The sequence below is a fragment of the Eutrigla gurnardus genome, assembly GCF_963514095.1.
Source record: "Eutrigla gurnardus genome assembly, chromosome: 23".
Lineage (NCBI taxonomy): Eukaryota > Metazoa > Chordata > Actinopteri > Perciformes > Triglidae > Eutrigla > Eutrigla gurnardus.
The window spans coordinates 12,317,349-12,387,034 of record NC_139934.1 but is presented as its reverse complement, the minus strand read 5'-3'; the positions used below and the strand labels follow the sequence as shown (position 1 = coordinate 12,387,034).

Here is a 69,686-nt window from a genome sequence, read left to right as displayed (position 1 = left end):
CATGTAAACTAACCGTCTTCTCCACAAATCTTTGGTTTCACATGGATGGTATTGACTGACTCCGGTTTTTGATCACGCTTTACTTTGCTCCCATCTTATAGGTTGTTAGGTAGACTGTCGTCAACCCAATCGATACCTGGCACTTCGCCTAATCAGTTTGACCTCTTGTTTGTAGCACTGTGGACAATCTCAAGAAGATATGAATAGAAGAGCATTTATCAAATATTTTTGGAGGGGCGTGAGATTGTGGAGGGAGCTACGAGAACGAGGCGAGTTCAAGTCAAAGTCAGCATGAAACTAATGCCTTGTTCACACCAGGAAGAGACCATAAGATGTCAGAAACGGGACTAGACTAGGTTCAACATTCTCCGATTCTGTTAGGAAATCACCAAACTGGTCAAACCAGGAGTATAGTTGTTCTGTATGAAATAGAGCCGCCGCCATCCCTTTGTGTTTGTGTGTTATGGAGCAAAGTGAGAACCGGTATCTGCACCTGCATCCACAGGTCTGTCTTCACAATGAGAGTTGGTTCTCCTGCAACACGCATGTCCGACTGTCCTGACACTCTGTTAACATGCCACCGTGCGTTTCCTGGTCTGGGCCCATGCTTTTTTTTTTTTTTTTTTTTAAAGGTATGAATGGTTATTTATCAGATTTGTGCTCTTCTAAAGACACATGCCTGTGGAGATGTATCCATAGTAACTGCGTAAAATACTATAAACTTAAGTGTTTGTTGTAAATGTCATGAGTTGTACATTTGGAGGATTGTAACTCAGCAGATAATTAAAAGATGATAGCTGGTCATGGCTGATGTCTTTATTCCTGGTTCGTATATCAGCCTCCCTGGTTTCCATCAGCAGCGACAGACACCAGACCCGTCCAGGAACACCGACAGACGATGTGTGGGAAGTGAAATGCATCAACAAATCGGTGCGCTCTCCTCGCCAGAAATGTTGACAGAAACACTTTAAAGACTAAAGAATCAAAAACACTTGTTTTTTTTTTTTGTCACTTTAATGAATTTGACTCGATATTAAAATCAGTCCAACTGCAACAGGACATGAGACAAGGGAATTAGAGGAGGTAGTTACATAACAGTGTTTGTGGCGTAAACTGTGATCATCTAAACAATCGGGTAGTGATGATGAGTGAAGCCTAAACAGTCCAGTCAGCTCTCGGTAGTAATGGATGCTTTGCTGTCCAGGGAAGTTATGAAACAATAAATATTTAGTATCAAAAACACCATTGATCCCTTTTTAAGTGGCTTAACATTTTCAGTGTACGAGCTCCACAATATCGATCTCAACATACTTGACTGAAGGAAATACTGCAAGTACAAAAAAAAACCCCAAACTGATGCATGCTTTGAGCATTTGAATGCTTTTATCCATCAAAAAGAAACACTGAGAAAATTCAACATCTTAACACTTTTCATGACAAACTTCTGTTTCCATCCAAAAAAGGATTCAAAGGTTTAGTTCATTCAATATTGCGTATGCAGATCAACTGTGCATCAACATACACGCAGTGAAAGACTGGAAACGTGCCGGCTTTGTTTTCATTCACGTCGGGGCAGAAACGTATGAGACGATCGGAAATGTTTTCACCTCATAATGTGAAAAATCCTGTTCAACCACCAAACTGTGAAACCTGGTAAGTAACACTGAACCTCTTTGACATCCGTTAGAACAGAAATATGAAATAACCACAGACGCTCCCTAGTTTAACGTGGAGACATGAACAGGTTTCAGAATTATTATTTTAAGTTTTAAAAATGTTTAATGAAGGTGTGAATTAAGGAGTTATGTTTTCAAACTCTCATAAGAGCCGTTTAAGAAATACTCTTCCTCTTCTTCATATGTGATGTAGTGTGAGTGTAGGACTGAGCTACTGCTTTTTATCAGATTCCTTACTTCAAAGAATACCAATTTTATTTTAATTTTATTTTCAAGCCCATCTTTCTGTCCACACAAGCCATGACAACGATCCACGATACCAATCTGGTACTGGGCTGTTTTCAGTTGCCGGGACAAAAACACCTACGTGGTTCAGATTATAGATCAGCTGATTCCAGCCCAGTGGCCGTGTCTGCTCAGTGTCACGGGCAACAATCCATGGTTTTATACCATGTAGTGTGTCAAAGTAGACAACGGACTGGAATGCTTTACAACGTCCTGACAGGAAATCTAGCATGTTTGATTTCTCTTCTTCTTTTATTTTCCACTACATGTTCGGTCACAGCCGTCACTTTGTCCAACAGGAGCACAGAGCGACCTGCAACTACGGTAAACAACGTCGAAGAGGAACGATGTTGGTGCCGTGAATGGAATTGTGAAATGGAGGAAACATTTAGGTTTCTATGGCAACAACAGCCCCGCCTCTTTGATGGTTCCTCAAGGAATTATCACGACAGAAAGGATTAAGGATGGAGAGAAATAGCAGAGGGACTTCAGCGACCCGGTGAGTGGGGATGACATCACACACACCAGCTCTGATTGGACGACGTGTACTCTCATGTCTCCGCCAAGTCACAACAAGACTTTATGACTATAAATCTCTCAATATGACATAGAGACCATACCGACACAATCACATCCAGGAATAACTGACTGTTAAAGGGCCAGTTTGTAGGACTTACTGGCCTCTAGTGGCGAAGTTGTAGATTGCATCCAACTGCAATACCCCTCCACTCCCCCCTCCCTTCCCAAGCGTGTCAGAGAACAGTGGCCTGCAGGTAACAAAAATGTGGAAGTCTCCAGAGCCAGTGTTTGGTATGTCCCTCCTGGGCTACTGTAGAAACATGGCCGACTCCGTGAAGAGGACCCACTCCCCCATGTAGATTTAAACCGCTCAGTCTAAAACGAAAACATAAGGATTCTTAAGGAGCCTCAGTCCTGGACAAGTGGTGATAAGGTACACAAAGCAAGCGCTCGACTTTAAAAGAAGCAGATCCTCGGTTTCTTGAACACAACTACGTCACAGTCCTACATGAGCAACGGAGCGTTATTTCCACAGTGAAAAATACCAATCTAATATCAAAAAGATGTATCAAAACTCCTACTCTCTACACGTAGCTATCAAAACTGAGCATTGTGACTGACGACCTGCATGTAGTGCATGTTTTTAAACCATCCTCTCCAACAATCCACACAGTGTTATTATATACAGAGCATTTCACGTATTAGTGCCTTGAAAAAAAGGTGCTGGTTCAGTGAACAAATCGGTGCAGGTGATCGGTGAGGTCCTCTGAATGCTCCCCCGGCGATGTGTTCAAGGAACGTCTGAAGACCCGGAACTGACGATACAAAGGAGACAAAATCGAATTAACATCATATTCCATTTTTATGTGATCCTGATAAACAAATAAATTTTGATGAAATTAACAGGTTACCTGTTTGAATTAAAATGCTGCTTCGGCATCAGGTAAAGAAACTATAGAAGAGGAGATGGAAAGAAAAATTCATTACAAAGCCTTTAAAATCATCCGTTTTTAAAGCTCTGACACCACTGTGAGGTTCAACACTTTCAAAATAAGAGTTGAGAAGACAACAAGAAGCAGAGAAGTTATGGGTTCGGTTGGGAATAGGCATGGGACGATATGAACATTTCATGATTATCCTGGCCAAAATAATTGTAATACACAATGTTATCCTGATAATCATCAAAATATATGCTTATACATACTGGTATCACTTTACTTTGAAGGCACGAAACAAATATTTGTATTGCCTCAGATTAGATGCTTTTTTTTTGGTGGACATTCTTTTTAGTGAGAAACAATCTTTAATAAGATGATCTTAAATCATAAGGTCTCTCACATGATATTTACGACTATCCCGATAATGGAAATTCACCACCATCAACTTATTGGGAGCCATTAAATCCTCTATCGTCCCATCCCTAGTTGGGAATGCCTGGAAAACGGTTCTCCCAGTGATTAGCGGTCTAAACTAAGAAGCTGCAGCGGAAAGACTGATGGCAAAATGTCACAGTGGAAGAAAAGGCCACGAAGAAAGAAAGGACTGTTGTCTAAGTCACATGACTCCGAGGCTCATTAAGGCAAACCGCCCCGACTCTACAGCTCAGTGGGAACACGTAGGAAGGTCATCAACATGCAGTCACACTGACAATGGTTCTGTCTCTGATTTGTCTTGTGCTTTGAAGAATCAAATGTATTTTTAAAAAGCAACATTTCCCAAAAGTCCACACAGCTGGCTGGGAGAAAAACACCACATCTGTGGTCAACACGTATACCTTTTACAGACCCTTACAGGGAACACAACACCAAGCAGAGACCACCCAACCAATCACAGCAATGACACAACAATGACCAAATGGATCCATCACACCCACCGGCTACAAACACACATACGGCGTGTGTGCGTGCGCGTGTGTGTCTCATGAGTAGTAAGCCGGCGCTTTCTTGCTGTAGGGTGGTGGGAGGCGACGCATGGAGAGAGGGGGGGGCACCCTGACGAAGCATGGAGGAGGAGAATGAGGTGAGTTGACAGCGTGATGAAGATCAGTAACCTTCCTCAGCCTGCTGGTAACATCCAAACCTCTTCTTCTGATGCTTGATGAAAAGCTACTTCTTAAGGTCTTGAAAAGGACGTTTCAAGGGTCCCACAACTGTCACATAAATGGATCTATTTTTCAGTTTTTAAAACTATTTACATTCACAACCTGCATCGTCGTTCACCCTGAAGTCCCAAAAGATTAGCTTTCTTTGGAGATCTTAGGCAAACGAGACGGCAATCTAATGACTTATGTGCACAAGAAATATACCGTAGGTCTTGTGCAAACACAGAAAATAAATAGCGCGCACAAGATACATATTTTAACTAGATATGGACTTGATACAGCAGATACTAACTAGTGTCCAGACAAACCTCACATCAAGCTTTTTAGTGAGTTTTTTTAGTAGTAGTGTGAGATTATGAAAAGTATTTATGAGTTAAGAAATGTCTTTGACATCCTCTTGTGGAGCAATACCAAAATACTACAATATCTGGAGCATTGCTACTAAAAAAAATCCACAGACATTCAATTTACTTCAAATTATAACTTCTTTAAAAAATCTCAAATATGGCCATCTTTTTTCAATAACTTTTGTGTGCCATAATGAATCTACAACACGGCATTTCTACGGTGACAAAGAGCTGAAATGCCTCATAAGTTGAAATGGAAACAGGAACAAACTGGGTCGAATCAGGGGAAGTGAGCCTCAGATGTATGAGGAAACATGAAATACAGAAGTATTAAAGATAATTTTCTTACCAGCTCGCCCGCACAGCTTCGATGTCACTCACTAAGTTTTGGGCCAAACAAATTCCAAAAATCTGTGGATGAAAAAAATGAAACAACATTAAATGACAGCATTATTTAAAATAAAGGAACTATGGGACAATGCTATTGTTTTCTGGGACTTCATGACGGTTGAACTTGTGAACGGAACTGACCTGCAGTAGTGCAACTCCAATAAAGATCCCGGCCACCAAGGTGAGGTTGTCCTGCAGCCACTTCTCAAACTGCGGCACGCAGCCTTTCACGTTGATGTAGTCCTTCTGCTCCGAGTCCTGATGGGCAAACCTACCATGATCAGCTCTACTATTTTCACCACCACAGGTTTAAAGAACAAGCTGGCACTTGAAACTCATTCCGAGTCAAAATGAAAAATTAAATGATAAAAATGTAAAAGTTGTAGGAGTTTCATTCATGACAGCGTCCGGTACGGAGACTGATCAGTCTGATTAGTATTAAATATGGCGCTTTAATCCACATTCAACCCACCTTTAAAATCCACTGTAAGCAATAAAAATTCGATATTTTCAAAAAGAAGGACAGATGTGGGACAGTGGAAGGAATGAAAGGATGAGTGAGTTACTTACGGGTTTAGCTCGAATGTCGTATCCACACTGAGTGTTTATTACATCCTCCTAGAGACAGAAAGAAGAAGCTTTATGAAGCTAGCTAGCTACCTAGCTTTGTAGCTAGTTAGCTATGTAGCTTGTCCCTCTCCAGAGCAGCGGGGAGCGAGGCGGAGGGACCGTTAGGCCCAGGGCTATGTAGCATTACCAGTGTAGCATTAAAGAATGACCGAATAAACAAGCTAGCTTAACTAGCCAGCTGTCCGCTAGTTAGCTAGTTTCCAAGCTAGTTTCCAAGCTAGTTTGGTAATTCCACTGCTTTAACTTGTTACAGAAAATGAGCCGCACACAGATGTCACTCATCTGCCAATAATAATGTTCTTCCCTATACGGTGTGATGTGTGGATGAATCATTAGCTTGTTACATTTGACTAATTTAGTCTCTCAGTGCTTCGTAATGCTACTACTCCGCTGATTAAACAGGTTAAAATGCTAAGAGGAGTCCGCATTAGCCGGCTCCCTCAGGTTTCACAGTGTTCTCCAGCGTTAGCATGCAGAGTGAGTGACGCGTACCGCCGGGTCCTTGGTGCAGCAGGAGAAGGGAACGCCACACTTCTCCCGACTGGGATTCTGATCGGTGCAGTTAAAATAGATGTTCAGGTTCCAGTCATCCGCTCCGAACGCACCGCAGCACTCCCACTGAAGACACACAGAGAGGAAGCAATGCTTACAGAGGGCAGTTTGAGAGCCATCACCAGTGGACCTTTGCTAAGTACAATCAGAACAAGTGCAAAGCCTCACATATCAGGGTTACCTCAGGTAACCTCGAGCTGTTTGGATGGTCTCCAAAAAGCTACTACGTGGGATTTGTGTAAATATCGTTTCCAAAGTCAGGAGTGAACTTTGGTGTTGGACTGTGAATGACCACGTACATATTCCTGAGTGAAGTCAATGAGGTTCTGCAGATCGATGTCGTCCCGATACGCCCGGATGTTATTGTTGATGAACAGGTTGAGCTGGTCTTTGATCCAGTCCTTAAAGACGAACGCCAGGACTCCCGTCGTCAACTCCAGGAAAAAGATGATTCCCAGAAACACGGAGAACTACGACAGGAAGACAACGAGACTGTGAGTTCCCCCATCGCTCATCGCTGCGGTAAACTGGGAGGTTTTTAATAGAGGAACATACAAACTTGAGGAGGAATGTGTTTTCCCGCAGCGCGCCGATGCATCCCGCAAAGCCCAGGATGAACATGACCCCCCCAACCACCATGAAGAGCCAGACTGGGTCCAGCCCCCCCAGGTCTGTGATGGATGAGATGTTGGACAGGACACCCTGGAGGGGACAGAGCACAACACACAGTGAGAGCCGGGCAGCTGCATCTCCTCCACGAGGCCCCCAATTAAATAGGATGAAATAACCTGGTTCAAGTTCCCAGAAGCTAAACCATGTTTGTGAAATTTGTCTGTGCTGTTAGAGTAAAGTGGCTTATTTGCTGAAAACAGATGACTGCTGCTGGAAACAAGGCTGCAGGTCATAAAATTAAAACAATGAGCTAAAAGAGGCTAAAAGAGGCTGGGAATTGCAGCTTAGTGATATTCTCTGTGGATTCGTCACCACAAATGACTGCTTTCACATTTGAGCCATTGATTGTTCACATAATGTATAAAAATATTGATTAGTGGAGTGCCTTGGTAGCCGAGTGGTTACAGAGCATGACAGATAACTACAACTGCAGTGTAGCGTTAAAGAATGACAGAATTAGCAAGCTAGCTCACTAGCCAGCTGTCGGCTAGTTAGCTAGCTAGACAATTCCACCGCTTAAATGTTGCACCTGTTACATAAAATAACTTAACATACATAAAAAACTTAACATAAAAAAACATAATGAAGATTTTAAATGTTACTCATTTAGTCTGTCTCTCTATGCTTTGTAACAGATGTCTAGCTAGGTGGCTAGTTAACTCAGTGGCTAGTTAACTCAGTGGCTAGTTAGCTTGGTAGCTAGTTAGCTTGGTAGCTTGTACTTATTCGTTTCTCCATGCTTCCTAATGATACTACTACACTGCTAGTTGTTAGGGTAAAACCTTGGCTCGGTAAACTGCGACTTGCCGGAAGTAGGTTTACTTTATACGGAAGCGTCCCGCTACAACAGTCACAATAGAGGCGGTACACTTCAAAATGGCCAGCGCTCGAGTGTGAACCTCCCTTCTACTCCTATTCTATATATGGCAGTTACATGAAAACAAAATGACTGGTGTCTCTGCTTACCTTCTCACTCCATGCCCACAGTCCAATTCCCACCAAGGCCATGCCCAGCAGCTGCAAAACACCACAATCATGTCAAATCACTGGGGAGATGTGTTGATGCCCAACGACACGAAGGCAGTCTGTCACATCTTTGTTCAAACAGATTGGCCCCGAGGCCCCCGTGACCCCGATTGTCTGGTTCTGCCCTCGGCCCTCTTTGTCTCATGTTGTCTTTTATTTCCCTCTCAGTACGATATCATACTCAGCTGGGCTTCATCCTATGTTTACATGACATCATTACATCACACCTGAAACCTGCATCACACCTGGAAAAGCGCTATATAAAATGTATGTATGTATTATTATTATTATTATTATTATTATTAAGTATAGCATTGCATAAAGAGAACTGATAACTGAGAACTGATAAATAAATAAAAACATTTTGCTTCCTGTAGTTTGAAAAATCAAGCTCTATGTTTTACTTCTCTGGTGATTTTGTCAACGAGTCAGTAAGAAAGCATTCATCTTTATGTGAGCATCTGTTGTCCAGAGCTGATTTACGCTTCATTAAATCCCCACAGCCCTCTGACCTGCTGTATGATACACCCGCAGCCTCTGACATCACACTGTTCCCTGTGATGACATCACCTACAGGACGACCACACTCATCGGACAGGTCTGTTATGAATCATGTGTGTGTAACGGCCTCGTTTCAGTTTTCAGAACACTCAGTCTGTTCGCCCTGCTGGCAAGAGACACACGGGTAGCAGCTGCTGTAGCAGCAGACCTCAGATCAGCTCCTCTCCTCACCTTGAACCTTTTATTCTTGAGATGAATTACGACGTCACACGCTAAGACTCAATTGTAACCATTGGCAACGTGACATGCAGTCAAATTAAGACCGACATTGTCTCAGATTGATATCATATATAAATAGTTTTTTTTATCTCTCTCTCCTGGCTGTGCATTCCCATCATGCATCTGTGCACCATCCAGACAACATCAGTTGTTGAGCTGCACACTGTTTTGGCCCAGCTGAGTGTATTTATTATAATTATTGATCATTATTGCACCCTCTGCTCAGTCCTTCCGCATGCTGCGCATGAACCATACGAGCAGAATAAAAACACCTCAAACATGATGGTAAAACATAATTATTACAAATAACTAGTAATATTTGCTTAAATATATATATATATATATGCTGTTGAAAGCACATTTCTGGTATCTGCTGTATTTGACATGAATGACATCACTTCTTAAGCCTATGACGTCAGACTGAAGTGTAAGGTGCCATTCAGCTGCCGCCTATGTGTTATGAATGATAAGCCTGCGGGCTGAGCTCTCATTAGTTCACTCCAAAAAGCCGATTAGCTCTCTGCTGCTGCGGCTGCGTCTATAACGGACCGACGGAAGGATCACTCGTATCGATCCGACTGTGATACATGAAAGAGAGGCGGTGATGATCGGGGCCTTGCTCCCCGTCGGACCCGAACATAACCGAAGTGTACCGGAGAGAGGCGCAGAATCAAACAATAAACCGTCTCACCCAAAACAGGATGTTGAATCCGAAAATGAAGTACTTGATGCAGCAGCTGACTTCGTTGCCTTTGTACTGATTCCCCGACATGTTTGAGCATCGTCGGCGCGGCGTCTCTGCGGGAGGAAAAAATAAAACACGGGCCTGCTTCACAGGCTTTGTGCGCGCGACGGAGCAGGTTCAGCGCTGCGGGGAGGCATCGCACTCGGGTCCGCGTCGAATGTCCTCACGACCCGCTTCAGATCCGCGTCCGGATCATGTTGGAAGGGGCGTCCGGGACGCGCTCGCACCCGCGCGGCGGTGAAGATGTACGGCGGAGGTTGAACGCAGCAAACCGCAGAATAAAAAACGGTCCGCTGTTTACGGGGCAAATTGCGCCTGAAGGAGGCGTACCGCTGCTGCGGGAGGTCGTCGCTGATTGGCTGGGTAAAGACTTAGAGACTGAGATGCAGCCAATCATCTCAGAGGACAGATGAGGCACTTCCTGTGTCCTAAGCGATGTGGCCTACTAATTTGATACTGCTGCTGCTGCTGCATAATAATAATAATAATGATGATGATAATGATAATGATAATAATATTATTTATAATAATAATAATAATAATAACAATAACAATAACATAACCTTTTCTTCTATTATTAATAATAATAATAATAATAACGGATTTTAGAAACACCTTTTCATTACATTGCATTTTGTAAAACAAACTGAATATTTTGAAATATTTATATATTATATATTTATTATATATATATCATGATCATCATCGTCGTCTTCAGATCTGTGGTCACAAATGCATATTCCCGTAGCAGAATCCCATCCACCTAATATAAGGAAGCCATTAAACTATAACTGTTCTATTATAATTGCTTTAAGATGCAAAAAACAAAACAAAACAAAACAAAAAAACGATGCATTCTCAAAATTGAGCCAAAATATTATACAAAACCATTTTTATTTCAACGGTGATTTAGACAGAATGACCCATTTGCCTTTGTTTCCCCCCACCCATACATGTACATGAATCATACAGCATTAAAATGCACTACAGGGTACAGATTGTTTTACAACTAAGTGTATATAATAAATACACATATTATTAAAAGAGAGTCAAACATATAAAACTAACTGCATGGCTGCACACCGCTTGAGGCAAATGACTAAGTATTATTTTGTTGTGCTGAACCTTAAAACTAAAGATCTATCAGTGTAACTCCACGTGAATACAGCTGTGCTGCTAGCGAGCTGTAGCAGCTGATAGTCACGGAGTTTCAAGGCCACTGGTAGGAAAATAACATCTTTGTGGAATGTAATTAAATAATAGTCTACATACGAGTTAAGTTGCAGTTACTAACTATGTCCACTGGAGGGCAGTGAGCGCTCATGATTGACAAATTGACATCCCGATCAAGTCAGACATAACAATACTTCCGGTAGTAACCTTCAAAATAAAAGATGATAACTAGAATGAAGTTCTGGTACTGTTTATCAAATCTGGGAGAAAAAGACTGGTGAAAATGAGTCTGAAGAACTTTTTTGCAACCTAAAATATTTTTCAGAATTGATGTGAAGTAATCTTTTGTTTCCTGCTGTTTTTTTTTTTATGAAAAAATATTAGATTTTGATAAAAAATAAAGTTTTCCCCAACATATGTTGTTATATGGGTGCGCAAATATGACCAGGAATAAGATCTAAAAGGCATTTTTCATTTCAGCTTGACTTTAATGTAATGATCAGAATAATATTAGTGCATTGCTGTTAATGTTTCTTGAAAAGGTTGCCTAGATTGCACATTGTTGACAAATGCCCATTAAATGTAGAGCCTGAAAGAAATATTATTTTGAAAAGAAGTGAAAAAGGCTAAAAGTTTATTATCGTCAATATTATTATATAGTGTCCTCACCCCTTTGCCAATGTTGTTATGAAATATCCACCATATCAGAGGTGGAGTAGATATGTTTTCATAAATCATACACGGGATCAGCTGTGGAGGGGGTGTGACTGGTAAAGCACCAGTAAGGGTTCACTCAGCGAGCCTCTGTTCAGACAGTAGAGACTCTGTGTCAGGGCTTCATGAAGGACCAGACTCCCACTCTCGTCTGTGTAACGCAGCTGAAAGCCCACCGCCTCCAGAGGCTTCACAGGCAGAACAGCTGACACATCAAACACATCGTATCCGGATGAGGACCGCTGGTCCAGGGTCAGCAGTCTCTCCTCGAGGGCAGGACTTTCCTTTAGGGCTCCCTGTGAAGCGGTGACACTGTGCAGGGTGACAGTCACGCTGATGGGACGGGGGTGCAGCGTTTTCCTGAACAGAACCAGCTCTGCACCCAGCATGGAGGGGTTCAGGCCGCTGACATTGAACCAGATCCATCCTGGAGGAACCTGATGAGGACCTGGGTGATCCAATGAAGGAAAAGAGAAGGGATTACTTATCCCTGACAAGTAATGAAATATTTTAATTTGAATCCTCCCAGAATAGACGCCAGGTCTCTCATCTGACATCTCTGAATGGTTCACTCACATTTGGGCTGCTAAATAATAGTTTTGAATTTGATATGACCCCATTGATTAACAAATTCATTATACATATTACATACTACTTTCTATTGGACCGCATTTCAGAGGCAAATATTGGACTTTTTTCTTCTTATAATATTATAATATATAATAATGTAACAACTTGTGATCTAATGAGGCATTAAGTAAAATATCCTAATACGTCTTCCACCACCTGAAATTTTAACTCGCACAATTATTGCAGGAAACCTCTCAGTGGAATGTCTCTGTTCTGAACTTTATACTGTGATAATATGTGAATATTGTGCCCCCAAGTGGCCAGTATTTAATACAGTATCTAGAATTAAATCTCGACACTCTGTCTGTCTTCATATTTGGTCGGTTTGAAGCTTGCACATCTGGCCAAAAGCCAAACAGTGATGTCACAGCAGGTGTTTTGCTGATGGAAAACTTCCAGGTTGCCGAGTGCAAAGACGTCATCACAGCAACGCAGGTAAGGCTTGTTCATTTAGTCTCATGATGTAAAGCACAGGAATGTAAAGCATCAAGAAAGTAAAGTTAACTCGTTTAAAACACTTAATTCAAAATTCTTACCAACGACACTCCGAAAGCTCTGCACCAGCGTTCCATCTGAACTCCCAAAGTCTTGAGCCTCCAGTGAGTCCAGACGCTGATAGATCCCCCTCATGTAAGGATGTGGCTTCGCCTGATGGCTCGCAGACACTTTATTGATGTGAAGCATTTCCAAAATGGCTTTGTTGCGCTCCTGGTTATCCTCTGCATCCCGGCGGTGATCCATCAGCAGCAAGCCTGTGACGGAGCACAGCAGCAGGAAGACCAGCGTCACATCAAAGAACCCCAAGCAGACTCCTCGAAACATCCTGGGTTCGGATAATCTCCAACCAGTCTGATGTGATCCTGGATTTGCGCTTCGTTTTCTGTCAAAGTGCTGCTTGGATTTCCACCTGGCTGGCCACTGTAACGGCCGGTATGCAGGAACCACAGGGGCTGTCAGGACTTAGTGAAGCAATCCCGTTCTGAAGCTGAGGAATGTTACTTTCTTTTGATAAACACTCTACCGAGGACCGTGCTGCTGAGCCACAGTCCTGCTCTCAACCACAGGGCTGATGCATGGTCGCCGGAGCAACGCTGCAAGAGGAGCATCTGCATTATTCAATCATCCACTTTAAAAATAAACTTCATGACAGTCTCTCCACAACCAGGTGATTAATATGTAAGCAACCTGTAACAATGATTATTTTACTGTCAGCAACAGACATTCATCAATAAGGGGAAGACCCTCTGAATGTGAAGGATGAAGGCCGATAAGTCTTCTATGTAATGACGCAAAGCAACCCTGTCTCTTACAAAATTCAACAACATAAGACACTGCACTCTCAATTAACTTTTCCAGGGTTTGGTTTAAAATGATTATGAGATACAAAAATGCTACAAAAGTACGTGGTTATGTTTAGGCAGGTTCTTGGTTCTAAGCCCTGTTTTTGTTGACTCGTCAAACAACCAGACCTCCTACATGGACTTCCACAAACGTGCTTGAAACCTATTTGTGATACTTCAAGAGCAACATAATCCACAACAAAACACCTTTCCCTCTGAACAAAGTTCACAATGCAGTTTGGTTGTGTGAGAACGTGAGGAGACCAGGCCGGTTGGAACATCAGATGTCCTTATTTGCAGATGACGACATGCTATACGGAGCAAGCCTTTCCCCTCTTTACCTCGCATATTGCAAGTTTTAAATGATAATGGAGTAACATAAGAGGAATGGCTCAAAGCCCTAATGAGACAACAAGACACAGCTGGGCAGACATGAGGGAGGAGGGCAGCCTTCACAGAGGTCACTTAAAGGTCGACACGCTGGATATCACACTGATCTGATATCATCTCAACATCACTGGAGTTTCATGTCGGAGGGAAAACAGATCAAATCATCGAGTTAAACATCTGTGTTAATTGTATGTCTGAATAACAAAAGGGACAACCATCAACTTGATTAATTTATTAGAAAGATTTGTCTTTTCATGATCTCTTATCCCTAACTTTTATTATGGATACAATTAAAGTCAGAGAGAGTCGGTCTGTCAACAAGAAATACTTCATCAGAATAAATAAAAGACTTAATTAATGACTAAATATAAATACAGAATGGCGGTTGTTTGGCTACACAGAGAAACCACTGTTAAAGCTGAAGCTGGAGACCAGGATTTAGATTTGATTCCTCTAAATCTTTGCATGTGTTTCATGTCTGATCCTTGTTTTCTCACATTGACACCGCTGCTTTGCCGGCTCTGTATCTTTCACAGGGGTGGCCTACAGTACATTTTCTCTCCCTTGGTGTTTTCCGTACATTAGCGCGCCGCTAAGCCTTTTATCTTTGCCCCTTTCTGCTCAGTAATGACAAAGCTGCTCCTTAAACCACCAGGCACTTTGATCTCAGAGCCCCGTGTTTGTCTTTAGGTTTTTCCGCTCTGATAACTGATCCCACGGCAGCAACGCGAGGAGGAAGGCGTCCTCAGCCTCTGTCCCTCCCTCCGTCTCCCCCCCCTCCTTACCCATCTCACTCTCTGGAGGGTGGAGTTTGTCTCTGAGGGGCGAGCAAGAGTCTGTCAATGAGGGAGTTGCAGCTGAAAGCAGAGGAGAAGCAGACAGGTAGGGAAGAGGACGAAGCTCCAGATGTTCCCAGATCAGGTAAGGACATGTCGACATGTGTGGACATCTCTGCTGGGGACTTTTATCGTTCAACACGTTTGCTTTCATGTCTTATTCTTCCTCACTCTCATATTTTTAGGTAATTTTCTTCCTAATTACTTAGATTTGAACTGTTTCACTTCCCTCTGTTTGTCATTTGATGCTAAACCTGTACACTCCTAAATAACAACAATGTATTTAATTCACATTTAATCAAATCTGGTTTTAAATACTCTTCAGGGATTGTGTATGTAAAGGGGAAATCATTATTATAATTGCATGGATGCTCTTTGTAACGCGACCTGCTACACAAAACTGCACTTTCACCCATTTATCACACACTCAGCCCGGCTGCTGGCAGCGATTTGGGAGCTTTTTAGGGCTTTCTGTTGCACACTCTGGACTTTGCTGCTGGACGGCAGCCAAATGTTATCTGTTCATGCTTTCAGCAGAATGCCTTCTCCTTCCTCCTCTTCTTCCTCTTCGTCTTTCTGTGAAAATTGCTGGCTGCTCGGGACCCTGTCATTATTAAGATTAGAAGAAGAAGCTGTGAATGGATGTAAGAGGCATTCCCAGCTGTGGAGCGAAGCCACTTGTTACGTGACACATCACATTTCCTCCCAGCTGTGTGTTTTTGTTGAGTGAGGATGATATTATGAGATGTTATTCCATCATGGCCATTGATTATTATTTTATCCTCGCTCTGTGAGATAGAAAGCTTCTCCCAGCTGGTATACGTGTCAAATCTTAATTTCTCAGAACGACGCTGTGTCCAAAGAAAACTCATCTTTAACAGGTATAATACGTAGTGTGTTTGTCAAGTCAAGGAAGCATTTACATAACTGATAACGGCTGCAAAGTTTGTCTGTTTTAAAAGCTGGTGTGGTCTAGCAACGCTCCCTGCTGAGCCCCAGAAGACCTTATGCTGCTGTTTTCTCAGGATGAGTACTCCTCATGAGGTCGAAGGGCCTGTGTCCAAAAGGCGTCTTTTTCTGGTGGCCGCCCGCTGGGGAGCGCAGCGTTTCCATGACAACATATCACAACTCTATCAGGATCAGAAAAAAAAAACACTGGTTTCAAGGCTTTTTCTCTCGTCTTTTCCAACATACACTCTCTCCTTGTTGGGATCAAGTGATAAAAGGAAATACATTGCTTTGTGGACACCCTAAAATCACCGTGATGTGTAGAACCTGAGGAGTGCCCCTTTAAGACGGTGTGAATGAGCTGGAGAGAGTGGTGCCATACCGCCCAACACTGATGTTTGGTTTAGTCTTTGGATGTGGGAGTGCATGTTGTACCACAAGCTTAGGGGAATGTAAATCTAGTCTGTCATTAGCCCTGCCGGCTCTGACACTCAGCAGATGCTGGCTCTCCTCCTGAGTGACGTGAAGAAAACACTTCAGGTTAATTCGAGGGGGAATCCGGTGGTCTTGGGGTCTAAATCCGCAGAAACCGACATGTCAGGAAATGGGACGGCTCCTCTGGATGCAACTTGTTGACATTGTATTCTATAGCGACTGTAACATGAAGCTCTGCCAAAACAGGAAAAGGATTGACTGCAAACAGGCCCGGGACCCTCCGAGTGCTCCAGGCAGCTTAACATTAGGACCTTTCCCAGCACTCCCACCTCCCGCTGCAGCCTTCCCACTGGGACTCCCATCAGCCAGCGTTCAGATGTTTAACAGGACAGATTAGTGACACAATGCTGGACTGGATGTTATCTGTTAGAAATGTGGTCTACACTCAGCTCTGGCATGCAGTTGGACTTTAGTTTCCTCTCAAAGCTGCGTGGTATGCAGCATGCTGGTGTAGACACGTAGGGAACGTAGCATTTATCATTTTCCCATAATCTGACTGAAAGTTTGATTTCATTGCAATATGAAAACTCATTACAGCCACAAGAACATGAGTGAAGTCCAACACTGATGTTGAGTGATTTGGTCTGGCTCTCAGGCGGTGTTGCAGGGTTGAGGTCAAGGGGTCATTGAAACAGGAAAAGAGCAAAACGTGCTGATACAAAGTATAGGAGCAGAAGGGTCAAAAAATGTTTGCAGTGGTAATTTGACTCATACAAAAGACAATGGAGATTGTTGTAGTTGTTATGGTGACAACACAAGTGCAGATGGATGTCTGGGTAGTTAGCTTAGTAGCTGGATAGCTTGTCCAGAGGGAGCGCTAGACTCAACGCTGCCACAGTTCACCGGCTCACTGCACGGCTCATTTTGTGTAATCAGTGTGGTGTTCAAGAATGAAAGAATAGCAGAACGCCAGCTGTCTGCTAGTTAGCTAGCTAGCTTGCCATCTGTAAGTAGATAAACCTGATCACAAAGTCACAGTGCAGGAGAGAGTTTTTTGCAATAATCCATAGCTTTATATTAACAATGGACACAATTTACAATAGTTGTTTTTTTTAAATTTCATAGCACCTTTAAAAAAAAAAAGAGTTTGCAAAAGGCTTTGACAGACAAAGCAAAGCAAAAGCCAAATACACAGCAACATAACAACAGAAAAAACGAACAGCGAGGCCAAACGAAAGCAAGACAAATCTATGGCCAGATTTAAACTCTGATTTAATATTACAATAGATCAAAAAATAAAAACAAATGAATACAATTTAAACAGTTTATTTATTTATGTAAATGAAATGGGTCACTCAAAGTGAGAAATATGACCAAACTTGACAGTTCCCCACCAAATCTATGAGGAGTTTTAGCCTCTTTTGGCTCATTGTTTTGGCAGCAACTTGACTATTGTGGTTCATGGCTCTTATCAGCTGTTTTCAGTTATAAAGCTCTGATAAACCCACTACCACATGAACATAGGGGTTTAGCAGCTAAAGCAACAGATATTTTTCTCTAGAGTTGGTGGTGACCCAAACGGAGATAAAAGAACTGTAAAAGTGACTATTCACCAGGTGGATAAACAAATACAACTCCAAATGAAGGCCAACATTTCCGTGTGTGAAAATAGGAAACTGAAACGTGAAAAGGGGGTTGTGACCATTTGAAATCCTGTTTTTGCACCCAGCTCCTTGAACCTGATCTTTCCAGCTTTTTAAACACAAGCATTGTTCACGGGGACAAGCTATAACACGTTCTCTAATGCAGAGGCTGATTATAAGGTGCTTTCTGTGTGAGGTCTGCAGTAGGTGTCCTCGACAAGTGTTGAAGGAATGTGGCAGGATGACATCCGAAGTCTGTTTTCAAATACAAAACAGCCTAACCACACATCCTCGGTGGGCTCTCGCATGACTTAAGCTGAACCTGTTTTGATAAGTGAGAATAAAGCATAAATTAAGTGCTAAGAACCAAAGTAAAACAGAAAATTAGAATGAAAACGGGCTGCAAAAGAAGGGGCGCAATTTAAAGCACCCTCAGGTTATATTACAGAACGTTTTTAAGATGTTTTTATGGGATGTTTGTGCTTTTAAATAGTGTGGTAGCTCCAGCTGAGAATAGAAAGGCCCATGTTGGGGGTGACTTTATATAAAGGTCAAAGGTCATTGAGAAACATCATGTCATTACTACAGAGAGCCTGTTTAGCCTCGGGGGAAAGGCCAACATTTGCTTGTAATGAATATTTCCTGGCAAGCTGAACACACATCAAATCACGCAGTCCACAAATGGAGGCGCCTGAAGCTGGTTGAGAAAAATATTTCTGAGAAAAAACAATAAACAACAACTTTACAGTCTGCCTCGTTGTCATAGTAACTGTGACTCTGGAGTTTATGGTCTGAATCGCTAGTTTCAAGTCTTCTTCAATACAGCTTGATGTTCATGAAGTAAATGATGGTCCATTTAGCGTCAAATAGACCATAAAGTAGGGGGGATTTAGGGCGGGGCTTCCCTTGAAGGAACCATCCGTCGCTCCCCTGATAGAGAATTACATTGTTTCCAAACTTAAAAGAACATGACATCACTATCTCCTTCCCATCCATAAAGGATGGACCAGTGTTCCCCGTGCTAAAGAGATAAGAAAAGAAGCATTGAAGCATCTTTTCTTAGCATTAAGAGAGTTCAAACAGCTCTTATCTTGGCTGCCACTGAGATACTACTTTAGAAACAAGACTATCCAACTGCAGCCCTGTGTTGTGTCTGAAATCACTCACTCATTCACTCCTCCCTGCTCTCTATCCAGGAAGTTACTGTATATATTTAGCAGTACATAGTGAGAAGTGTAATTTGCTCTGTGAAATGCTCCTTCTGGGCCACCTGATGTGTTACAGAAATTATATCTTTATATAAGAAATGCACTGAAACCTGTTTAGCTTCTTTCCAGCTCCTGACGGATCATGTGATCAAGTGGTAAAAGCTCACACGCCTCAACATCATCATACAACGGGAGGAAAATGAAGCTTCTTCTGCAGAGTGAGACGTCTTGGTTTACCTGAGCCTCCAACTGAAGTGTGATCCTGAAAGCTTTGGTTCGGAGCGAGTCCTTGAAGACCCTGCAGGACGTTGTCATCGCTGACAGTGATGGGTTCACGGGGTCAAACACTGGCCTGGACGGTGCTTCCACTGCTTCTGTTGGGAATGACCCGCTCATCACACGGGTCCCTTGTGAAAGTCAACAAGGGTTTAAAGGTGAAGCGGGGTCAGTCGGCCTACCTCCAGGACGCCGACTTGCAGTTCCATATTCCCCGTCAGAAGGACGCATGCAAGGTGGAGGTGGTGTTAAATGAGCCCATAACTCAACGTGTGGGGAAAGTCATGCCTCAGGTAATGGCAAAAACCTTTCTACAACGAGTGTGTTCCAGTCAATTTACCATGTGTAGTAAAACCAAGTCACACGTCCATCGCACTGCTTGACAGCCAACATTCAGGAAACCATCTACTGTGTTATTAGGGTTGTGGTAATGATGACAAAAGCTCGTTGCCGGCTTTTCAGGTTTTCACTGTTTGAGCAGATTTGATCGTGGTTCTACATAAATGTAAGATACCACCGCTGTATGCATTAAGTCAAGGTATCATGTTGAAGCTCTGCTAAGGACTTGTACTGTCTGCCCTCCACCCTATAACGGCCCGTTGGAGGGAGAGGAGGTGGTCAAACAAACAAAGGACTTTTATCTAGGAGACCACTGTTTGTGTCACATATGAAAGTCCCAAAAGTAATTTTTAAACCTAACTAAGTGGTTTTGTTGCTTAAATCTACCTTTCTGTGAAAATGGAAGTTTATTTTGAAGAGTCACTATGTAACGAGTGTATATGATCGAGGAGAGCCTCATAGTTCAAAGCTTTGGAGCGCTGACCAAGCTTATTTGATGCATTGGAGTGAGAATGTGTTGCCTACATATACCAGGCTTGGGGATATATTCCTCTGCTGGAGCAGCGTAGTCGTCAGTCAAGAAACGAGAGGCATTTTGGGGGAAAGAAGCTGGAAGGAATCTTCTTTCTTTGTTTTCCAGGTTGACAGGCCGCCTCCTCTCTAATGACTCTCTGCTGACAGATACAGTCCTCTGTTTCATGTCCAGAACGAGTCATTTTTCATGCTCGACAAAAAATATTTGCCATTGGTAGACCCACACAACATTTAATCTTCAGATATGACTTGTGACTTTAGTTTCATGTGAGTTGGTGCAATACAGTATATGAGATGTACAATACTGAATTGTATACATGGACAAGAATTTTCCATGTTTTTTTTAATGTTGCTCAGGACGACTTCCAAACTCATGTATTGTAATTGTAAGCATTGTTCATGTCTGCCTTTTTTTCAGTCAGTTAGGATGATATTTCGCCACTTAACGAACATTAGGTTTAGGCAGTAAAACCACTATTAGGTTATCACTTCAACAACAATTTCCGACTCATCTATCATTCAAATTTCTCCCTTTATTTGTGCAGGTTTTCGATTGCCATTATCTGGCTGATGAGGTAAAGTACATCCATAACGGCTGTCCATTGTTAAAGGAGGACACTGTCAAGCTTCGACTGTACAGGTAAATCCTGGATATCCTTCAAAAGGGAAACATGGTAATTCACTTTCTTTCCTGTTCTTGCTGGTGTGGCAGTATGATCATCCTTTGTTTTTTGACCAGGTTCACAGAGACAGAGACATACATGGAGGTGTTTTCTCTCCATGTGGACATTGTAGAACCTGACTGCAGCATCATAAAGCTGGGACCCAAATCCCTGGAGGTTCCTGAATTCTATGGCTTCTCTGATGCTGTAGATGGCAATGTGGTGTCCTTCCGCTATGAGCGGCGGGCTAGTCTGGAGTGCACCATCCATTTGAGTAGCCAGGACACCCACCTGCCAGCCCACGGCCAACTGGTCACTGGAGAGCCGGAGAAAGCTACGATAAGAGGGGACGAGCCAGAGAGCTTCATCCATCTACGCCAGCAGCTAGGTAACCATGAGACAACTGATGAAGGAAAACCCCATCCATGGATTATATCATAACACCATAGGGAAAAACCATCAATAAACAACAACGACATAAGAGAAGAATATGAGGCCTTTTTCTGAGTAGAATCAGATGCATACAAAATTGTGTCATCTGCAAAAGAATGAATAAAGTCCTCGTTAGGCAGAATATTGTTACAAGACTGGAAATGGACCAAGAATACAACCCTGTGGCACCCCATTACTAATGAATAGGCTTGGTTTAGCGCTTTAAGCTACACCAGTTTGCTTTCTCCCTGTAGGGTTAGCATGAAATCTGCCATTATCCTGTGACACTCAATAAGAAAAACAAAAACAAAAAAAGTAATGTGAAATCTCTCTGTGGTCGTGTGATTATTCAGATAACAAAGACAGAGCCATGTGTAAATCTGACGACTGCCTGAAGGGTCTGAAGCTTGTGAAGTTCACAAAAATCCCCTGTCACGACTTCCTTATGATGGGGCTGAGGTATCAGCACAGAGACCCTCCATCTCCAGACGTAGACTACATCGCAATCCGAGTGGATCTCAAAGACATCCGGAGTGGCAGCATTTATAAGGTAATTTGGCTGATTTGTTACTTAAAAGTTTGTATTTTAATTTGTGTGATCCTTGCTACACTATGATTTTACATAAGTACTGTATATGTTTCAAACCATGGTACTAATTAGGACTATCACAGTATTTTGAGTTGCTACTGGCCTCTTGTGAAGTACTAGAGAATTTGAGCATTAAAATATATTAAATGGCTGCACATATTATTGGATATCACTTTTCAGCATTAAATTAAAATTTAGGAGAGTTTCTTATTTCCTTTCTTTCTTTTGTTTAAAATATTCAGTTAAGTTTCTCAAAGTTTTTATTTCTTTAAGCCTTTGTCTTTAATAAGACACTCCAAACTTAAAAGACAAATATGTTTAAAAATGGATAAAAACATCATTTTTGCATTGTGCTGGGCATTGTGTTTTTTTTTTTCATGTAGTCGGAACAGGCCTGGATTCCAGTGCAGATAGTCGGTGCAATGCCCAACCAGCCTCCCAAACCGTCCTTCATGTCCATGTTTATACTGGAAGTGGACCAGTTCATCCTCACTCCGCTCTCCACTGCTACACTAGACGCTGAGGACGAGGAAACTCCAAAACAGCTTTTGGTTTTCAACATCACCAAACCACCCGTGGACGGCTTCATCACCCATCTGTCCGATCATACTCGCCCCATTTCATCCTTCACATGGCTGGACCTCAATGACATGCTCATTGGGTATCAGCCACCGAACTCCTCACACACTCAACGCAGGAACTACGAGGTAGCACCTTTCGTAGACTTTGGGAAGTAACAATGAGTTTGGTGTCGTCAATGGTTGCTAATAATCGTTGTTATCTTCCAATACAGGTGGAATTTGAGGTTCATGATTTTTTCTTTGAGAAGAGCCCATCACTGACTGTTCACATGTCTGTAAGGAATTCAGAAACGAATGCACCCAGAGTGTCTTGGAACATGGGTATGCTAGCATCGCACATTGCACAAAGCTCTTTAAATACATGGAAGCAATTACGTTGTTTACGTTTGGCAACTTGTCTTATAGGCCTCAGTCTCTTAGAGGGACAGTCTCGGCCAATCATGTGGGAGCAGCTCCAGATTGTGGATAACGACAACCTGAAGGCTGTTCGAATCATCACGGTGGACGGCTTGCAACACGGACGGCTCACTGTCAGAGGTACGGACACAACAGCTGCCAGTGGACACACTCAAAATCAACATCTTGTCAACACTATCTGTCAATACTGTCAACACTACTTCCCTTGATTGACCAGTTTTGAGCACATTCATACAAAAAATAATCTTTCGGCGAATGATACTTAAATTCTGCTGTATGATAGAGCACTGCAGGGTTTAATACATTGCATCAAAATCAGTGTTTTTAATAATCATTAAGATATCCCAGGCTGCGAAAAAATACAGTATCTCCATAGTATTTAGTATACAGAAAATAATCATTTAAAAAAATAGTTAAAAAAAACAACAGTGGCGTTATGTAAACAAACTGGAAATTAAAGTTGTTAAAATTTTAATTGTTGATATTATGATCAGGGTTGAAGTTAGTTATAAATGTAATTTAGTGAAGAAAATAATGTATAATCTCATAAAAGATATATTAGCAACATATTTAAAGGGATGCACAAAGGTTTAAGTGATGTCTACTCGGGACCCTCAAGTTGAATAAAATATTAATGATGCAAAATAGTTAGATTGATGTTGCAGGTTGTTTCATTTGTAATGTTTTTTGTAAGTAATATAATAATGGTATTATTAATATTAACCCCTATCCAACTTTTTAATATGAATTATGTTTATCTTTCTTTCATGTAATTTCCAGGGGGAAAGGGCTTCATGTTCACTGTCAATGACATCAAAGCGGGCGTGGTTCGCTATCACCATGACGACAGCGACTCCACCAAAGACTTCGTCATCTTCCGCATTACCGACGGCCACCATCAGACCCGACACAAGTTCCCCATCAAGATCCTGCCGAAGGACGACAGCCCTCCGTTTCTCATCACCAACATGCTGCTGGAGGTGTCTGAGGGCCAGACGGCGTTGTTGAGAGGCTCCACCCTCCAGGCTTCGGACATGGACTCCAGCGATGACTACATCCTCTTTAACATCACCCGCCCCCCACAGGCGGGGGAGGTTATGAAAATGCCAACATCAGGGCTCACCGGTGAGATGGATAGATTTCACGTTCATGTTTTATCACACATGGAGTTGGCTTTAACTTTTAACCCAATCATGTTCTGTTGGTTTTAATCCAGGTTATCCTGTCAGCCACTTCCTGCAGAAGGACTTGTCTCAGTCCATGGTTTACTATCGTCACCTCGGAAACGAGGTGTTTGATGACTCGTTTGAGGTGGTGCTGTCAGATTTCCACGACCCCCCCAACCTGTCAGAGCCTCAAGTGGGTAACAGCAACACATATCTAAAATAATTATTTAGCGCTTTAATCAACCTAGGTTTTCACTCATTGACCTTTCAATGTATGCTGAAAATTAAACAAAAGTTAATCACAAATCTATGTGATAACCTTTAGATTCTTGTGACAGGTCGCTACCATGGTGTTGAATGCTCAAGAAAGTTGCCTAAAAATGTCTTGTTTAGCATTTAGCTGTACTTCACTCAACTTAACTTCACTGCAAATTTTCAAGCATCCGTAGTCTTTAAGATTTAACAATACTCTTTGCTAACTCTCTAACAGGGATCTAATGGTGTCTTTGTGGTTTAGGTGGTGGTGGTTCACATAGAGCCTGTCCCAGACCAACCACCGAAAGAGGTTCCTGGTTCCAGTCGGTGTCTTGTGATCAAAGAAACAGATGTGGTCCATATAACACGGCAACAACTCCACTTTGTAGACCAGGAATCTCCAGACAGCGCGCTTACGTATACGGTTACTACTCCACCTTTCTACATTGGTCCTCACAGGTTAGTATGTCCTCATCAATAGAATAGGAGTAGAACGGATATTAAACTGTTTAGTGGTCATTTGATTTGTTCTACTCCTATTTTATTTCACCTTCAAAAAATACACTGGGCACCACAGTGGGAAAATATTAAGAATTCTGTCATGTTGTCTTCATTAGCAGGAGTCCAGATGCTGGGAGGTTGTTCTTGGTCGACAGCATACCAAAATTCACCAAAGACTCCGACGCACCAGTGCTGAGGCTCTTTACACAGGTAATTATTTTAATAATTTTTTCAGGAATACATTAAACATGCAGTGAGAGTCACTCATCCTCTCCTTTTCCATTTGTTTCCAGCACGCAGTGAACTTCATGAAAGTAGCCTACATGCCTCCTCTGATAGACGTCGGCCCTTATCCCCAGCACATCCGGTTTGTTCTCTCCGTGACCAACCACCTGGGGAAAACAGTCACTGCCATCTGCTTTAACATCACCGTGGTTCCAGTGGACAACCAGCCTCCACAGGTGGGAAAGACAATTGTACTGTTCTCATTTGTTTTGTGTAGATTTGTGCGTATATATAGAGTAAGTGTGGATATGTTCTGTTCCAGGTGATTAGCAGCCCTCTGACTGTAGATGAAGGAGGGCAGTGCTGGCTCAGCCCTGAAAACTTGCTGCTGTCAGATGTGGACTCTCTGGAGGAAGTGCTGCAGGTAGAGCTTCAGAGGGAACCACAGCATGGAGCTCTGCAGCTAGGCGGCCTCCCGCTAAACCCAGGCCACGCTTTCACTGTGCAAGACCTGAAAAGCCTTAAAGTTAGGTCAGACATCCTGCTTCATTTGTTTCCTATTTCATGTGGGAATATCGTCCTCTCTGATGCTGCGTTCACACCAAACACAAACTAAATATACGGTATATGTGCATTGGTATTGATGAGTTGGTAGTGGAGCTGGTGGAGACCAAAACAGAGCTAAAGGAAAAGTGAATTTTGGACTAACATTCGTTAGGTTGACAGAAGCAGGAATCCAATAAATGCTGATGTTGCTCAACTTAATATCAACTTAATAAGGTCATGTTATTTCCAACTTGTGTGTGATGTTGGCTTGTTGTTTTGACTGCTGCTCTAAATTAAATCAATGAAAGTATTGTAAAGTATTTCTTTATTTTAATGATCTGACTTTGATTCATGTTTATTCGATCACTCAGCACATGTGAATTGTGTCATTTGTTGAATCAGGTACAACCACGACAGCTCAGAAACCGTGGAGGACAACATAGAATTCACTGCAACAGATGGCACCAATTCCGTCAGCTTTGTCCTGCAAGTGAAGGTCGTTGAAGTGAACGTTAATGGCTTTACATTCATAAAAGAACGTTACCATTGTTTTACTAAAGTGGCATTTCATCTCCAGGTGATACCCATGAATGATGAGGTCCCAGTGTTGGTTGCCGGTTTGAAACCGGTTCTCAACTGTGCAGAGGGACAGGAAATAGTCATCACCGCTGAGTACATCTACGCTACCGACGCAGACAGCGACAACAGCAGCCTGGCCTTCCTGATCGCCCGGCAGCCCTATCATGGGGTGGTTCTACGGAGCTCCGTCGTGGTTGATCGCTTCATCCAGGCGGACATCACTGCAGGGATCATCACCTACAAACACACAGGTGGGCTCAAGGGTTTATAGCTGGGAACATTAATACTGCTACTACTCAGGTTTGTTCGTTGTTCAGTTATTGATATTTAAAAGTAAGGGTATGAGTTCAATATATATATATTCAATGACTGTAAAACCAACTCTGTCATTGTGATTTAAATGCTCTCTTCTCACAAAATGTCAAATATCAGCAGCTGCAATACATAGATATTTGTACTTTATGTCCACATTCAAGTAGCCATATTCATATTAGGAATCCCAAGTTTCACTATCTATCCATCTTTTATGATGTATACTTAGCATAAAGTAAATAATGTTGTTTAAGATCCTGTTGAATGGACCTCTACATACCTTTACGATGTATGCTAAAACGTAAATTCCTTGAAGGTATGAACAAGTCTAACCACTGGTACAATAGGGACTCCTCTAAATGTCCTTTATGCTTGTGGTTTCAGGACTGGAGATTGGACTCGCTCCTCGCCATGACACCATCACCTTTGTTATCTCTGACGGAGAAACAGAAAACTCTGCTGGGTGCTGCGGTGAAGGAAATCCCCGCGGGACCGGAGACGTGACTCAGCTACGACACAGTCTGCCGGTGTATGACCTCCACATCACGGTGTTTCCAGTCGACAGCCAACCGCCGTCTCTAACAACAGGTTTCTACCTCTGGTGTCCAGAAAACCAGCTCTGTGCTTTATTCTTCTGTTGAACCAACAAAAAAACGTAAATTGAGGTAACACATGTGACGCACGTATGATGAACTAGCATCGAAATTTAAGTTTAGGGTATGCTGTTGTGTGAATTAATTATGGTCACTTCTTAATTATGGTTCAATATATTTTTTTGTTTTGTCAGGAAGAAATATTCACTTAGAGTTTTATAGGACAAAGATACAACAGCTAGCTTTCCACAAATCTATCCTCTAAGCTAAATAGCAGACAAATTTAGCTGCTAATGCTAGCTAGAGCAGAAAGTGAAATACTAGCTGAATAACCTTTTTAATGGTAGTTTTGGGAAACAAAACCAGATCTAATAGGAGCGTGAGAATTGGACTCAAACTTAAGAGATGCACAGAAACGTGACTCAGAATTAAAAGCTCATTTTAAGTAAATAAGCGACTGTTAGCTTGTGAACTTTATAAGCTAATACTTCAATTCAGTGGGCAACTTTTAGTTAGCATGTTAGTCCTTGTAGTTTATTCTTTTCTGTTACACCAAATTGAGGCCCACTTAAAAAAGATAAAGTTACAGCTATTTTATACGAAATAGTTCATATGAAACATTCTTTGTCTTAACAAAAACAAAGGCCACAGCACACAAAATATCATTCATAATGAGACCAAAACAAGTAATGCACATTTCACCATTTTAAAAATAGAATTATTTAAGCTGACGTGCAGAAATAGAATGGAATTAAAATAATTGTATTTGACCCACGGCTAATATAAATACTAATCTTAAACTACTACTATACTATCTTTATAAAAGTGGTTTTGATTTGTCTTTGTCTGTAGGTGACATCTTCACGGTGGATGAAGGTGGGTCTGCCCAGATAACGGCGTCTCACTTGAAGGCCTCGGACGTTGACACCGTTCTGGACAAACTGGTGGTCAGTCTAATTTCATCACCCCAGTTTGGCTACATTGAAAACGTCCTGCCGAGTCCTGGCTTCGAGAAAAGCAACACAGGCATAAGCATCGGTAAGCTTTATGATATAAATTATCACCAGTAATTCGTTGACCGTTTAATGTCACCCTACCCAAATCATCAGAGAGGGGAAACTAAATGCATCTTTCATGTGTTTTGTTGTCGAACCTCCTTTTCCGAAGCTTCCTTTTCCTACAAAGACATCATTGACGGTCATGTGAACTACGTACAGTCCCAACACCAGAGGATGGAGCCCACAGCTGACCAGTTTATGCTCTGTGTATCAGATGGCAAACACACCTCTGCCCACATCCCCTTCTACATTATTATTAACCCCACAAACGATGAGTTCCCACAGTTTTTGACTCGGAACATCACGGTAAGTTTTTACAACGACCAATATCAAAATGAGACATTCTCATCAGATATTGTTCATGTTGTCCAACGTTCATCGTTGTCCTTCTGTGATGAGGTACGAGAAGGAGAAATGAAGCAGCTGGACTCGTCGGTTTTGAATGCGATGGATCTGGACGTCCCCAGGAACAGCCTGGTCTTCAGTGTGATCGGAGCCCCCCAGCACGGCAGCATCATCACCCGCAGTGGTGACACGCCATCCCACCAGAGACGAGAGGCCGGTCCTCCATCCCCTGTGGCTGACTTCACAATGACAGATCTTACAAATGGTACTTTTCACACTCCGTTAGCAGAGAGAGTGCAGGGGCAGCATATGTTCATCCAGCCTGCCTGCCTCATTAATCCTCTATCTGACAGAGTTTTCTTCAACTTGACCCCTGATCAGTAGCCGAACTGTGCTGCGTATTGATAAATCCCTAGTGCTGTCCGTGGTGCTGAAGTAGCAGAATTGTAATTGCACCTTTTTGGCCCTTTTGTCAGTTTTCTTCCTGGACCTATAATATTCTCTTTTCAAACTGTGTCTGTTGCTCTACCCATAATGCAACAGGTGTTACATGAGTGTCACTATGACATCTTTCTCTAAGTCAAATAAATGTGTTTGGTCATCAGGTATGGATCTGATGTACGTGCACGATGACTCGGAGAACATGGAGGACAGTTTTACTATCCAGCTGACTGACGGCAGTCACCAACTCCAAAGGCAGGTGGCGGTTAAAGTGCTGCCAGTCAATGACGAGCAGCCGCGTGTCATCAGGTAAGCTCCTCGCTACACTTCCTGGTTAAACCGAGTCGTCGCAGTGACTGAACCTGGTCTCCATCTGCTGCCCGTCAGGAACAACGGACTGGAGGTGGAGCCGGGAGAAGCCAGGCTTATTTCAAGCATTGCTCTCTTTGCACGGGATGGCGACACTCCGTCTTCAGAGGTCATGTACCTATTTGACAACGTCCCAACCCAAGGACTGCTTCAGCTTAAGGTCGGTGCTGTCAGATTTTGAAGAGACACTAGATATTGTCATATATGCCGTCAGTTTAACTGTGTTAAAGATCCAGTGTGTAGGTTTTAGGTCGACCTGTTCGATCTAGCACATTTGGCATCTTGATTCACTTCAACAGCTCTATAGCAAATGTACTGCAGGTTATTTGCTGTAAACAAGAACAAGTAAATAGAAACAACAACATAATAATGACTAATTTGGCTTTTAAAAAAACTATAATAATGAATCTGGTATACTTATTCTGGCACCACTAGGCCTAAAGCAAGCTTCAATTCTGCAAAGAAAAGTGAAAGATGTTTTTTACCACTAGGTGGAGCCATAACATTTCTCAATATGTGTTCAAACTAGTTTCAATTAGAACTAAAAAAGTTGATTGTCCATGTAGACAAAAGTAAAACTCTGGGCGATGTAGAAATACAAGTAATGTAGTGAAAGTCATGCTCAGTGACAGGACACAAAGGGAAATCCACAAACTGCTGTGAGACTGTGTTGTCCTGTCACAGGAAGGTCAGGACTGGGGGTCACTGACAGCGGGGAGAAACTGCACCCAGGAGATGGTGGACATGAACCTCCTGCGCTACGTGCACACGGGCGTGCACGGTGCTCAAACACAGGACTTCTTTGTCTTCTACTTGTCGGACGGAGAGAATCAATCACCCCCACAGCACTTTCACATCTCTGTCAAAGATCTGGAAAAAGGTACTGGAGTTCACTCTTACATTCTTCATCCGACATACTTAACATCCAGGTACTATCAGGTCTCTGTTTTAACGCGAAATGACTTCCAGGGAACATCGCTGTGTTTGTGAAGCCGGTGAAGGTCAGCCGTGGGGATCGGGTGGTTCTCACCACAGATGTGCTGCTGGCCACCGACGGCACAGAGAAGCCGGAGGAGCTCCTGTATATCATCACCAGCCCTCCCGCTCACGGTCACATAGAGTACATCAAACACCCCGGCCTGGCCATCTCCACCTTCAGCCAGATGGATGTAGCAGCCAACCTCGTGGCTTACGTGCACGACAACCGAGCCGTCACACCCACGGAGACCTTTCAGTGAGTCAACCTGTGTAGATTGTGCACACTCAAATGTGTGAGATGATTGCTGGCTTCCTTGTGAATTGATTTCATACAGTGATCACAGGTCTGCTGTATGTGTTTGCCAGGTTTGTCGTGAGTAACGGTAAAACCAGCCGGAACGGAAGCTTTGAGATCGCAGTGGAGATGGTGGACCGCATCCTGCCGTCTCTGTCCACCAACAAGGGCCTCTCCGTTCCACAAGGATCCTCCATCATCCTGGGTCCTCACTGCCTGGTCCTGTCCGACCCCGACACCCCGCCCGGCGACCTGACCTTCGTCCTCCTCCAGCCTCCGCAGTACGGCCGGCTGCTTCTAGGTGCTACCGCACTGACCGCCGGCTCAAACTTCACCCAGAGAGACATACAGGAGCTGGAGGTGACTTATAATCACGGCGGGGGTCCGTCGCAGATCGACAGATTCGCCTTCACTGCTTCTGACAGCAGTAAACGGGGTTTCCTGCTGGACGGGCGGGTATACACAGAGCCTGTGTTCTTCACTATTCAGGTAGGTGATCGTATGATATCAGGCGGCAACCACCAGTTCTGAGAAGTGAAGCCAAGACGGAGGTGCCTTAAACTTGCATTCTCTCTCCATCAGGGGGCGACGAAAATCAGACAAATAACAAGTTCTCACTTGATTTATTACCTCAGTAAACATCGTAAAGTTATAGAACATTTTTTAAAAGCGCTGCCAGAAAAACACATCATGGATACACTCATTTAATTTGTCCAAGCTACTCCCTTAGCATGTGAACCTGAACCATCCATCGTTTCAGATCAAGCCTCTGGATAAGTCGTGTCCTGAGGTCGTGAAGCTGCTTCCTCTCTGGAAAGCCGAGCCCCTTGGCGACGGGCGCCATGGGATCTTTGTGTCGTCACGAGAGCTGAAGGCCCAAGACGGCGACAGCAGAGAAGAAGAGCTGATATTCTGCATCGTTCGCCAGCCTTACTTTGGATACCTAGAAAACATTACTACAGGTCGGGGGTAACATCTTTTATCTCCATGGGAATCACAGCTCGGCTTAGAAGGGAAATAAGAATGTTTGCGTCTGCTTTTGCAGGTGGTTTCGTTCCGCAGCGCTTCTCTCAGACGGAGCTGAACAAGAGAACGATCGTCTACGTCATCAACCCGGACCGGGAGTCCCTCTCAGACAGCCTGGAGTTCACAGTGTCTGACCCTCTAGGGAACACGGGAACCTCTCACATGTAAGAACCACATGGTGACACTGATATCTGCCACGTCTCCAATTTACGGTCTAGTCGTCACTGTGCTTGAACCGTGCCTTTGCAGACTTGAGATCAGCTGGTCCACCCTGGAGCTGTCTCAGCCTGAGTACTCCGTGTGTGAGGAGCAGGGGACGGTCTCGCTGGACATCATCCGGAAGGGAAACCTGGCAGAGTCGTCCTATATTACTGTCAAGGTCTGCAAGTCCATTCATAACCTTAAATCAGTGTGGTCACAGTTTTTATTTATACGTGGTCCATCGCTATCACTGAACTCCTTCATACATAATTTCATTTATTATGTCATTTACTTTTTAATCGTGTAGTTGGTTCTAGTTAGAGTTTGGTGATACATACATGATTGTCCAGTAAGATAATCATCATAAAATGAACACCACTGTATTTTTGGAGCAGCTAACATTGACATTAAAGAACATTCTTCATCGTAGGTGAAGGAGGTGACGGCGACTGCTGGAAAAGACTTCCTCATCAGCCCCTCGTCCCTCATTCAGTTTGATCCAGGTACAGTAGGTCCCCCTTGACACAGAAAGCTATGCTTTTTAAATTTTAAGTTTACTCGTCATGGTTAGAATGCTGTCTGTGATTTGGAGCTGCTTTGTGAAGTCTGCGATGGTTACTGATGATATAAGAGGCAGTATATTACGCTCAGAGACGACAACATTTGAACAGAAGGCCTTTGTTCCAATCAAAAGCTTGGTGACCTTTTTCTGTACTCGCTTGAGGGTTGAGATGTTATCCAACATCTCATGGCTGTGGAGTTTGCTCAGTCAGTTGACCATACTTTAGAAATGTTGTCATGGTTTTTGGGACAACACATGGTCAGGGATGGGTTGTAAATACATGTAATGTGTACATGTGGTTTGTAGGTCAACCCTGACGTTGAAATGCATGGAATTGAATTCAGAATGAAACGATTTTTATAACTGTGGTTCTCAGAAATGAAATGAAGAAACGCCCTGTGGTGTAAATACCATGATATTGAGAAAAGAAAGAAAGAATGCCCTCTGTAGCTCTGATGAGTATAAATAACTAGAGCTAATGTCTCTGTGACAAGAATAATGAAAGTGCTCTCTTGGCCAGAATACAAAGAAAATCAAGAGGATTAAATGTTCTGGTTTAAATTCCATTAAGCAGAAAAAGATAATGCTTTGTGACTACACAAGTTGTAAAAACACGCAATTTCTCAATGTCACGCCCTGTGAACATAACTATGGTTGGAATAAAGCCTAACTACATAATGTACCGGTGAGGACTTTGAAAATAAAAAATATATATACATGTTTTCGACCATGCTAACGTTACTGGTGATTAAACATAACATGAATTCAACTTTATACGGCTGCGACGTTTCTGTCTATGCAGGAGTGTCAAAGAGGAGCTGGCAAGCTGAGATCATTCAGGATCACCTGGAGGAGGCTGTGGAGATGTTTGAAGTGCTGCTGGTCTCCCCAGAGGGCTCAGTGATCGGCAGCATCAACAAGGCTCAAGTCTCCATCACGGACTCGACAAGAGGTAAAAATAAACACCAGGCATCTATTTTTAAGATTTTGCGTATATAAAAATATTGATTGAATATTTAACTTTTTGTAATGAGACCGGTCCGATTAGAAATCACTCACTAGTCCACTATATAGTGAGTCCCTGGATAGGGAGTATCCAGACACAACCAGGGAGCGCATATTTGTCCAAAGACACTAATAAGTGTTGAAACTTAAAACACTACAGGACAGCACAGGCTGAATCTGGATCGGGAGGCTCCTGTTCTTGTGGGAAAAGAGATTCGGTCTCGCACATACCCCCAGCATGGATCCATTCGACTAGAAAAACTGCCCCTCGGCACAGAATCAGTAGTGTGGACCCGCGGAGACAGCATCAGGCCGGCAGCAGACGTCCCAAAGAAGAAACTCAAAGTCATGGGCAACCCAAAGTCTGTAAGTAGATGTTCTTAAAGGTCTTAAATACTGAAGAAAATGACATTGTGTTACAGCTAAAAGTATCGATACACTGTTACGGTTTCATCTTTCAGATTCCACCTTCATCAGTTTTTCACAACGGGACAGACATCGTTTACACGGTAAGCAGCATCAGCTGATACCATTTTTATTTATTTTCAATCCAATTCAATTGGGCTTAACGGCATGAAAGTGTTGATAACAATGTTGCCAAAGCATCAAAATAACCTTCCTACAAACTGACCTTCACATTCTAAATCCAGAAAAAAAGGTCTTCATTTCTTTTGTCTCTTTGATTCCAGTACCATGGCATCATGCAGATGCAAGTAGAGGACGACACCTCTCCATTGAGGAAGGGCAGGAAGGCAAACATCCGTGTGGTGAGCAGGGGAGCACAGCAGCAGGTGGCAACCGTGCTTACCAAGTTGAAGTCAGAGCCTCGAAGAAAGAGCTCAAAGCTGCTAAAAACACCACCGGCTAAAGGACATGTGAGTATACATAATACATGACACCAAACTTGCATGCTTTCTTTAGGGCCACGCCATGAGTTATTTGTTGTGTCCCATAATTTTAGGGTCACTTTAGATCGGTGGTGATTTTAACAATAGTTGATTAGTCTGTAATAATCTTCTCAAACTCAACTGAACTGTGTGTCCCATCTACATGCCTTGTTGCCCTAAACTGGGCTATTGCTGTTCACTTTGCTAACACAAACTCGAGGAAACGAATGAACCGTGCTTTACGGATTATGACACCAAACCATCTGAGGAATAATGTGAGGAATGTGTGGATTCGACATAGTAGATGGAAAAAAGTGCGGTCTCACGGTTAATGCTGAGCGACGCAACAGTGGAAATGTGAATGAAAGGACACTGATGGAGTTCAGGATCAGGCCGTGTGTGTTTCAATTGATCTGTATGAAATAAGTGTGTATCTCCAAATGCATCATTGACATTGTGGAACACCTTTTTCCAAACGTTCTGTGTAATATTCATTGTGTTTTAGGGTTAAACACTGTGAGATAACATACATTGCATTCATGAGAATGTCTCATACAGGTATAAGTTATTATAAGTCACCTCCAGCTCCTGTATGTCTCTCATGCGACACTGAATTCATTTTGATTTTGTGTGGCCCACAGGCTACAGCTGATAACTCCATACCCAAATCCTGTGTGCCAGAACTAAAGGGACTCCTGCATTTCAACCAGACCACAAATCAGCTCTTTCACTGCAACGGTGTCTCCTGGAAACCTTGGGCACCCACTGATCAGGTATTCCAGCTTGACAACAGAGGAACCTAATTGTAATAAGGATGCAGTAGCTTCTTTACGTCTCTGGGAGAAAAATGTCTGATCTTGGCAATATTTTTAAAAAGGATCATACAATTCTGTTGGCACAATTACGGAATACAAAACAGCACCCAAATGCAGTAAAGGAGGCAGGAAGGTCAAATTAAACAAAAGGCTTTAATGACTAACGCCAATACTAAAAAAAAATGACAACTGACTGTTTTACTTATGTTCCTTAAATAGAGCTCAATGGTTTGGTCACACTCAATCGTAACGTTCACATTTCTTGCTTGAGTCATAATTTGCTGAGATGGTGAAGTTTATCTCTTTGCCATTGTGGACCAATAACTATGATCTCTGTTTTGTCTTAATTTGGTTGGAAGAAAATATATTTCTGACATCCATAAATTAATCTTAGAGATGTAGTGTTCGAGACACTGAATCAGGATTGATAGCTTCATAGAATATGATATCGTCAGCATAGCGGTGAAAGTCAATATTGTACTTATAAATGATGCTTGTAAATGTTAATATAATCTGAATGAAAAGTAGAGGATCTAAGATAGAACCTTGTGTAACGCCACATGGAATGTTTGTAGATGATACTTTCGGTTCTCTTTGCTTGATAAAAATGTTGGTAGACCACTGAAATAATCCATTTGGAATCATTCACGTTCACCTCCAAACATCTGTCCACTCCCCCCTGAATCACAGATGGTGAGTGCTCAGATGTGTCCCCAAAGCTGGACCTTTCATGGTGGCCACTGTTACACCCTCGGCACTGAGAACAAGGTCACATGGAGCACGGCTAACAGGGCCTGCAGGGAGAGGTACAGTTAAATACGGAGCAGATACACATTCTGTGTTAAAGATAAATAGAAAGCATGCTTCTGATTAGCTGTCTGTCATGGATAAAAACCATTTAATCAGGATTATATGCGTCTTTTTTCAGATACAAAGGCACTCTAGCAAGCGTTCTCTCTAAAGTTGACATGGACTGGCTGTGGGACTTCAGCGGAAGAAAACCATTTTGGATAGGTGAGTATCTTTGAATCAGTTGTTGCACAACAATTAGTTTCAACATTAATTATATTTTTCCACAGTACAACTGACATTATTTGCTCCTGCTATTGAAGGCCTGAATGACAGGGACGGCCGAGGACGCTGGGAGTGGGCAGGCGGTGAGCCGGTCAGCTACACCAACTGGAGGAAGGCGCCCCCCCGGTCTAAAATAAAGGGGAGCAAAAAGTGCGTGCTGGTTTGGAGAAGATCAAAGTGGCAAATCAGGGACTGCAAAACGAGCCGAGGTCATCGCTTTGTGTGTTCAATAAGGACTTGAATTCAACATTGTTTACATAATCCCAGCCAGGAGCCATCATGTTGTTTCAGAAGGAAGAAGGACGCTGCTATACCAGACAACTTTACAATAAGGATCAAAGGGAACTGGAACTGTTCATATCATTTATAATGAGTGACAACTATTGTGTATAAAAAATAACCTGCTACACTAAGGGACATTGTTTACACTGCATTTATTCTAATTAACCAGAGAAAGTGTTTCTTACATACGGAAGTCTTGAGAGGCAAGTGATCAATTTTCTAGATCTGATCTCAATTCTCCCCCCCCCTGTTTTTATGATTTAAGAACAGACAAAGAAAAGGGTTCTAAATTCCTTCCTCTTTTTTTTTCTACATGTAATTTAATAAATCTGTTGATATTGTTTATAATTTCCGACAGGTCCTGCAACATTACCTAAGGGATCCTGTAACCAAATCTAGGCTCAGATTTATTATTGGATTTATATTGTGCCTATTCCTAAATTAATTTGTTTTTCTATCAGATTATGACTACGTAACCGTATTCCAGTGGAGGAGTACTGATTGGTTTCCATGTCTACAGGCAAAATATAATGAAAATGCCATGTGTAGCCTGCTGTGTGTTCTTGATGGGAACTTTGAGGTGATGGTTGATGGAAATACACAGACAGTGGCCGTGTTGGCAGGGAGGCCAAAAAAATACCCATAAAAATCCAGCCACGGACAGAGCATCTGCTTCCACTTTGTTAACGTTTATTCACATGTTTATTGGGCACTGTAAACAGCAAAAAGCATCAAAATAAATCTGTGTAACATTTTTTACAATCAGTTAATTTACAGAATGTGTTGAATTTAATTTAAAAGTCTGCTTGGCTGGAGACTAACAATATAACAATACAAGTGTTTTCTTTGTAGTTAAATTAGCTTAGTTGCAAAGGAACTAATGTTATAATGTGCACATAACATTAATTAACGTTAGTTAGCAGCGTCACAGCAAGCTAACCGCTAGCAAAAATAAATCAGCCCAGTTAGCAATCTACTTGGATACTGGATACGACTCCAGCCTCATTTAGTTTGATTCAGTATCTCCTGGTGTAAAATGTGTTGTGTACACCGGAAAAGACTTCCTCTGGACAGGTTGAGGCAAGTCTCCAAAGATAAAACCCTCACTTATCTGCGACGTCTATCTGTCAGCCAGGAATAATGCATCCTTAAACCCAAACTAAACCCATTTTCATGACATGGAAGCTTTAAAATGTGGAGAAATCGTCCTTATTATACAATATTTCAAACAAGAATCTTTAAGAATTCAAGAACTTTAATCTGATGTATCCTGAAAGTGATCATATGTATAAATCTACTCCAACATGTCTATCATCTATTGAATACGGTAAAACAATATTTCAGCAGGTGTGGTTGTTTTCTTTTTGGGAATCCGACTGTCAGGGTTATTAAGATCCGGTCCAGTGGGTCTCGCGAGCCACAAGGTTCAGCAGCAATGTGATTATCCCCATCATGTGATCTACAGCCCAAGCATGAAAGAGGGCCTTTTATATGAGCTGTAAGCAGCTCTCAGAGGTCTGCATGCACTGAAAAGGACCAGATGCTCTTCAGCTCGGTAAGTGCTGCATCTAGTTTCATATTCAACTTAGCATGACAACCTGAAATATATAAGATGGCTTGTGTTATGTTGTTATGCTTGACTAGTACTGCAAATGATATAACATGGGTTTTTTTGCAAAACCTATGGAATAATAGTAATATGTTTCAGAAGAAAGAGGTCTTTAAGGCTGCGGCTGCCGTTTCCAGGTCATTCTGACCTTAGTAGCTGTGATAATCTCATTATCTTCTGTACTTCTGTGCTGTAAATGAATGAAACCGTAATCATCACTATGTTTTCCCCCTTTGTAGGTAAATAGTAAATGTGTCATTTGTTGCGTTTTGCTGATAATGACTTCATTCATCACCTTCTGACTCATCACATTCATGGCTTTTAAACAAACATCTATTGACTGCTGTTTCTTCAAGGTTTGATCATGACTTAATCATCTGACTCCTCTCCCAATCGTCAATACAAGTGAGGAGGAGCACTGCTTTTTTCTTTGGGGTCATGGATCATCACACCTCAGGCCAACACAGCCACACCTCCAGCTTCCAGTGGCTTTCTTTTGCTTACCAGGGCCTGACAGAAATCCCCTATCAAACCATTCTAACACAGACAGACACACTGGAGGTGTTGGACCTGAGTTACAATCTGCTGGATGAGTATCCTTTTCTTAATGAACATAATCACATACATTGTACATTATATAACATGATGCAACACCCATATTACCACCGGTCCCACACACATGCACTGTGAGTTTGGCGTGTTGTCCTTCACCCAGTCCTTATTGGAACCCGGCTCTGCTGTGTCAGCTGGAGAAGCTCAGCACGCTGATCCTGGACTGCAACAACTACACGTCCCACATTAAGTTCCCCTACATGCCGAGTGTCACCACGGTGTGCATCAACAAGAACAAGATCAACAACCTGCCCGTGTTTGTGGAGGAACTGAGACGAAAGTTCCCCAACTTAAAGTGAGCCGGGGATTGGGTTGATTTTATTATGAATGCATAAAGCATGATTCGCATTCTTTATGCTTTGATTTCGCTTTCTAATCCAGGATCCTCAGTATGATGAACAACGAGGCAGCGCCTAGCTATTTCAATGGAGGAAGTCTGGCCCAGTATAAAGACTACAGGTGAGTAGCGATTGGTGGGTTTATCGCCGTTACTATGGAAAGATATTCTGATTGCATGAATTCAAGTTTGTAAAGACAAGTAAACACGTTGTTCATCTCACATGTCCAACATCCATCAAATCCAAACCACTGCAGCAAATTGAAAGTGACATTTTAACTTGTACTCTACCGCCCCCGGCTGGTTCATCAGTGCAACAGGAGAAAAGAGATCTGACTAATAGCAAAATGTATTCATGCACAATCAGTCCAGTGTTATTTTATATCTAGTTGAAGGAAGGCAAAAGTATGATTAACTATCACATCCCACTAAAACACAAACACTGTTACAGTACAACAAATATGGTGGTCATCACCTACATGTGACCTACGGAGACACGTACCAACGAAGAAGAAACTCAAAATGACCAAACAGAAACATAACAGCTACAAAGAAAAAAAAAATACTACAAGAGATACAACATTAATATAAAGAGAGTCATGACTATTAAAATGGGCAAAACAGCCAGAAAGAGACTCAAGAGAACTACAAAGAGACTCAATAGAACTACAAAGAGACTCAAGAGAACTACAAACAAACATCTACAAACACAATAAAGAGACACAGAACAAGAACAGAGAGAGGAGAGGTGGTGGGGCATCATGTCTCTGTTGTTTCACATTCTGCACATCAGCATACCTTCCATGTGATGACTTCCTCAACATGCCATGTATCGTGTTTGTAGCTGATTTTTTTTTTCTTGGCCTTCACCTCCTCAGAGACTACGTGATCAGTCAGATCCCAGGTCTGGAGATCCTGGATGACACTGAAGTCCTGGACAAGGAGAGAGTCCAGGCCAGGAAAACCTACAGGCTGCAGCAGAGCCGGCACAGCAGCAGAAAGAGGAAGGAGGCAAAGAAACACACAGACACTTGCAGAAAAAAACGCTCACAAGACAATATTATTATATAGCCTGCTACCTTTAATGCTTGACATTATGATGCGCTGCATCGGCTTGTTTCAACATATTTAAAACTACGTGGTGTTTATGGAGTTAAATATTCAAATAACAATGTTTTATAGAGCTGCACTATCAAATTAAAAAAGTAAATGTTCTACAGATGTTTTGTGCATCATTTTCAACACACTTGACAGATTTGGACAATGAAACATGAAGCTCTGTGAGTCTGAACAGTGATTGTTTATTGTATTTTCAATGCCTTTCATTCATTATTCTGATGGGATCTGATTGTAGACAAACTGGCTGATCCTCAGTAAAGTCCATTCGTCTCGGTGTCACTGGGTCAGATTCTTTGAGGGGACGGAGCTGTGTTGCAAGTGTCATCTTTGATGCTACCACTAGGGGGAACCAAAGTCAAACAGAACCAGAGGTGCCATTATTTGCTGGATCAACATTTCCAGCTAACCTAGAGGTTTTAGAGGTTTAGAGGTTTTTCATATTATGCTCAGAAATTATTGTATTATTAGAGCAGGTTGTAGCTTAAAATACAGGGAATGGTTAACAACATTTAACTCGGCACAAAAGTAGATCAGCAATTTCACTTCTACAATATGCAACAAAAAAAGCAGTTTTTTCCTCATCAGCATTTTGGTCAGCGTGTCACATGCGAGTGTGAGCGGCTGTAGACCATGTGACCCGGTGGTGAACATGTTTTCCAGCAACAGGAACCGCGGGGCAAGTGGATTCTCTTCCTTCCAGTTGGATGTGGCTGCTGGTCTCAGCACTAAAGAGCCGTTTCTTCAGCCTCGCCCAGGCTTCTCCACACTGTTGGCAGCTGGTCTTTGCTGTGGAGGAGACCAACCGCATTCATGCATCACCCGGCAACCTGGCACTGCAGTGGGCCTGATGGCGGCGGCAGTTAACTGAGTTTTTTTTGAAAATCTGAAGGACTTCATTACCCACAAATCCTATACAAACAGGGTTGAAATGGAGAAAAGCCAGTAACTTGCTTGAGCTCCCTCTTTCCTGTGAAATGTTGGCACATTGTTCCGAACACTTCTTCCCTCCTGTTGACACATGGCGACTTCTAACCGCATGCTTTGCTCTGTTAGAAAAGTCCTTTTCTCCTCTGAGCTTTGCAACGTTTTGATATCGATTCTCCCTTGTGCCCTTTTGTTGTCTTATCTGCGTTCCTTCCTCGGCTTCCCTGCTTTGTCACTGTTTGTGACCGCGTCTGTCTTCTACTGTGAACTCTGTTTCCTAGAAGACGTCGAGCGTGAGCCCCGCTGGGCCAGGCTGCCGGTTCTAGGAGGTCCAGCTGGCAGACCTGCTGTTAGCGGTGCAGCAGGTAGAAGCAGACCTGTATGATTCCAACACAGTGGCAGTTTATAAAAATAATAATTGTGACTATTTCTCAAACAGTTGTGAGTCCCTGTACATGAACTCTAGATTGTATTTATATTCTATTTCACAAACTGAGACTACAATGTGGCCACTAGAGAGAAAAAAAACGTATTTTTTTTATCTTGTGGACTTACAATTCTGCAAAATACTGGCAATTCCATCATAATATAATACACTGTGAAGTAGATCAGATGAACCGTCGTTGAGATTTAAGGACATTCAGGGAGACGGACACTATATAGCTATTAAATGTTGAATATGGTTGAACTGTATTGGAGGATTGCAGCAGTGAAGAACTGTCTACCTTCATATTAACTCAATGACTCATCAGCTGGAACACTTCCTGTTAATTGGACATGTGGCGACAGCGCTGCGTGTTGCTGCAGTTATCAGTCCATGAATGCGTTTAGTTATGTTAGTTATTAAGTATGATGAACGGAGATCAATGCTCACTCTTTTATATTTGCTGCACCCGGAAGACGCCATCTTCACTGGAGTCGCTACACCTCAGCACGCTCCTGTCATTACCTGAAGTGAAGAGATGTTCATTTTAATGGCTCGGGGCCATGAATATATAAAGGCAGTGATTTCTCCTCCCGTAAAACATGACCAGTCAAGTGACTGACCTGCTGCATAGTTGTTGCAGCTGTGACAAGTCTTTGTCTTGTTTGCACATGCAGACTGACTCATGACTCACACTTCAGAGAAAGACCGCTGCTTTTAGCCATCGTCTTGGGAAAAGGTTAATATGAACTTTTGGGAAGTCACAAACGAAGTAGTTTAAATCATTAAATGCCTTCTGTTGAAATGATCAGAGTTGGACTAGAATGTAATGGAGACCTCGATGATGTCCTGCTGAGTAGTTTAAGCGTGAGGCTTGTCTGATTGAGGGTCTGTAATGTAAACCCACACAGCTATTCATGTCCATTACGCCATGATAACCAGTCACGGGCGTGGTCGTCCATTAAATTCCCATTAAACCCTTGTCTGTCAATCGCTAATTACAAAGGCATGTTGCAGTTTGCTGCACTGAAGTGTGGTCTGCTTTAGATTCTCCAGTGGGATTTGGAAAGTGCTCCATCTCCTCCTCCTCCAACCCCACCCTGACCAAAATTGCTGGTTCAAAGACTTCCTGACATCTGGCCGCAATAGTCATAGCTGTAGGGTGAAGGGAGGCGATGGACGGGTTGATATACAGGACAGTAGACAGGGGTCATAATGAGAGAGCTGCGTCTAATGAATACCTGTATAAACGTGTTGTTTGTTAGGAAACAGCTTGCATTGTGAGCTCAGTGCTGTTTGTTTGTCTGTCCGGTGAAAACAAAGACAGAGGCACTTAGTAAAAGGGTGAGACGTTCAGGGGCACACGGGGGGAGTGGAGACGGTGCTCTGACCAGATTACTCAACAGGGGCAGGCTGTGCATTCTGAGCAGATAACGGTCGGGAACACCGTTAGCACGGCACGGCACGGCACGACACGGGGTTTCCCGTCCGTTGGTCGTCGATATCCCGCTTTGTGTCCCATCAACGTGCGTGTGTCAAAGACAAACCGCAAGATAAAAGACAGCAGAAACGCAGGAGGATCTACGCTTCGGGGCAGTTTAGCGCTCTCTGTTGAACTGCCTCGAGCCAGGCAGTTAGTCAGAACGAGACCGGAAACGCAGATAATCTGCCTTCAAAATAAAAAGGTCGCGTTTTCTGTAACGTACAAATTTAAATTTGCTCCATTGGCCACAAGTGTATGAACATTAACTATACTGTAGCCTATACGCTACACAATATATATTGTATTACACTATACGGCTTCACTGTTATAGGTCTACTACAACATTCTAGTTCCATACAATATGACAGAAATGTAAACGTTTCAATAAATAGTTGAAAATACATAGAATAAAATAAGATGAGGTGTAATCACAATGAAGAAAATATATCAAGTAGAGCTCAGTTAACTGTTGTTCAGCTGGTTTTCACTTAATTCATTTTGTATTGACTGAAAATATGTATGATATCTTTATATTCAATTATCCCCAGCTGTGATACATTTTAATTCATTTAATAATGGTTTCAAAAAAAAGGTTTGGCCTCATTATTCAGAATAAAAATCCTCTTCAAATGTTTGTTGTAAAAATAAGAAAAATGTCAATGTCATTGTATTATTTCATTTAAATCATCTCAATGGTTTCTCAACCTATCCTGACTCCTTACATAGTTATTATATTTTATAGCAGAAATCATGCCAAAAGTGTCTGCATAAGGAACTTTATATTGGCTCTCAAATGCAATGCTGAAAAACGAAATTAAATAATATCTCTACCAGATAAAATCATAAATCTGGCTCATTTTTCAATTAATCTATTTCTTATAATGTTGTTGTATTTGGTATTGTGATGTTTTTCAAATAATTTGTTCCCAAAAATAGTTTGTCTCCTTTGTTGTGAGTTATCATCATATTTTATCTTATGATTATTATTATGTGTGTATTATTTCGTTTACTCTGTGCCCTAAACACACATTCTGCTTTGACATCATTTTAGGGAGTGGAGGAAATTAATTAGATTAAATGTCTTGAGGAAATGACGATGATATGGCAGTCACGTCCATGCAGCTTAAAGGTTACTGCAAAGTAGCAATATGACCTCTAAATTGTTATGTCACAACCTTTTATTTTGAAATCCGCGACCGGACAGCAGTATGAACGCGCGTGTGGCTTGACGCGGGTACCTGTCAAACGGTCTCCCGTTCTCCTCGGGTGTTTCGCAGAAATGCCGGTCGGCTTATAAAGACTCGCGGTGTCGGAGCTTTTACCCCAGACTACTGTTTAAACGGGACCGTGAACACCGGCGAACTTCGCGCTCCTCTTCGGTCCCTGCGGGGGGATTCCGTGCGTATCCGCAGCGTCCTGAATCTCAGCGGAATCTGGGAGCTGAATGAGTTGGACGTCGGACGGGGAGAGAAGCGGAACCACGGGAGGAATAGGAGCCCGACGCGGCGCTGAACCCCACGGAGCTTCATGGACGCGGCTCCGGGACATCGCTGCTGCTGCGCGGATGCGCCGACCGACGTCCTGTTCAACCTTGTAACGCAGTAATAAGTGACCCGCATATTTCATTTGCTGCCACAGAACTGTATAGCAAGGCATGTGCACGTGACTGAGTAAAGACCAATGCACTATGCAAAATAAGGGAACTAACTAAACGGCTTGAAAAGCATTGCATGCTGGATGTTTTGCACCTGGATGCTGTTTTACTCTCAGTGTACTTCTGTGGATTAGCCTGCAGCTCAGAGGGCCACAGGAGCCAGGATCAAAGGTCCACAGAGGAGCAGGACTAGACGGATATCTGCATGTGCCTTATCCACTCATGAGCAAGAGAGTGCATGGTGATCACTTCCTGTGCCACGATCAGCAATAGTCATCAGCCAGGCGATAAACACTGAATTGCTGGGCAGGAAAAAGTCCGATTCAAGTAGAGGTTTTTTGGTTGTAAACATAATGCTGCTGAACTGTGGTCATCCGTTGCCTCTTCTGAGGCACACGGACGTGCCGCCGCGAGTCAAAGAGAACTTCATCCTGACTGGCTACCGCTTCCCCAACTACAGCCTGAGGGATTGCCTACTGTCAGCATTCAGGCCCACCAACGAGACGGGCAACTTCTGGACACACTTCCTCCCTGTTTTTATTTTTTCGTACTATTTTGTGGAGGTGTTTGGTTGGGAAGGTGCGCCGCATGCCGACGCTCCGTTCTTCTACCCGTTGTGGAACTACTTTATCGGGGTGTTCTGTCTGTTGATGGCCAGCAGCTTAGCCCACCTGCTCAACTCCATGTCTCTGGTCGTGAGAGAAGTCTGCTTCTTTGTGGATTACGGCACAATCAGTTCCTACACGGTTGGCTCATCATTGGCATACTTCTACTACATCCACCCTCGGGCAGGGATAGTGGAGACAGGAGGCCACAACGCCTCCCATATGGACTTGAAACATGACCCCGCAGGGTCTCTTACATCGTCCTATGCAATCCCAGATTTCTGCGTGTTCTTCGAGACCTTCTACATCCCGTCCGCATGTGTTGTCGCAATCATTTGCGTGTTGTCTTGCTGCAACACTCGCCAGAGGTGGAGGCGTCATCGGTACATCATCCGAACCCTTGTTTTCCTCCTCCCTTTCCTCGTCTCCTCCACGCCGGTTTTCTACCGGCTCCTCACCAGATCGCCTTATTCCGCCACCTCCTCCTCCTTCGCCGCCTCAGCCTCCATGGCCAGCTTCTTCTACCGCCACTGCCTCTGGCTGCTGGTGTCAGCCGTCTTCAACATCAGCAAGATCCCCGAGCGGCTAGCCCCGGGCCGCTTCGACATCTGGGGGCACAGCCACCAGTGGTTCCACTGCTGCACGTTTTTGTCCATCCTCGACGAGCTCCAGATGATCAAGACTGAGGTGAGGGCCATCCTGCTCAGTCCGACTCTCCTGCTGCCCCCCGCCACCCTCGCCCCCCTGCCCGGGCCCACCACTACATCCACGTACGGGGTGATGATCCTCCTCCAGACCACCATCATCTCCATCATCGTGTGGTTCTCCTGGCATGCCAACCGCATCTACGGACCCCAGAGAGACCAGCTAGCAAAGGAATACCCCAAGAAACCCCTGAAATGCCACTGATCTTTTTTTTAATCATCCCACCTTTGAAGGAAGATTTGCACGTACATACAGAGCCATGCCACAAGTAAAACAATATTTCAAGTCCATCATATGTTCCAACCCTTTCAAGAGCGTTTATTCAAGCTTTCATGAGTGGAAATTGGGGACAAAGGAAGATGAAAGGATTATAATCTGAGCTCACCACAGGGGGGATGTCTGGTTGAGTGGAAATTGAAAGACCTTGCCAGCTCTTTCCCCCTGAGCTGCTTTAGCATGTTTCAACAGGATGTCTGAGCAGTGGTGATAAGAACTACCTCTCTAGGGACTCTACACTGGAGGAAAGGTGCTGGTACCCAGCAGAACATGTTCCACATCATATTTAATTAAGTATGGATCGCCGATTGGACCAAAAACCTCTGCATCCGCATTGATGTGTCAAATTTGTTTCTCCTAAGTTTACAGTAAATACCCAGTTAACGCGTCCATTTTTAACACCTTAAAGCATTTGGACCAGTAAGGCTTCCATGCGGTCGGCATCAACATAGTGACCCCTTAAGATGTTAAAAACGTGCAGGGTATTTTCTGTGCAACAAATTTGACATATTACTACATACACAGAACTAGATGTTTTGGTCTGACCCATGTTCCATAGAAATGTGGCGGAGTTTGCTGTCTGTTACAAGTAGTTCCTCTTGTTGCACTTCCCTTTCCTCTGACCTCGAAGCAGCATCTTTTAAAGTCTCGTAGTCGGACCTATTGTTTCACGTTGAATGACTCCCTTTTCTGGCCTGCGTTAACCTCGTCTTCCCTTCCTCTTGACGCTTGACACGCAATCTCATTTCCTCTCTTTCCACTTGCAGCAGGAAGTGCGGAGGCCTTGACGACGCAACAGAAATAGCTGCAAGCTCATATCAGTAGTGCATCAAGAGCACTTTCAGGGGCCCCGGTCGAACTCGCCCTTTCATTAAGAAGCCATGACGGATTTTTATCCTTAAAGGACGCGTATCCTCACCGTCCTGCTGACGTGTTCTGTTGGGTTTCTTAGATGTGAAGTGAATACACGTGCTGTATGTATGTAATACAACACACCGATGACTACTTCCCCATAGATTATGCTCACGCTGCTTTAAGTGCTGTAGTTCAGATGAGATTAGTAAATTGGATGCTTTCCAGCACCTGGGACACGCTCTGTACATGCCTGTCTTTCTGCAGGCAGCTCCGGTTTTAAAGGTCTGCTTTGTGAACACGATGAAATGAGGTCGATGACACCCGAGGCTGCTTTTTACGACACATGATGTACACAAGCTTCTCCGAGCTAAAGCCATGCGTTTGGAAATGTGATCGCTGACATAATGGCAATATTGTACTGTTGTACTCCATCATCAGGAACCTCCTGGATAGAATTGCACTTGACGGATAGATCAGGTTACTGGTTCAGTTTGTACCGTCCATGTGGTCTCTTTACATTCATGTCACGGAGCGAAGCATCCGTTTTTCTTTGTGCTGTACAAAACAGCTGGATATGAAATAGAAAATTAACATATATATATACGTTTTATTTTTTTCATGCAGTGGATGGATTTTTTTTTAGGAGAAGAATCTGGAAATATCTTTTAACAACATGAAATATTTTTAAGGACCTTCTGGGATTTCTTATTTGAGAAGAACGGATGCTTCGGTCTTTGAGAAGCACAAACTGGCTTCACCGTGTAAATGAAACGCCAACATTACCAGAGAAACTCTGTTCAACCTCGTTGTGTTTAGCCTTACTAGCAGGTATTTCTGGGCTGTATCGCCCCTTATTGAAATACTCTGCTTTGTTGTCTTTCTTGTTTTTGATAGAATTCTGCCACCCGACATGGTTTAGGGTGCTTTTAATGCTTGAAGCTTCGGACTCAGCCATGTTAGGGTTCAGTTGTTTTGAATCCAGTTTATTAAGAAATATAGAGGCAAAAACACGCTAATTTCTGTGTTCCCTCACGGGACCTTATTTTAGAAAAATTATGGGGTAAAAAAAAAATGTCCATCTCCCACCGTTGAGGACCACACATCTCTTCTGATATCGAGGTCCGTTGGAAGGGGTGGGACTTAACCTCTGTATTCTTTTTTTCTGTGTGACTGTGCCAGCTGTCTGTGTCCGTGTTTGTCATGTTTCATGTAGAGGTGAGAAACGACTCACTCGCATCTAGAGAAACAGTTAACGGATCCATTATCCGTGATGCTAACACTCGAATCAAAAGTAGTCTTAGTTTCAGGCCTTTTTCTAATGTCCCAGTCGCAAAGAAAATAGCTATATTGTCTTAACGCATACACGTGTCAATGATGGGCATTACTGGCTGAAAGGTTTTTGGTATTTTTAATTTCTGCTGGGTCACATTTAGTTACAGTTCTATTCTATTCTAGCAAACGGCCCTTTAATGTTTTAAGCAAAAATCAGTGTTGTTGTTTCAAGACCCCACCCGCTTAAATGTCCACAAACGAGATCCTGCTGTGTACCCGACCTGAGGAGGGAAGAGGAAATATATCAATAGAGAATTTTAAAAAGTAATTCCTTCGTTCTGAGTTAATTTGCATGCTGGAAATGGACGATCAGATTTTTAATGTTGTCCTGTCATGTCCTCAGTGATTTTGTCCTGGCGGGCAGTCTTTCTCAGAGGCTCATATTTAAACGTTGAACTCATGTCGTCTGACTCCAGAAAAGTTACGATAACCACTGTATTCGTTCTGCTCGTGTCTGCACATTTACTTGTGTTCCGATTGCGTTCTCTTGCACAAAAGCAAATGTTTGGCGATGAAAGCTATGTAGTTTATTATGTACGACACTGGAATGAATACCTGAGGGCCCTGTTGTCGGGTGGGTGTGATGATCATGCTCTGATGGTGCACTTTAAAGCTTCTCGAAAGCTCCTCAAAATGTTCCTTTAAAAGGGTCAACCCTGCAGTACTGTATTATTTCAGCACGGTTCAGGTTCAGCTCGTGCTTTCCAATGAACGGTTCATCAGGTATGCATCTGATGTTGAAGCGATGTTTCTACCTCAGTAGAGCACGCGAACCATCGTCGAGACGAATCTCATGCCCTCAAACTTCTAGAAACCAGACTTGAATCTTCAGTATGTGAATGTTACTTACACACTGCTGTATCTTAGCCAGCCGACTGACTGAGAAACGACACTAACACAATATTTTCACATTTAAATGATGAATTACTGGAGGATGATTATAGAATCTGTGTCTGTTAATGCTGAAAAATGACAACCATGGAAATGGAATAGGAGCAGAACGGACATTTTACTGTTTACTGTTTCCGGAGACGGATATCTGGCTTGTTAGCTAGCTAGCTTGTCCTGAGCAGCGGGGAGTGAGTTTTCTGTAACAAGTGTAGCATAAAAGAATGGCAGAATTAGCAAGCTGGCTAACTATCAAGCTGTCGGCTAGTTAGTTTGCTAGCCATTTTACTTATTCCTTGCTAATTCCTGATTCCACTCCTTCATGTTTCAGAGTGTTACAGAAAATGAGCCGAACAAAGTTGTCACGCATCTGATGATAGTAATGCTCTTTCCTACGGTGTGACGCTTGGATGAAGTATTAAGTTGTTCAATTTAACTTCGTAAAGTTACTATTCCACTGATAACTGTAACTGCAAAGTCCAGCCTCAGTAAACTGCGACTTGCTGTAAGTTTATACAGAAGTGACTTGCTACAATGGTCTCAATGGTAACGGTAGCCTAAACGTATAAATGGCCGCCGCTCTGACCATCCTGCTACATTGATTTAAAAAGGAATGTCCACTCTACTCCTATTTTATTTTTAACCATCCTACATTATGATAATTGATGTATGAAATAGCACTAACATGGATGATTTGAGTTTTATTGAATAAATTATGTGAAGAATTATTATCAGCGTGGCACATTTATTTATTTATTTATTTGAGTTTTATCATGGCTCCGTCCTTATCATTCCTGATCTGAGCCCACACGAACATAACCATACTGGATTGGCTTGAAGTTTGGTTCATTTTACTTGTACATCGCATTAGCATTTCAACAGATAAACTATGGTTGTCATGCTCTATTATGGCATGCTAACATGCTAAATGGTATACTTTATGTAACATGATTTTGGGTGTTAAGGAACCTGGGATAAGTTGTGTTCTACAATTAAAAGTAATACTGCTTTTTAGTGTGCTTTAATATATTTAAACAATACAATTAATGACTTTACAATTCAACTGGCATAAAAAAAACTATTTATCTTTCCCTCGTTGATTACCATAGATATGTTTTCCAAAATAAGATCCTATAGGGGTCCACCATAACGGGCGGGACTCTCAGTCTGTGTGCTAAAATGGTTTTCTAGTGTTTTAATGAGCTCAACCTCTCAGAGCCGCTGTGAACTTTTAAAGAGCTGAGCGTACTGCACTCTGTTGTTTAAAAATATTTGAATAATTCAAATGTTTGCAAATATGTCCATTTGAAAGTGCAGCCCTTCCCTCAGCTGTGCGTGTGCTGGACCTTGGCCGGGTCATGCGTGTGGGCAACACGTGCAGCTGCCTTTTAATGTCTAACTCCACTCCTCCCCCACACCGGCTTTTTCAATCCCTCCCTCCCTCCCTCCGTCTCTCTGTCTTTACTGTGACGCCCTGAACCACAAACAAGCGGCTGGTGAAACATGAACCGCAGAGATCCTCCTCGAGTAGAGTACTGCTGAATCAATGGCCAGCCGTCTCTCAGAGAAGAGGCTGCTGAGTAAATTCAGGAAACGTTTTCACGTCAATCTGCTAAACCTGCTAGTAATCCAGTAAAAAGTGAAGGGTATGAGCCCAGAATGGCGGATGATTGAGAAAGAATGAGAAGGGCAGGAGGTGGACGAAGGTGTCAGATATCCTCACTGTTTTTGCTGTGGCGGCCTGCCAAGGAGTTCATCCCCCCCCCCCCCCCCCATTTACCCATATCACTTTCTCTTGTTATGATGAAGATGGTTCGAAAAACAGGCTCAGCTCTCATTGTTTTCTCCAGCTGTTTGATGGGTAGACATGAGACGGGCACCATGTCAGGATCAGTTTCTTTTAGGAAAATGTAGAAAATAATACACAAATCATCTTAAGTGAGGTCACCTGGTGAATGGTTGAGGGTTTAGTGGCCGGAGGGCTCCAATGAGATAAACATAATTGTGACATCACTTTGATGACATAAAATCATGTTATGTACAATTGCAGGTTTTTATTTTACTTTTTTTTTTACAGCTTTGGTTACTTTTAGAATTAAAAAATGAACATGGCACTATATTAAAAGTATGCTGAATTAGCTATTAGTAGTTCCTGTTTGCGGTGTATCCATGTAAGGACAGACAACCATCACTGAATTACTTTGATTCTGAAGAAAACAAAAACATGATCATTCTCAGGCAGGTTCTGCAGCATCTTGATAGTGTTCCAAGTGTTCCAAGTGGATTAAAGAATATCACAGATGATACTTTATATGTGTATGTTTTTTAAAATGTGCAACTGAGTGGACAAAATTACTTAAAAAGTGTATTAAATCTTAAAAAAAATCTGAATCAACATTATTTGATTGAGTGATGGACGGTGTGAGTGTGTAGGTTCTCCGGAGATGATTGGTGCAGCATCCAAGCTGGTGGTTCAAAAGGCCGGCTCCTCCCAGCTCCTGTGAGGCGCTCCTCTCTTCACACAGACCTCCAGCATAATTTGTCTTCTGTTGAATGTCCTATCTAAGTATTACAATAAAAGCACAGGTTCAGTAGGGGTGGGGAGCATTCATGTATAAACGTATTTTTCCTGTGTTTTTATTAGGTTGGGATTAATAACAAATTATTAAAAATCGCTCGTATTACTTGTCCGAGTGTAGTGAGTCCAAAACAGACAACAAAAAAAGCCATGGTCAAATTCATAGTCATTGAAAGTCATACTATAGCATGTCGAAAAAAAAGTGAAAAATCGACAAAATTCATAAAAGGTTGTAAAAATTATTTGTCATGACATTTGCTTGTTAATGCTTGTCAATCAAAGTCTGAGTGTAGTGAGACCAAAACAGCCATAAAAAGCCTTAGTCATATTTTTGGGGAAAAAAAGTCATACTATAGCATGTCGAAAAAAAGTTAAAAAACATTCATAGTATAGCATGTCGGAAAAAAAGTCATAGTAAGAAATATGCAAAAACAGAAATGACAGATAAAACGAGCTCATCATTACTCCGACAAGGGATGATGTGCAACCATACGACTCCGGTGGGACTCGAACCCACAACCTTTGAATAACTGCTCAAGTTCTTTGACACTAGAAGTCCAACGCGCTATCCATTGCGCCACGGAGCCAGGATGACAACTGTCACATGAGAGCAACAAAAAAGTCATAGTATAGTATGTCGAAAACTAATGTCATTGCATAGCATGTCAAAAATTCTCGAAAAAGTCAGTCAAAATAAATTCATAAAAAATTCATAAAAAATATTAAAAAGTTCATAAAAATCGCTCGTATCGCTTGTCACGCCAAGTCTGAGTGTAGTGAGTCCAAAACAGGCATAAAAAGCCATGGTCAAATTTTTCGGGGAAAAAAAGTCATACTATAGCATGTCGAAAAAAAAGTGAAAAATCGACAAAATTCATAAAAGGTTGTTAAAATGATTTAAAAGTCATAACATTTGCTTGTTAATGCTTGTCAATCAAAGTCTTAGTGTAGTGAGACCAAAACAGTCATAAAAAGCCTTAGTCATATTTTTGGGGAAAAAAAGTCATACTATAGCATGTCGAAAAAAAGAAAAAAAAAGTCATACTATAGCATGTCGAAAAAAAAAGTGGAAAATCGACAAAATTCATAAAATGTTGTAAAAATGATTTAAAAGTCATAACAAATGCTTGTATATCGCGTGTCAATCAAAGTTTGAGTGTAGTGAGTGCAAATTAGTCATAAAAAGGCTTGGTCATTGCTTGCAGGTGGTCTAGTGGTTAGAGTACATGCCAAATACCCATATACACATATGCAGATGACAGCGGTTCGAATCCCGGCTGGAGGTCCTCTGCTGAATGTCACATCTCCCTCTCTCTCCCATGTTTCCTCTCTGTCCACTGCTAAATAAAAAGGTGTCTGTGCCAGGAGAAAAGCTTTAAAAAAAAGCCTCACTCACTTTAAAAAAAAAAAAAAAAAAAGTCATACTATGGCATGTCGAAAAAAAGGTGAAAAATTGACAAAATTCATAAAAGGTTGTAAAAATGATTTAAAAGTCATAACATTTGCTTTTTAATGCTTGTCAATCAAAGTCTGAGTGTAGTGAGACCAAAACAGGCATAAAAAGCCATGGTCAAATTTTTCGGGGAAAAAAAAGTCATACTATATAGCATGTCGAAAAAAAGTAAAAAAACATTCATAGTATAGCATGTCGAAAAAAAAGTCATAGTAAAAAATATGCAAAAATAGAAATGACAGATAAAATGAGCTCATCATTACTCCGACAAGGGATGATGTGCAACCATACGACTCCGGTGGGACTCGAACCCACAACCTTTGAAAACTGCTCAAGTTCTTTGACACTAGAAGTCCAACGCGCTATCCATTGCGCCACGGAGCCAGGATGACAACTGTGACATGAGAGCAACAAAAAAGTCATAGTATAGTATGTCGAAAACTAATGTCATTGCATAGCATGTCAAAAATTCTCGAAAAAGTCAGTCAAAATAAATTCATAAAAAATGCATTAAAAATATTAAAAAGTCATAAAAATCGCTCATATCGCTTGTCGCGCAAAGTCTGAGTGTAGTGAGTCCAAAACAGCCATAAAAAGCCATGGTCATATTTTTTTTTTTTAAAAGTCATATTATAGGCTAGCGTGAATGGTTGTTTGTCTCTACATGTCGGCCCTGTGATAGACTGGCGTCCTGTCCAGGGTGTACCCTGCCTTCGCCCAATGACAGCTGGGATTGGCTCCAGCCCCCCCGCGACCCTGAATACAGGATAAGCGGTAGACAATGGATGGATGGATGGATATTATAGGCTGTCAAAAATTCATGAAAAAGTCTGTCAAAATGAATTCATAAAAAATTCATTAAAAATATTAAAAAGTCATAAAAATCGCTCATATCGCTTGTCGCGCCAAGTCTGAGTGTAGTGAGTCCAAAACAGGCATAAAAAGCCATGGTCATATTTTTCGGGAAAAAAAAGTCATACTATAGCATGTCGAAAAAAAAGTGGAAAATCAACAAAATTCATAAAATGTTGTAAAAATGATTTAAAAGTCATAACAAATACTTGTATATCGCGTGTCAATCAAAGTCTGAGTGTAATGAGTCCAAATAAGTCATAAAAAGGGTTAGTCGTGGCTTGCAGGTGGTCTAGTGGTTAGAGTGCATGCCATATACCCATGTACACATATGCAGATGACAGCGGTTCGAATCCCGGCTGGAGGTCCTTTGCTGAATGTCACATCTCCCTCTCTCTCCCATGTTTCCTCTTTGTCCACCGCTAAATAAGAAGGTGTCTGTGCCAGAAGAAAAGCTTAAAAAAAAAAAGCCTCACTAACTTTTTGAAAAAAAAAGTCATACTATGGCATGTCGAAAAAAAAGTGAAAAATCGTCATAACCGTCAAAAAAGTCATAGCAGTAGTATACTGAGAAACTCAGTTGACAAAATTATATTTACATTCAGGGCATTTAGCAAATTCATAAATTATTACAAAGTGCTGTATGGTAATGAAAACTGTTTTCAGACGACTGCCGATTATAAATAAATGGGAGCTTGTGGGCAAGCTTTAAGAAGTCAATTGAGGGGATTTCTCATGTTGGTTCTCACTAAGCATATGAACACATTTAAGCAAAGAATGTGTATTTAATTTATTGTGATCGTCAGACAGTTTATGCAAATAACTTTTTAAAAATGTTTTACGTTCAACATTGTGGGCGTTATGTAAATACTGCATATTATTCATCTTTCAATGGCTTTTTTTTTGTGACGACCAAGAAGGATTATAAAAAAATCCATCCATCCATCCATCCATTTTCTTCCGCTTATCCGGTACCGGGTCGCGGGGGCAGCTGCCTGAGCAGGGACGCCCAGACTTCCCTCTCCCCGGACACTTCCCCCAGCTCCTCCGGGAGGACCCCAAGGCGTTCCCAGGCCAGCCGGGTGACATAGTCACTCCAGCGTGTCCTGGGTCTTCCTCGGGGTCTCCTCCCGGTGGGGCATGCCTGGAACACCTCCCGAGGGAGGCGTCCAGGGGGCATCCGATGCAGATGCCCGAGCCACCTCAACTGGCTCCTCTCGATGTGGAGGAGCAGCGGCTCTACTCCGAGCTCCCCCCGTGTGACGGAGCTCCTCACCCTATCTCTAAGGGAGCGCCCCGCCACCCTGCGGAGGAAGCTCATTTCGGCCGCTTGTATCCGGGATCTTATTCTTTCGGTCATGACCCAAAGTTCATGACCATAGGTGAGGGTAGGAACGTAGATTGACCGGTAAACCGAGAGCTTCGCCTTTCGGCTTAGCTCTCTCTTTACCACGACGGACCGATACAGCGACCGCATTACTGCAGCCGCTGCACCGATCCGCCTGTCAATCTCGCGTTCCATCCTTCCCTCACTCGTGAACAAGACCCCAAGATACTTAAACTCCTCCACTTGAGGCAGGAACTCCCCCCCGACCTGGAGGGAGCAAGCCACCTTTTTCCGGTCAAGAACCATGGCCTCAGATTTGGAGGTGCTAATCCTCATCCCGGCTGCTTCACACTCGGCTGCAAACCGTCCCAGGACATGCTGGAGGTCCTGGCTCGAAGGAGCCAACAAGACCACATCGTCCGCAAAAAGCAGGGATGAAATCCAGTGGCTCCCGAACCAGATCCCCTCCGGCCCACGGCTGCGCCTAGAAATCCTGTCCATAAAAATAATGAACAGGACCGGTGACAAAGGGCAGCCCTGCCGGAGTCCAACATGCACCTGGAACAGGTCTGACTTACTGCCGGCAATGCGAACCAAGCTCCTGCTCCGGTCATACAGGGACCGAACAGCCCTTAGCAGAGGGCCCCCGACCCCGTACTCCCGAAGTACCCCCCACAGAATGCCACGAGGGACACGGTCGAATGCCTTCTCCAAGTCCACAAAACACATGTGGACTGGTTGGGCAAACTCCCATGAACCCTCGAGCACCCTGCGGAGGGTATAGAGCTGGTCCAATGTTCCACGGCCAGGACGAAAACCGCATTGTTCCTCCTGAATCCGAGGTTCGACTATCGGCCTATTATAAAAAAATAATGCATGAATTCAAATGTAAGAATTGCAGCATTGTGTGAGTCTGTTCTTTCTGATAATTAATTAAATTCTGCTCTATTTTTCACTTCAGTACCATGATGGGAGCTAGACAGCGTTTTCAATTTACTCGTGACGATATTCAGGGTTATCCTGATAATGGAAATAATTTCTTGTGAGTGCAGATCATCCCATCCTTATCCCAGACAGTCTTAGTGCCATACCTTTATTAGAAGCAGTTTGTTCAGAGGGCTAAAATACACCTCGTTTTGGTATTATGAGGAGATATTTCCCACACACTGCCAATCTGATTAACTATCATTCCAGGGCACTGATTTTTATTTATTCTTAAATCCCAAATAGTAAACCAACGACACTCACAACTACTTGTATAGTTAGTTTCATCTCATTAAACCTCTCAGCGCTCTCTCCAAGAATGTTCCCCGTCGCAGCATGACGACCACAAAGCCTTCATTTCTGCTACTCGCGTGTCAAGTGTTTGAACGTTTGTGCTATACATAGAAAGTGGGCTCGGAAAATCACTTTCTTCTCCAAAGTTTGAAATATTCTGTGACAGTAATCCAGGATCAGTGACGGCTGAGTAAAACCAGCCTGCAGCCTATTTATGGAGCTTTGAGGACTATTTTTATTCTGTTAGTTTAAAACAGAAAAGCGTTCCAATAATGTCTTGCAATAATGTTTGAAGTTTGAAGGGGTGCAGCGGGACAGCAAATAAACATAATTAAAAAAGAAACTAAAATCTAAGAACGTCAATGCGACAATGACTGAGGAAAACTGCTTAAAATAAAACATTTTATTCTGTTTTTCAATAATCGGTGACTTAGTAATGGTTTTGTCAGTATTCACAATCAACACGATCAGTTTTCAGACAGAAACATTTTTAAATCAAGTATTAAGTTATTAAGGCAGTCAATAACATTGAGTTGACACACTGACAAAAGCAGATTTACATTGACGCTTGGAATGTGTGAAGAACAAACAGTGATCTGACACAGACGGCAGGAAAGATGAAGGGAAAATATAGAAATGTAAAACTTTTTTTTGTGGACAAAGCAGCTGAAGACTTCATGCCTTCCCTCACGATGGATTTCTGCGGACCACAAGTTACAGTATGTTGATATGACGGCTACTTTGTTTGTTTTCCGACGCAGGAAGACATCGTTCAGTGAAGGCATCAAGAATGATAATGAAAAGACTCCTCTTCTTCTCACTAACACACATCTAACAAAGACATCTGTAAACCCTCTGTATTTTTACAGTGAATGAAATTGTAAAGATCTGGCAACCCGGATGGAATATTCACTCACATAAGGTCAGGCTTCCCACTGAAACAATGTAGTTACTGTGGAAGAAATAGAAGTATCAATATGTAGTGTTTGCTACTAATTGGTGCTGTCGTACCAAAGCAAGTGCACGTCTTTAAACCCGACTCTAGAGATATTAAACGTGATTTATAACCAATCAAAATAAGACTCAAGATGGAATAAACTGGAATAAATGCTCTCGTTTAGCTCTCATCATCTTTCCTTGCATATCTTAACTATATATATATATATATATATACACACACACCTCATATCTATATATATATATATTTATAAATATATATATCCCCTCAATTCTAAACCACTAAAAGAAGAAGCAGCAATCTCAAAAATGAGAACATTGTGATTAATGTTTTCTGGCTGTAAATGGCTCTTTGCACCAAAACACGGACAAGGATTGGATTATTTTTGGACGCCTTTCTTCTGTCATCCATTATTACGTGAACTCACATGCCGGACTCTGGACTGAGAACAAGATAACGACGCTCGCCCTAGTTTTCGGACATCTTGCGGATCATGTAGTTGAGGATGCCTCCGTGGTGGAAATACGCCAGCTCCACGTCGGTGTCGAATCTCATCCTCACCTGGAAGGTTTTCCCCGTGTCGAGCTGCGAGGAGAGAGACGCACGACATCACGAATCACATGACCTCAGCGGTGACCCCGCCCCCACAGAAACGTCTTTAACGAACCTTCACGTCCACCGTCATCCTGGGCGTGAGCTGCTCAGGCATGAGGATGGTGTAGCGCTCTCGGCCGGTCAGCCCCAGGCTCTCGGCTGTGTCTCCTGCTAGATACTCCAGAGGAATCACTCCCATCCCCACCAGGTTACTGCGGTGGATCCGCTCATAGCTCTCCGCCACAACGGCCTTAATGCCCTAAAAACAACAAGGACAAAGTTCATTCTCGTCTCTTTAAAACACAACTCCACTGCTTTCTTCAGGAGAACGACCGAAGCTGTCACGTGATGACATTAACTATGGCTTTTTTATGACTGTTTTGGATTCACTACACTCAGACTTTGCTTGGCATACAATATGAGGGATTTTTATGACCTTTTAATAATTTTTAACAACAATTTATGAATTCTGTCGGCTGACTTTTTTGAGGAATTTTTGACATACAATACTATGACCCCCTCCGAAAAATATTATGATGGCTTTTTATGACTGTTTTGGACTCACTACGCTCACACTATGCTTGATAAACAATATGAGGGATTTTTAAAATAATTTTTTTCAATATTTTAGACATTTTATCAAGTGACTTTTTATTTTACAATCTACAAAATATGTATTTTCGTTATGTGTTTCCAAAGATCCTCACCAGCAGAAAGGGGCCCTTGGCTGCCCAGTCTCTGGAGCTGCCCGAGCCGTACTCCTTCCCTGCTAGAACCACCAGAGGGACTCCGGACTGCTGGTATCTCTCCGCAGCATCAAATACATTCATCTGGTGAAATATGCAGTCGTTAGTCCACGTGCAACAGTGCATCTAGTCGACATGATGTGAGGCAACACTGAGGTCATTGCTTAGAGTCTATAAAGAGAAGCAGCGTGTAGAAGTTTCTCTACTCGTTACGTGAAAGCAATTAACCCAAAAGCATTTAGTTGAGACCCGTGTCAAACGGCATCCGTGTGATAAACGTTACGACGTTACAGAGAGGTGTTGCATGCTGACCGTTTCTCCAGTTGGCAGGTGGATGGTTTGTGGCGCCTGCTTGTTGATGAACTTGTTAAAGAGGCGGATGTTGGCAAACGTCCCTCTCGCCATGATGGCGTCGTTACCTCGTCGGGAGCCGTAGGAGTTGTAGTCGCGAGGGCTCAAACTGTCCAAACATTGAGAAGCAGGAAGCTTTTATTGGACGGTCAACAATCATAACAAGGACAAACTGGGTAAACATGCCCTGCCCAGTGGATTATGATTTAACGTACCCAAGTGAGCGTTTCAATCTAAACCAGGTTGGATTTAAAGTCTGACAGCAGTTTATCATCACTGCAGATTCACCCTTTAGGTTGTGTTTAATGTGATTAATAGTTTAGAGAACGACTGGCTGCTGCCTATTAGTTCCACTGCATTCAAAGCTCACATGGCTGCTCTTAATTATTCCTCCCACTTGAAAGCGGTGAGGTCACTCACCCTCTGCTGGTGAGGTAACGGGCTGCGGAGCTGGTCCTGGCGATGTTCCCTGCAGGAGAGATGTGGTCGGTGGTGACCGAGTCTCCCAAGTTCAGCAGCACGTAGGCGTCATGTATGGACTTGGGCGGCTCTAGCTTCATGGTCTGCATAGAGACAACACCATACATTATGAGAATAATATTGGTGTCTCATCAAAATGTGGGTACACTATTGTCAAGTAGCAGAAATATTAATATAAATAATGCCTATACACCAGTAGTATCCCATCCATTAAAATAGCTGTAGCTGTCAGTGGGATTCAGAGTAATATTAAATATTTGAAATAGCACTACTAATCTAAAAAGTATTCTTATATATTCTTTATATTGTGTTTTCTATAGTTATATCTTCTATTAGTGTTGATATGTATAATTACTTTTCCTGCCTGATGCCTTGATTTTCAAGCACCTTACTAAAAACACCTTTTTTTGTTACCCTGGCCATAAACCAGACCATTGGAAAGGTGCGTTTCAGCCAATCAGACAATTCTTACAAAATGAAAACTGGACTTGACTTTAGCAATAGTGTTTAAGTGAGTTTGGGAAGGTGTATTGATTCGTGCATTTACCAAACCATCGAAGAACGGTGGAGACTTGATGTAGGTGGATTTGGGGTCCCACGTATACAGCTTGTCAGAGGGAGCAACCAGAGAGTTCCAGCGTTCGTTCACACTCTGCCACAACACAACAGAGATTCATGTTAATCAAACAATCTACATCACACTGATGCAATGCTCGTTGGTTACCAAAGGTTACTCCACCTCAATCTTCGCGTAGACTTCTTTGAACATTGATGGGATGACAAACGTTCTCTCCACAGCCTGGATCTCCTCCCGTGTGGGCCAGATATCCCTCAGGTAAACCTCTCTGCCTTCAGAGTTGATGGCTACAGAGGAGACAATTAAACACATGAAACAACCTTCGTTTGAGCGGGCAAAGACAAATATGAACACAAAACTCCTAACTGCTGCTGCGCTAGATTAATCAGCATGGTACTGCTCATGCGAGGAGTTCAACTACAGGCACCACGACTCTGCTTTCTCTGGCAGGCTTGCATTGTGTGATGGTTGTAGAAGTCTAGTTTGTCCACTTTGCAGAACAGCAGCTAACCTCAAACACATCCTCTCATCCTGCAAAACAAGCATGAGTCAGGGAAGCCACACATGGAGGCACACCCAAGTCCAAATGTTTGGCATCCATTGAGAAGGAGAGGGTGAAACACCTCTCTTTGTCTCAAGCATGATGGGTTCAACTCGTCATTTTATTAAGTGAACCCTCACAGGAAGTTGAAGAGGCAGAATCTGGTCATGGATGAAGACGGCATACCTCAGCTGGGCCTCAAGATAATATTACGTTGGGAAAAAAATAAAAGCCGATGGAAAACTAAATGGAAACAGATGATTCCCCCCCAAATCTAACATTCATTATAATCATCGGCTGTAGAGCCCGCCTCCAGTTTGTAATGTTTCCAGTCAGGATGCTTTCTATTGCCCTACTGTAAAAAAGTTAACAAGACACAGGAATTTAGACATTTCCTTCAGAAATACAGCCATGTATGGGCTTCTTTTCATGGAGATGGGTGATGACCATGTTGGGCTGTTTGTGATGCTGATTCCCAGGAACTTAAAACTGTTCACTTGCTTTTTTCCCCCCTGTAGAGTTAATCTCAATAAGTACTCACCAATGGGTTCGCTATCAAAGTCTATCCTCACAGTGCCGGCTATGGCGTAGGCGATGACGAGTGGAGGGGAGGCCAGGTAGTTAGCTCTGGTGTTGGGGTGGACCCTCCCTTCAAAGTTTCTGTTCCCCGACAGGATCCCTGAGGCAACCAGATCTCCCTGAAACACGGATCACATGTAAGAACTCAACGAATGATAGGACTTCATGATGAATGAAGAGGGCTATGCTTTTTGGATTTTTTCCCAACCCTTTATTGAGTGCCTATAATAATCACAGAACACGTAAGTGTGAGGCATGCTGGGAAGACGAAGAAAAGGTACAGTTAATGAAGAAGAAAAGAGCTACTGAGTGCTTGAATGGTGAATTGAAGATGGGAGTACCTGGGTTATGGCCTCCACCACTGGCTCTGGGAGCGGCCCACTGTTGCCTATACAGGTCATGCAACCATAGCCGACGACCTCAAAGCTAACAGGGAAGACAAAGTGACTGTTTACAAGGCAAGCAAATTACCTCCAACGAGCTGCATACTAACTTCAGTTGACTGCGCCATGAGCACCAGGAGCGAGGCCTCATTATGTCACACTGTTTTATCATAAGGTGTGTTTGACGATCTGCCGGTGTTTATTTATTTAACCTTCATTTTAGCAGGATGTTCCCATTGTGATTTAAAATCTCTTCCGATGGAGTCAAGATGCAATCATATAAAGTTTCACATAAATACACAAATAACAGACTTATCAACATCTAGTTGTTTTACAAATATCATGCTATATATTCCAATTGTGATGTTGCATTAATTACACAGTGTTTGAGTATTATCCACATTTCCAGTGCATAAAAAATAAACTGTAAATAAATACTGTTTAATGAATAAACCCGACTAATATGTCATACAAATGTAATCAATGCATTTATGAGTTATATCCATCAACAGAGCTAATTTTGTGTGCTTTCTTTTTTTCCAAATATCTAGATCAAATGATTTTGAAATGACAAGACATTTGTTGTGTTATTCCACACAGTGCTTCTCAGATGATTTGTGTACTGAAGGTTTAGAGCACCCTCTGCTGGAAAACAAGACAAATTACTTTTAACAGTCTTTACATTTTGGCGTCTGAGTAGCCAATCAGTCACCAGCAGAGGGCGCTCCTCCTAAATCCTGCCTTGTAACAGAAAAAACAAGAGCAGGGAGGAGCAGGTTCACTAAGAACTGTTATTTAAATAGTTTAAAGTGTAACTAAACCAGCTGAGAACCAATGGTTGTGGGTGGATGGATCCAAAAACACAGAAAGTGACTGCATGAGACATTTGAGTGACTTACCCCATCTGAGAGAGGTAGTCCATAACTCCACTCTCCTTTAGGTAGTAGGTGACCACTCCACTGCCCGGCGACAGGCTGGTCTTTATGTACGGCTTCACACTCAATCCACACTCTATTGCTTTTTTTGCAAGGAGTCCTGGAAGAAGAGCATTTATCCTTAATAAGTGTGTCAGTATTTAACATTGCCATCTCTGAAAACTCCCTGATATTCCATATGGAGAAGTAGAGCCGCCCACCTGCTCCAAGCATGACGGATGGGTTGCTCGTGTTGGTGCAGCTGGTGATAGCAGCGATGACCACGGAGCCGTGGGCTAATGTATACTCGTTTCCATTAAACTGGAAGGGGACCTCGGTGTTGTGACGCTCAGGAGCCACCTGGAAACCCTTGAAACCTTGCTGGAAATGACACAAACCGACAGGAAATGTTACTTGTGGAGTCAACGATGCCCTGAATGTTTCAGCAAAGAGTCATGGACACAAGTTCAAGCTATTACTGACGGCTTTACATTCCTGAATCTTGTCCATCCATATGTGATGCACGAGAGCCTACGGTACCTACCTTTGCTCCCAGGCAGGCTTCAAAGTCTGTTTTCATGTCGGACACGGGGATTCTATCCTGAGGTCTTTTGGGGCCGCTGCAGCACGGGACCACTGCACTCAGATCCATTTCCACAACCTGAGAGAGAGACGGACGTCAGTCTTAGATGTTGGATATTCAAATACGGCAAAAGTGCTGCATGTTGCATATTAACCATTTCCCACCAAGTCATTCTATCCACATTACCGATGATTATTCATCAAAAATCTCATTGTGTAAATATTGAGTAAAAGCACCAATATTCAACCCTACAATATTGTAGGATATTTGATTTCCTCCATATAACCCTGGTTATAATCAGGATGTGTCAGTAAGCTACTCTGCAAACACTATTTTACCTTTTAAAGAGGAATTCTAACTCAACTCGATAAGTAAAACTTCAAAATGATGTAGACACTGACCTGAGTGAAATCTGGGTCCTGAGAGACGTCGTTGTAGTCTCTGAACATGGACACTGCCTTCAGGTACTTTGTGATGCTGATCAGCTTTTCAGCATCTCGCCCTGAATACAAAAAAGGAAACAGACTCAATAATGTCCTGTGATGAATCAGAGAGGTGTCTTAAATAAATTAGGTATCGATCAGTAAGTGCAAGCTGCTTTTAAAAACCCTCAAAAGAGGGGGAATCAAATCTCGTGAACATTGATGGTGCTGAAGGAAATAAGAATGCGTCCATCAGTCAAACATGACAGCGGAGCCATTATCTCCACAGTCACCACACTCACCAGTCTGCTCCAGGTACTGAATGCTGACGTCGTCCACGGGGAAGAACGCTGCTGTGGCTCCGTACTCTGGACACATGTTGGCGATGGTGGCTCTGTCAGCGATGGACAGCTGAGCAACACCTGGGCCGAAGAACTCCACAAACTTCCCCACGACGCCCACCTGACGGAGGTGCTGAATGCACACGGGGGAAAGGGACGATGTCAGATTGTGATGCTAAATACAACATGGGCTTCTTGTTAATGCTGCTAGGGAGCCTAAAAGAGTCAAACATGTCTCTGCATAGCTTTTATTGAATTATTACTTGACCTTGAAGGTAATATTGGTGTACCAGATTGTGGAGTACCTTACCTTAGTTACTGTGAGGACAATGTCAGTGGAGGTAATGAACTTGTCTGGGACCCCGGACACCTTGTAGCCCACCACCTCAGGCAGTACCATGCTGATTGGCTGACCCAGCATAACAGCCTCCGCCTCAATTCCACCCACACCTGACGGATTGATGACAAACCTTATTAACAACTTCATGATCACTGATCAATTCAAGTAAGCTGGTTGCATGATTTAATGAGAGCAGGCATAGAACCATGCATGGATGTTACAAGGGACGTCTATAGGAAACGGGGATTTATATATCTGTCTGCTTGCTAAACAGCATTATTGTGATGTAAACTAGTGTTGTTGATACGGATATTGAAACTAAAAAATCTAAAACGTCAGACGAAGTAATGGAATGGAACTTTTTTCCTTTTAAATTGAAAATCTATTAATTCCAAAATGGACATGGAATGCAGTAGTCTGATGTCCCCTATACTTCCGAGTTTGCAACCAGATATCACATTAAACAGCCTTTAATAAGACTTATGTTTGGTAAAACAGCGCCCCCACTAGCGCATCAGTAATCGGTATACCATGCAACACTAATGCTGATGGTAAACCTCCCTCCAACACGTATCTGAATATATAATGTTGGGCAACAGACAGAGACAAGGCATTGTCTTACCCCAGCCCAGCACTCCCAGTCCATCAATCATTGTGGTGTGGGAGTCAGTGCCCACCAGGCTATCTGGGTAGAAGTACCCGTCGTAGTTAAACACCACTCTGGCCAGGTACTCGAGGTTGACCTGATGAACAATCCCTGAACCAGGAGGAATGATTCGCATGTTCCTGAAGGCTTTGGAGCCCCACTGGGAAGGACAGACAACATATTCTCCGGTTAAAATCTCTTCATAACTACCTATATATCAGACACGTAGACTAACAATGGGTTTTTACTTTTTATACCTTTAAGAACTGAAATCTCTCTTTGTTGCGGTCAAACTCCAAGTCCTGGTTTTTCTGAAGGCTATCAGACCTAAAAGAAAAAGAACAATGTAGATAAAAAGACACGTTATATTACATGTTAAAGCTTCGACAAGCTGAAATGATGATGTTTGCTTGTTTTGTTCTGATTTGTCTTTGAGCATCTAGTGATATATAAAACCAGTGTATTACTATTATTTATTATATTATCGTATCAATATGGAGGTTAGTACAGAATCTATGAACTGCTGGAGCCGTTGCGGAGAGAGCTCTTACTTCCTGTTAAAGTCCACCTGGATGGAATGATCGATGACGAGGTCAGCAGGGCAAACTGGATTAATCTTCTCTGGGTCACCGCCTAGTTTCATCACTGCATCACGCATGGCGGCAAAGTCCACCACAGCAGGGACACCACTGGAAGGACAGTTTAGAGAGACACTCACCATCAGCATCATCATCACCTGATGTCAATATCACAATTAGTTCAAGCTTCTTTGTCCCCACAGAAGGGCCTCTATTCAATCCTTTGTACTGAACAATAAACTGAAAAGGATGCGGTCACTTTTAAACAAATAACCTTTTACATCCTAGATTGCTTCTCAGCAAAATAAAAGTTCTCTGGTTTCAAAAGAAATGTTCCTGTAAAGGGTTCCATCACATTGTTAAAAAAATGGAGCAACTCACTGACAATCTAATGCAAATGAATAGCGTCCACATACGTGAAGTCCTGGAGGATGACACGAGCTGGTCTGAATGGTACCTCCACAGTTTGAGTCTGGGTCTGCTTCCAGTTGAGGATGCTTTCCACATCCGAGCGCTTCACCAGAAACTCGTCACAGTTCCTGACAGCAGACTCCAGGAGGACCCGGATGGAGAACGGCAGGCGGTCTGAGGAACAGATGGACAGTGAACTTCTCTGGAGTAAAAGTCACCAAATGTATTCAATTACACCGACAAAAGGTTTCTGTTTGAATTCAGTAGAGAATCGCTGTTACCATATCTGGGATCTCCAAGTTTGGAAAGATTGTAAAACTGCTGCTTTGGGTCCTTGGGGTCCAGAGGCTCAACTATATGTTGAAAAGGATTTTCCACAGTCGCAGACATCCTCCTCTGTGTGTCAGTAAAACAATCTGAAGCAGAAATATAAGCAGTATTAGCCAATGTAAGAGAAGCAGGGATGGAATTAAACAAATATTGTCACGAGTCTTTCTTCATGTTTTATGATAACTGCACAAAGAGGGATGTCTCTTTACACAGCATGGAAAGGGTTAATTACAAGGCCGTGTCTACAGTCTGAGGGGTGTAAATGGATAAGCCTGAGGGTTAGTGAACTCTTGGCACATGTTTTACAAACCTTACATAACTAAATCTCTTTAGCAAATCTGATGAAAATGTGAATGGAGACGTGCAGCTGACTGTTCAACAAGCTTTTCCTGTTGAAATCCACACAAACTGAATACAAGTTCACATGAAAGGTTCTACGGGGTGTCGTTTCCTTGAGAGGCGTTATCTGTGTGAGAGGTGAACTGATAAAAAGAGCCGCTGACTTGGCCTTCACATCCTGAATGTCCACATATTTGGCTGCCTCGTTGAAGAGCAAGGTCTGCCAGAGGGCAAAGTCAATTTAGGATACTGACATGACTGTGTGATGCAACACACCCAGAGCACGTGTCGAATATGAAAATATGAACTAAAAATAAATTAAGTGGTTCCAACTTTAAATATGCTCATGCCATGGCACCCATTATGAAATAACAGTCGGTGTACCAAAAGCTTGAAAAGCTCAGATTTTTAGTCTTATTGGTGAATTCTGGTGTTCCTATTTCAAATCAGAATCCTTAGCATTAAAAAGTGGGCGGTGTAAGAATGTAGCGTGAGGTCCACGCGCACCTCCCCGTCTAGAACTGCAGATTGATTGCCTGATGAATGTCGTGATCTTATTGGTTGAAACTTAGTGGTACTAGCTTACATAAACTCACGTGATATTTTGTTTTACGGGGGGAAATTTGACTAGATTTTGACATGTCTTATTTTGTTAATTTAACAAAAATACTTGAAAACCACGTAAACTTTCCTTTAAAAAAAAGGTATCAAAAGCATCACTGTTGTAGATCAAATGTTAACAAACCAGCCAGTAAGTTTCCATTTAAATGACACTTCCATGTGCATATGTTTAATCTAAGCAACACTACTTTTACACATAATGTTTTACGTAACTTCAGATCAGTAAACTAATCCTGTCCTGCTCTAAACTCTACGTATTCATTCACATTTCCCCTCTTTACTTAACTTGGCCTTCCGACGTAAAGTTTGCATACGCTAGCGTACATGAACGGGACATGCAAGACCCGGGGCTGTTCCCAACGTAATGTCAGCCTGACAAGGTACACACGAATACAGGTTTCCACTGTGACAGCCCAAGTTAGCTAGCTTACGGCTATACTATTCTGCATTAGCAGACGGGGAATACTACGTCACTCGTTGTTATTCCCTCCTGCGTTAGTGGAAGATAGTTTAGATACTTCATCAAATATGGTCAGGTTGTAATTACTCACCTATGTGAGCAGCAGAGGGGATACAACAGAGCACGACTGTATTTTCGACTGTCAGCAAGCTAACCTCATACAAGAACCTCTTCCGCGTGTTCTTCTTCTTGGTTTATATCACGGTAGTTTGCAGCCTTTAATTTGTACTACTGCCTCCTATTGGACTTAATGCGCCACTGTTATCTTCTTCATCCCTGAGGAAGCTGTTATCATAGACATCGAAATGAGCAGTTTCGTATTTGTTGACAGACAATTGAAATTCATTATTTGCAATATTTCAACAATTTTATATCTGTTTCATGAAAATCAATTTCTATCTTTTTATGGAGAAATTGCTGAAAGTTGCTATATACTGCAAAAAAACAAAACAAATTGTGCATTCAAAATAAAAGTGCTTAAAGTGTCTGATAGTCTGACCAGCAGTGTAATTAAGGACCTTCATCCTTTCTTTTTTTCTGGGTTACAATACTTTATCTCGTGATGTGGCATATGTACGGGAGGTTAATTGTGTAGAGGATTGGTACCTGGCTTAGAGCTTTTCTGAGAAAATGTAAAACTAATCTTTTAAAAATTGCTTTAACCCAGAAACCTTTTCAGTCCTTTGGAGAAGAAGATAAGTTAATTTTTCAAATTAATAATGTAGTTTTGGTCCATGCCAAAGAGTATCCATATAGCAGGAAACATCATTATTATCATAAGATCTATGTCTCTGGGATATTTCATGTTGAAGTGATCTGTGGAGTTTCCGCTGATGTTAATGTCCAGGATTGGGGGGGGGGGGGGAACTCAGACGCTCAGAATGGTGACAGTGATGTCCTTTTTTTATTACTATTATTTTTTTGTATTATTATCATTTGAATTGAATATATGATGTCTCTGTGCTGTATATGAATATTTGTTTGGCCTTTGAGCCGCTGATCCAGTTTCACAAATCACACAACCATCTCAGCCAGAGACTTCCTTCTGTTTACATGAGATTGAATAAAAGAATATAAATGGACTGTGTAGTTCAGCATGTAGCCCAGTAGGTGGTATGCTACAGCCATCGCAGCTGCTGTCACCTGCAACACCTTACAGTAATAGTCATTCAAGAGCTTTTGAAATTTTGCATGTGCAATGCATATTTTCTACTCACATCTTATTGATCTCATTGAAGTTCAGCAGCGTATAATCAGACAGTAGCTAGTTTACGGAAGGCATCTTCATTGTTTTTATTAAAACATCAGGATAATCATCACAGCAATCTTGTTCAAGGAGAAGGAAATTACTCTCATTTAACAGAATTAATAATTAAACGTGGATACAGTAAAATATGTTTGATTCTGTTCATGAAAAAGGGTGACATGATTACAATACAAATATTTATATCATCATATTAACTGCATGTAAAAGGTTATGTGAGTGTGTGTGTTTGTGTGTGTGTGTGTGTGTGTGTGTGTGTGCAGGAGGGTGACAGAGTGAATGACAGCTCAGTCTGTTCCTGAGACATTTTTCCATTCAGCCAAACAGCTTCCACTGCCAATGTTACAGTACACACACACACACACACACACACACACACACATACACACACACACACACACACACACACACACACACACACACACACACACACACACACACAGGCACATACGCGCGCAGCAGCAGCCATGACTTCATAAGGGGCTTGGCTTTGAGAGCAGGTTGTGATTGGCTGACTACAGATAACGTGTGG

The 69,686-nt window shown here is 42.5% G+C and overlaps 7 protein-coding genes across 13 annotated transcripts in view; 4 read left to right on the top strand and 3 right to left on the bottom strand.

The window, feature by feature from the left end:
- rap1gds1 (RAP1, GTP-GDP dissociation stimulator 1) overlaps positions 1-800 on the top strand; it is a 19,917-nt gene extending 19,117 nt beyond the window's left edge. For both annotated transcript variants that reach the window (XM_084003293.1, XM_084003294.1), the window contains one exon: positions 1-800. This exon is cut by the window's left edge and continues 1,887 nt beyond it. The gene's annotated coding sequence lies outside the window, so the exon portion shown is untranslated.
- A 212-nt stretch (positions 801-1,012) lies between these two features.
- tspan5a (tetraspanin 5a) lies at positions 1,013-10,048 on the bottom strand. 2 transcript variants are annotated; one of them, XM_084002658.1, is made up of 11 exons: positions 9,670-10,048; positions 8,139-8,189; positions 7,056-7,202; positions 6,800-6,970; positions 6,441-6,566; positions 5,889-5,936; positions 5,460-5,576; positions 5,278-5,339; positions 4,354-4,471; positions 3,392-3,432; positions 1,013-3,295 (listed from the first exon to the last, which is right to left on the bottom strand). In XM_084002658.1, exons 1-9 carry the CDS (start codon positions 9,748-9,750, stop codon positions 4,399-4,401), a joined length of 876 nt encoding a protein of 291 aa, XP_083858784.1. In that variant the 5' UTR covers positions 9,751-10,048; the 3' UTR covers positions 1,013-3,295; positions 3,392-3,432; positions 4,354-4,398. The 2 variants fall into 2 exon arrangements, with proteins under 2 accessions (XP_083858784.1, XP_083858785.1); XM_084002659.1 differs by lacking the exon at positions 4,354-4,471 and having other exon boundaries at positions 9,670-10,047.
- Positions 10,049-11,642: 1,594 nt separating this feature from the next.
- LOC311009125 (uncharacterized protein) lies at positions 11,643-13,138 on the bottom strand (the record flags this gene model as incomplete). The annotated part of the gene is made up of 2 exons (XM_084003098.1): positions 12,777-13,138; positions 11,643-12,058 (listed from the first exon to the last, which is right to left on the bottom strand). Exons 1-2 carry the CDS (start codon positions 13,060-13,062, stop codon positions 11,643-11,645), a joined length of 702 nt encoding a protein of 233 aa, XP_083859224.1. The 5' UTR covers positions 13,063-13,138.
- Positions 13,139-14,841: 1,703 nt separating this feature from the next.
- On the top strand, positions 14,842-37,140 carry frem1a (Fras1 related extracellular matrix 1a). 4 transcript variants are annotated; one of them, XM_084003657.1, is made up of 37 exons: positions 14,842-14,891; positions 19,170-19,609; positions 20,735-20,829; positions 20,929-21,239; positions 21,637-21,833; positions 22,256-22,579; positions 22,666-22,774; positions 22,859-22,990; positions 23,651-23,995; positions 24,087-24,229; positions 24,554-24,750; positions 24,912-25,002; positions 25,086-25,253; positions 25,340-25,548; positions 25,966-26,059; positions 26,141-26,393; positions 26,839-27,042; positions 27,900-28,085; positions 28,215-28,411; positions 28,505-28,715; positions 29,056-29,200; positions 29,279-29,420; positions 29,945-30,140; positions 30,230-30,494; positions 30,605-31,022; positions 31,294-31,495; positions 31,579-31,723; positions 31,809-31,938; positions 32,191-32,263; positions 33,125-33,274; positions 33,488-33,693; positions 33,789-33,836; positions 34,017-34,202; positions 34,856-34,987; positions 35,720-35,835; positions 35,958-36,043; positions 36,142-37,140. In XM_084003657.1, exons 2-37 carry the CDS (start codon positions 19,367-19,369, stop codon positions 36,342-36,344), a joined length of 6,552 nt encoding a protein of 2,183 aa, XP_083859783.1. In that variant the 5' UTR covers positions 14,842-14,891; positions 19,170-19,366; the 3' UTR covers positions 36,345-37,140. The 4 variants fall into 4 exon arrangements, with proteins under 4 accessions (XP_083859783.1, XP_083859782.1, XP_083859780.1 ...); XM_084003656.1 differs by having other exon boundaries at positions 24,909-25,002; XM_084003654.1 differs by having other exon boundaries at positions 22,666-22,990.
- A 721-nt stretch (positions 37,141-37,861) lies between these two features.
- Positions 37,862-40,333, top strand: LOC311009467 (leucine-rich melanocyte differentiation-associated protein). Its single transcript, XM_084003658.1, has 5 exons — positions 37,862-37,940; positions 38,351-38,587; positions 38,710-38,901; positions 38,988-39,065; positions 39,822-40,333. The coding sequence occupies exons 2-5, from the start codon at positions 38,433-38,435 to the stop codon at positions 40,012-40,014; spliced, it is 618 nt and encodes a 205-aa protein (XP_083859784.1). The 5' UTR covers positions 37,862-37,940; positions 38,351-38,432; the 3' UTR covers positions 40,015-40,333.
- Positions 40,334-44,152: 3,819 nt separating this feature from the next.
- Positions 44,153-50,641, top strand: paqr9 (progestin and adipoQ receptor family member 9). The gene has a single exon (XM_084003292.1). The coding sequence runs from the start codon at positions 44,901-44,903 to the stop codon at positions 46,059-46,061; it is 1,161 nt and encodes a 386-aa protein (XP_083859418.1). The 5' UTR covers positions 44,153-44,900; the 3' UTR covers positions 46,062-50,641.
- A 6,443-nt stretch (positions 50,642-57,084) lies between these two features.
- Positions 57,085-68,095, bottom strand: aco1 (aconitase 1, soluble). 2 transcript variants are annotated; one of them, XM_084003750.1, is made up of 22 exons: positions 67,982-68,095; positions 66,422-66,556; positions 66,146-66,314; positions 65,703-65,840; positions 65,409-65,478; positions 65,128-65,311; positions 64,476-64,615; positions 64,127-64,298; positions 63,804-63,904; positions 63,364-63,480; positions 63,041-63,200; positions 62,805-62,940; positions 61,864-61,948; positions 61,485-61,641; positions 60,565-60,689; positions 60,373-60,477; positions 59,766-59,908; positions 59,307-59,454; positions 58,956-59,078; positions 58,322-58,507; positions 58,082-58,239; positions 57,085-57,396 (listed from the first exon to the last, which is right to left on the bottom strand). In XM_084003750.1, exons 2-21 carry the CDS (start codon positions 66,528-66,530, stop codon positions 58,123-58,125), a joined length of 2,685 nt encoding a protein of 894 aa, XP_083859876.1. In that variant the 5' UTR covers positions 66,531-66,556; positions 67,982-68,095; the 3' UTR covers positions 57,085-57,396; positions 58,082-58,122. The 2 variants fall into 2 exon arrangements, with proteins under 2 accessions (XP_083859876.1, XP_083859875.1); XM_084003749.1 differs by having other exon boundaries at positions 57,085-58,239.
- Between the last annotated feature and the right edge of the window lie 1,591 nt (positions 68,096-69,686).

Bases quoted from the DNA above. Each gene is read 5' to 3' on its own strand.
- frem1a (XM_084003654.1), top strand. From the start codon at position 19,367: ATGGGTTCACGGGGTCAAACACTGGCCTGGACGGTGCTTCCACTGCTT. The intron at 21,834-22,255 runs GTAATTTGGCTG...TTTTTCATGTAG, and splicing joins GGAGTGGCAGCATTTATAAG to TCGGAACAGGCCTGGATTCC. The intron at 36,044-36,141 runs GTGAGTATCTTT...CTGCTATTGAAG, and splicing joins AAGAAAACCATTTTGGATAG to GCCTGAATGACAGGGACGGC.
- paqr9 (XM_084003292.1), top strand. From the start codon at position 44,901: ATGCTGCTGAACTGTGGTCATCCGTTGCCTCTTCTGAGGCACACGGAC.
- LOC311009467 (XM_084003658.1), top strand. From the start codon at position 38,433: ATGGATCATCACACCTCAGGCCAACACAGCCACACCTCCAGCTTCCAG. The intron at 38,588-38,709 runs GTATCCTTTTCT...TCCTTCACCCAG, and splicing joins AGTTACAATCTGCTGGATGA to TCCTTATTGGAACCCGGCTC. The intron at 38,902-38,987 runs GTGAGCCGGGGA...TTTCTAATCCAG, and splicing joins CGAAAGTTCCCCAACTTAAA to GATCCTCAGTATGATGAACA.
- tspan5a (XM_084002658.1), bottom strand. From the start codon at position 9,750: ATGTCGGGGAATCAGTACAAAGGCAACGAAGTCAGCTGCTGCATCAAG. The intron at 5,937-6,440 runs GTACGCGTCACT...TTCTGTCTCTAG, and splicing joins GCTGCACCAAGGACCCGGCG to GAGGATGTAATAAACACTCA. The intron at 4,472-5,277 runs GTAAGAAAATTA...ATGCTTCGTCAG, and splicing joins GAAGCTGTGCGGGCGAGCTG to GGTGCCCCCCCCTCTCTCCA.
- aco1 (XM_084003749.1), bottom strand. From the start codon at position 66,530: ATGTCTGCGACTGTGGAAAATCCTTTTCAACATATAGTTGAGCCTCTG. The intron at 65,841-66,145 runs GTATGTGGACGC...CTGTCCTTCCAG, and splicing joins GTCATCCTCCAGGACTTCAC to TGGTGTCCCTGCTGTGGTGG. The intron at 61,642-61,863 runs GTACTCCCATCT...TCCGTGTTTCAG, and splicing joins TGGTGGAGGCCATAACCCAG to GGAGATCTGGTTGCCTCAGG.